The sequence below is a fragment of the Nicotiana tabacum genome, chromosome 14 (assembly GCF_000715075.1).
Source record: "Nicotiana tabacum cultivar K326 chromosome 14, ASM71507v2, whole genome shotgun sequence".
Lineage (NCBI taxonomy): Eukaryota > Viridiplantae > Streptophyta > Magnoliopsida > Solanales > Solanaceae > Nicotiana > Nicotiana tabacum.
This window is the reverse complement of record NC_134093.1, coordinates 52,619,136-52,691,224: the sequence shown is the minus strand read 5'-3', so window position 1 is coordinate 52,691,224 and position 72,089 is coordinate 52,619,136. Positions and strand designations below refer to the sequence as shown.

The window sequence follows — 72,089 nt, the reverse complement described above, 5'->3', positions numbered from 1 at the left end:
ATTGTACAACCCTATTTATATACAGTGATTATATAACAATAGGTATCTACTTCCCGATGTGGGATACTATACATGATTAACTACTTAACGAATACAACCCTAGGGAGATGGATAGCGCCATGCGCTACAAAACCCAAGCACGACTAAGGTGCAACAAACGACAAGCTACACAGGGCCACAACACACGCGTGGATGATCAAGTCGCCTCACAAACCACATGGAATAATACAGTAGCACTTGAAATAGATGACGTCGGGAATATCATCCACTACGCCCGAAGAATCATCCATAAGTAATGCTATGCTTAATGAACACATCCGACCTAATGTAGAGCATACATTCACATTAGATCTACCAGCGGACCTCAAGCCGAGTACGATCGTCCCATACTGGGCCAATAACCTTTCAAATATCCACAATGACCCCATTCATGACGCATACGAGTAGCGGACCAATCCGTAACAAACTTCCATAGTCCACAACCGAAGGAATATAGCGCCCCTCAGACATACACTCTCCAATCAAGAACAGTACCAGAACCTTCATACCTGATTTCAGTCTCTAACAATTCAAATGAATAATACGTCACATTTATACGATCTTCCCGTGGGATATACTCCCACAACCTTCCGCACCAAGTAGCAAAAATCTGAACATCAATGGCCATCGACCATGCTATGTCTGTAATGCAAATCAAGAATCCGCAAATCAATACACTATGCCTCTTACACATAACACCATTCTCAGGCGACACTAAGATAGCTCCACCATAATCTAAGCATCTGAAATCCCCCCCGGCTCTTCCGAGCTCGTGACATTCTTATCAAAATTGAACAGCAACCCTAATCCTCAACTTCAAATCTCCATACCGCTCACTGCACCTATCATGCTGCTACTCGAGAGTACAAGAAATTCATCATAATCTCCTGAACCACCAGTAGAGTTAACACTTCATCGGCTCAAAACCTTTCACTTAACTCATTTCAGAAGAAGAGTCGCCACCCATAACCAACTTCTCATAACCACAAGAAAATGCAAACCTCAAGTCGCTGTCTAAACCGCCATAACTCTTCTGGGATCCATTCACACGCAATCAAACCATCAGAATCAAATACCTCCAAATTAATTGAACCATGGTGGCTGTCAAACCCGCACGTACAGCCGCGAACCACTTGAATAGACTTACCTCACCGAAGAAAACGATCATTTCCACAACCCTGCTGATTCAAACAAATACTAACTAACTCTACTTCTCCAAATTTACTCTTGACTTGCCTTCGAAATAGTAGTTCTATTCAAACATATAACGGACCCCAAACTACACTCATCTTGAGTGACCCAAATCACAAGACCACGTCGTCTCAATGCCCACCAACCATCTCATACCATCCTCATGCACTCAATAGTATCTCCCGGTGATACACCCTTTCTGGAAGCCCTCTTGTGAATCCGAAGTTATTTCTCCCATTTCTCTAACACTGCACCGTAGACCAGATGATAACATAGAAATTTCCCAAGTATTTCTTACACTCTGCTCCAAAACCCAGTCCTCAGCCGCATAACGAACCCAAAATCTTTAAACACCGCACTTTAATTCTTGAACCCACTAGAACCATTGTTGAGAGTCACCCACTTTGACCCGGTCCCGAATATATAACCGAACTCTATGCTCTGCTAGCACAAGACACTTCCAAAGAAGCAACCAGATGAATTCTTTTCCTTGCACATCACATCCACATGAAGTATAAATTCTGAGTCATCCCCAACATCCTCACATGAATCGATAAGGTGAAATGTAGCACATATACATCAAATTCCTTTCCCCAAAATACCCTTGATGTTTTTCTCCTCTTGGTCATAACTAATCCACCAATGCATCGATAACCAAAAACTGCACAGGCACACAACCACGTGACCCAGTCGTAGATGGTGGGCTCCCCCATTTAGCTTTATGCTACAATCACATAGATCCAGACCACACAATGACTTCTTCTTCCCAGCTACCATGATCCCACACTGTTACTCGGCCAACTTCTCGCAAGCTCTTGTTGCACCAATCATAACACATCCCGAATTATCAGCCATCATCCCACACTCAACCTCCTAAGGGTCATACCGTATTCTTCAAGTGACCCAAGCTCACATCGCAATACATGCATCCCATGTTGGGCAGAAAGTAGAACTCTTCGTAGGAACCTCATCAAAACCACGCTACCGCTAACCTGCTCACAAGAGATAGTCCACATGTGTAACCTCATATTGACCTCCTCCAATGTCATTGCTACAGTTACATCCATCATAAAATCAATTGATCTCCCTGGGTCCCCACCGATCCGCTGGCCGTAACAATACTTTAACTTATTAACATCACCCAAAGGTCCAACAATATGTTTGAAACTCGAAGCCTTACTGCATCCAAAACAATGATCGAATACTCACATTTTCCTACATTCCAATCAAGCCCTTTTCGTCACATTCAAAATTCCTATGCACAGAAACCACCTCAGATAACATCTCCCTCGAACCATCAACACTGGAAACGTCGATTCAATCTTGAAGTCGCAACACACAACCATCTCTGATATCTTTCTCTTAGGTTCCATCTCACAACACCATGTCCAGAGGCAAACAAATGAAGACCGACATGCCGATGGTCCTCAATGCGTTCAATTAAGAACGACGACACCACAATGTTAACAAGAATTCCACAAAATTAGGAATATATCAAATCTCGACCGTCGGCAACACCAATACTGGGCTGAAATGATAGAACACCCCTCCACAAGGTGACAATAATAGTCCACTCGAATATGTAGGGAGAAACATCATGCACTACAACTGCAGTACCATTATAACTCCTTGATGCCTAATTGATAACAAACTCTCAACATCGTATAAGCATGAGTAGGAAGAAAATGAAGGAATAATCTTCAATGGAAGCAAATCGCACGACGAGAAATCAAGAAGGGAAGTGCTCCTAACAACCTTGTAGCCTCTCGAAGATAAGTACAAACGTCTCCGTACCGATCCGCAAGATTATACTAGACTTGCTCATGACTCGTGAGACCTAAGAGAACATAGTGCTCTGATACCAAGCTGTCACTACCCAAATCCACTATAGGTCGTGGTGGCCCCCAACGTTTCCGTTAGGCAAGCCAACAGTGAACCATCTAAATAATTATCCATTTTAATTTTTAAAATCGGGAATTTCATTAAATAAATAGAATAAAATCTGACACTCATAGAAATCTGTGCTTTTCTTTACTAAATTCTGAATATAAATAAATCATAAAGTAAAATGATAAAAAATAACGTGAACTACAACAATGAACACCCACTAGAAACCCCCAAAATCCGGTGTCACAAGTCCATGAACATCTACTAGAAAGTACAATAATAATACAACATCTGTCTAGAATACAAGATAGACAGGATAAAGTAAATAATTATGATAGAGATTTTGTGTGCTGTGAATTGTAGCATGGAATGCAGCTCACCATAAAATTTCTTCGGTAGTTGCGCCTACGCGCCCAAATGACGACCAAATGAACCTGTCAGATCCTGCACATTTTGAGTATGTCATTTCCTTATCAAGTATTTCGCACGATTCTGCCAAGGCGAGCGGCCCAATCCCATAAGAGTATTTTATAGAACTGTCGAGGCGAATGACCCGATCCTATAAGAATATGATACATGATACTGTCGAGGAAAACTGTCTGATCCTATAAGAGTGTGCTACAATATCCTACCGAGGCGAACGACCCGATCCCATAAGAGTGTGTTACAATATCCTGCCGAGGCGAACAGTCTGATCCCATAAGGGTGTGTTACAATATCCTGCTGAGGCGAACGGCCCGATTCCATAAGAATAATATGCTTTAACGGATCCTTGACCTCACTCACGAATATACCTCTAAGTTATGAAATTTACGGAAATTTTTTGATGAATACGCACAACGCGGAAGAAATTCATAAGGGAAGCACACGTAAACAATAAATTTGCATCAGAAAAAAATAATCGAGACCGAAAGATATTGCGACAATCATAGTATTTGATTTTAAATAGTTTGAGTGTTACAATCTCTATGAATCCTCTGATTCTACTTTTCCTATAAAAATTCAAGGGTCTTTGAGCTTGATCTTGAATTTGAATTTAATTTATCCATCGCGAACGCTTTGATTGTTGCCACGAATTTTATCACGAACAAGTAGCCTTGATCTTGAACGCCTTGTATTTGATTTGAATTCGTTCTTGATCTTGAATACTTGAAATTTGTGTTGAAGTTCTTGAATGCTTGAACACTTGCAGTTTGCAGAGAATTGTGGTATTTGATCCACGAGCTCCCTTGTGTCTTCTTGTTATAACTTTTGGTATCTTCTCCGAGTTATGAAGACCCCTATTTATAGTTGTGAAAGGGAAGAGTTGTGATGAGAACAAACTCTTTCCGACCAATCCGATTGAAGAGTGATAAGACAACATTCGATTGGCCAGAACATGTCACTTGCATATGTGGCGCGGTTTTATTGGGCTTTTAATTTGATTTGGCATGCCTTGTCATTTTAACACGTGGCATGATCCTATTAGCTTTTGCCGTTTGACTTGGTGTGCCACGTCATTTGACACGTGGCACCAAACTGGACCTCTAGGAAGATGGCATATTGGGCCTAATAAAGTGGGTTCATCATATGTTGCCCAACTAAATGGGCTAGCCGAGTCAGAATTTATTGGAATTAAGTAATTAATCCAATTATATTAGCCCATAATATTTATTCAAACTACTATATTTGACATATAGTCTAAATTATTTTATTGAATTTAAATCTAATAAAATATAAATGCTTATAGCACAACTTCTACGGCTAATCATGTAGCTCATCAAAATAGCTAAAATAGTGAGTCCATTACTCTACGCGAGTCTAGTCTCCGGTCATAATGTGAATTAGAGTAATTAAACAGGCAGGACTAACTCAAATAGTACAATTAAATCATGGCGTGAATCTAAGTCTACCCGGACATAATCAGGAATTCTAGCATACCACGGACACTCGTCACTTCATACGTGCGTAGCTCCCACAACATGTAGCACATAAGAAATATAACACCTACAGGGTAAATTCTCCCTCACAAGGTTAGACAAAAGACTTACCTCACTCCGAAGTTCCATAAGCAGCTCCAACGCCTCTCTAACACCTCAAATCGAACCCCATCGACCCGAAACTAGTCAAACAATGTGAAAACTAATAAAAATATAGTCCAATACTCATAGTTAATCAATTTATAATAATTCTCAACTCCGCTTGAAAAGTCAACAAAGTTCTCATTTCCAAGTCGGAATCTCTATAGCCTGTAATAATCCACAGGGTTTCTGATGCTCAATCTTAACCTGCTAACAATTTGGGCACTGAGCAACAAACTCTGCTATATACTTCTTCATTTCGTCCCACTAGTATATTCCCCTGATATCATGATACATCTTCGTCGCTCCTGGATAAATAGAATAACGAGAATAGTGAGCTTCTCACATAACCTACTGGCACAACCCTGCCACATTAGAATACATAATCGACCTCAATATCTCAGGACTCCATCTCCTGTAATATCAAATGGTGTATTCTCCTTTTGAGGGGATATATCTCTGTAATAAGCTAGCACAGGATCCTCATACTGGAGTTCATTCACATCAGTTACTAAAGAGGATGTTGTCGTGTCCTGAATAGTAACTCTGGTATCACCTGAGTCCAGTAATCGAACTCCAAGACTAGCTAGCTGATGAATCTCATGGTCTATCCCACACTTCTCTGGCTGTAAATATGACAGGCTACCCATAGATCTACGGCTGAGGGCGTCGGCTACTACATTCGCCTTCCCCGGATGGTATAAAATATCAACGTCATAGTTTTTCAGTAGCTCCAACCATCTCCTTTGGCATAAATTCAATTCCTTTTGATTGAAGATATATTGAAGACTCTTATGATCCGTATAGATATCAACATGAATGCCATACAAATAGTGCCTCCACATCTTTAGTGCATGAATCACCGCGGCTAACTCTAAATCGTGGGTCGGATAATTCTTCTCTTGCTTTCTTAGTTGTCTTTAAACATAAGCAATTACTTTTCATGGTCGTTCTGCCACTTGTTACATGAATACATGGCTTATCTTATTGTCCACAAATACTGGAATTTTCTGTAACTCATATGATCTCAAATATCATCTTTTGATTTTTTTTCCCGTTCATTAGCCACGATAGGTGCCACTTTCTTATGGAGTGCATACAATGTTGTTGTGAGACTGTTGTTACAAGACCATTTCTTCCTTATGTCACTATGCTTAAGTTGAAGCCTTCTTCCTTATTCCCTCAGCTAGTCTTTCTTTGTAGTACTTAAGAGAGATCCTTTGACTCCTGTAAAGCTGCGAGCTTATTATATCGTATACCTAAAAGAATTTTTGATGTTCTTACTCACCTATAATTATCCTTAATTACTTACCTTCGTGCCCTTGTGCTCGTAAGGTTGATTCTGAACTGAAATTTTTGATTGTCTTCTCAGTGGCACCATTTTTTTAAATTTTCGTAACACTTACATGGTACCTTTAACAACCCCAACTCCTATCTGAATATTTTTCAAGGATTACGATGTCATCATATTTGCGAGACTGAATTCCCTATGTTGGGTTTCACTATGTTTATCTTGCACAACCTACTGATTTGTCTGTATCCTCTTGTTTAGCCATGGCTAGGCTCTTCGTGAATCAACTACTAACTACACGTTAGTCCATTCTCATATATATATATATATATATATTAGTCCATTCTCATATCTATATTCTGTGTAATCTCTCTTGGGTTATATCCTTTGTCTTAACTTACCCCGCACACTAGCTCCTTATGTATCCAATGTTCATTTGTACTTATTTATCAATAACATCTAGTGATGGTACCCTTACTGTCTCTCCCCGTCGGCATGCTTACATAATGTTCTGGAGTCGTATCATATCCGTAGGGTTTTGAATAAATGCAATCTCATTCTTTTCGCCTTTCTAGAACATTCTTTCTTTACTATTCCATAGTTACCTACACCACATAAATCCGACTTAATATTATATCACACCATCTTCGCACTTTAGGGGAGTACTAACATTTATTGCTATGAAGATTTACCTATAAATATTTCACTTCTTCATATTTGGCGTCTTTTCACATCTTTACGGACTCTTACTTTCCTTGCGGTAACCCTTCTGTACCATGGATAACTGAATTTCTTACGCACAAAGGTGACACCTAGTGTAACTAGCACACTTAGTCCCTTAAGCTTAACTCTGCTCACAGCGCTTGTTTTAGGGAAGCGTCTTCCTGAATGACCTTTAAAGGTTATTCTTCTATTGTCCATTCAATTATCGCCGGAACACGATCTCTGAAATTCTCACGATGTCAACTATTATCAAATCCTTCGGTCTCGAATTCATGTTCAGTTTATCTTATTCACTAGCTCATACTAATTTCTATTACTCCGGGGGTCTAACTTTTCCTTCTGGTAATCACGTATGAGTCACCAACTCATTTCTCGAAATGGAGACATGACTTTATGGCTTATACTCTTTTATTGTCTCAAGGCTTGTAACTTCTTGTCTTTTCCTTCACTTGACTATAGAATCTGTAGTCCTGCCATATTTTGATTTACCGTTATCATCCATTTATCACATTTTACTGATAATGCTTCATTTACTTTCTTCTTATTCTCCTGCTAATATTTTTGTCTATCACCTTATTATGCAAACTTCTTCAAAATATTCTTTCACTTTTAACTCCCCTTGATTCAACTCACTGGCTCTTCGGGTCGCCTAACACTCTCTCTTTACTAGGGATGGGAGCCATACAAAGGTAAATATTTATCCCTTCTAGGATTTCAATGCCAATCTTCTGAAATTTCTGAACATTCTAGTATTCATATCTGATTGTACTATTTTAGAGTGCACCATCTGGGTGTCTCACAAGGAGAACCATTACCATGTTTGCAATACCCTCGGAAATATGAGCTAATGATAACAATCCATCCACAATTTTGGGTTACTCTAACCCCAGCTGGATGCTGATATCCCATCCTTCTCTTAAATTATATATGTTAGCTCCCACAGGGCATAACTAAAATGGGTGTTGTCAAGTGAATATATCTTTGTTATTGTTGAAAGTAACTCAGAATGCTTATATTTCTCTATCTGAATTGTAAATAAAGATAATCTTCACTAACTGGGTACCTTCCAAAACTCAAACTACAAAGAAAAAGAGAGGCGATATAGCGATACTTACGTCATAAGGATCGTTTTAATGTCACCGTTTCTTGATTTCATGCCCGGGATGATAATATTATTTGAAGCTCTTGCAGAGAGCTTAAGAATAATTTTAGGGGTCTTATTTGGTTGTGTGTTCTGGAAAATTGAAGAAAGAAACGATATAAGGATATAAATATCCATTTTGTTTGAAAAGTCAAAAGGTGCTACTTGGCACCCTAGCATTGGTCCTTCTTCCAACGCTTATAACTTTTTATTCGGGTATCATATGAATGTACGCTTAAGAGTGTTGGAAAATAAATTCCAAAACCTTCAATTTGGTATATAATATGTCCCAAAAAGACCTCATAGCACACGAAATATATTTCTCAAAAAGATATGTTACAAGGCAAATCCTTAGTCGGTTTTTCCGCAACTTTAATCCGATTTTTCCCAAACATCATATTTTCTATCCAAACATCATATATAGCCATATTATGACTTTAAAATCATTTAAATCAAGATTAACAAGTCTCATATTCATTACGTCACCTTGGGACGCACATGGTGTAACAACTGCATTCCAATTGGAAGGAAACATTTTCCCGTCCATGGTCTCCAACTTATATGCTCCTTTTCCAGCAATGCCTCGAACTCGATATGGTCCTTCCCAATTCGTACCATTCGTACTGAGGCTGTCTCCGTTCGTTCTTCTGCCAAATCCAAATTTGTTAGAAGTTCTTTCTCATTGGATAATTCATTTGTATGTTCAAACCTCAGGCTCAGTTCCCCTATCTCTACTAGAATTAGTGCCTCAATACCATAAATAAGTGAATGGATTTTCTCCCGTGCTTGTTTTTATGTTGTTCTGTAGGCCCATAACACCCATGATAGCACCTCAGGCCACCAGCCTTTTGTTTCTTCCAAACATTTCTTCATACAATTGACAATAATCTTATTTGTTGACTCTTCCTGCCCATTAGCTATGGGATGGTACGACGTTGATGTTATCCTTTTCATTTCCAACCTTTTAGAAATTCAGTGACTTTAGTTCTCACAAATTATGGTCTGTTATCACATACATTCTCCCTTGGAACCCTGAATCTATATATTATATTCCTCCAAATGAAGTCTATAACTTCTTTTTCTCGTACCTATTTAAAGGCATCAACTTCCATTCACTTAGAAAATTAATTAGCTAAAATTAATAAAAACTGTACTTTTCCCGGTGTTTGTGGCAAAGGACCTACGATATCCATTCTCTACTTCACAAATGGCCACAGTACGATAACCGAATGAACCAATTATGCTAGCCGATACATATTATTTGCATATCTTTGACATTTATCGCGCCTTCTTACGAAGTTTTCTGATTCATCTTCCATTTTTTGCTAGTAATACCCTGCTCTTATCAACGTTTTCACCAATGACCTTCCACCAGCATAATTCACACAGTGTCCTTCATGTACCTCTCGCATCACGTATTCAGATTGTAAGAGCCCAAAGCATCGAGCTAATAGTCTACCAAATATTTTTCGATACAAATTTTATTCTATCAAACAATATCGGGTTGCTTGCATTCGCAACCATTGGGATTACTTTTTGTCCTCGCGTAATATTCCATACTGCAAATAATTCAAGAATTCCCGTACCTTTTGCAAGTATTGCTGCATTCTTGTTTCTTGAGCCACGTAATTCCCATGCATTTGATTTACCACAAGTTGAGAATCACTCTTGATTTCATTATTATCAATTCACATCTCCTTTGTAAACTCCAAACCTGCATTCACTGCCTCATACTCGGCTTCATTATTAGTTATAGGGTAATATTTTATTGCTTATCTAGTAATTTTCCCTGAAGGTAAAATTAAGACAATACCTAAACATGCTCCCTTTATAATTGAGGATCCATCAGTGTATAACATCCAAGTTCCCAGATTAGACCCGGTAAACGCTCAGACCACATTTTTAGCTTCAGTAAGTAAACTTGAACTAAAATCTGCTAGTACCTGTGACTTTATAGCAGTCAGTATCTAATAAATGATATCATATTCACTGAGTTCTATCGCCCATTTTTCTAATTCACCTGATAATTCATGTTTAAGATAAATATTTTGTAATGGAAAAGTAGTTACGACAGAAATAGGATGACACTTAAAATAAGGTCGTAACTTTCTTGATGCCATTATTAATGCTAGCGCTAGTTTTTCTAGGATGAGGATATCGTGTCACAACTTCTAATAACGACTTACTAACATAATAAATAGGAGATTGCGTACCTTTTTCTTCTCGTAGCAATACCGCGCTTACTGTCACTTCAAATACAGCTAATTAAATGAGTAATCTCTCTCCATACCTTGGCTTTGACAGCAAAGGTGGTTTTGACAGGTACGCTTTCAACTCTTTCAAAGCTTGCTGGTAGTCATCTGTCCATTCAAACTGATTTTGCTTTTTCAATAATGAGAAAAATTAGAAACACTTCTCTGAGGATCTAGATATGAATCTCCCAGAGCCGCTACTCTCCTAGTTAGCCTTTTGTACTTCTTTTTTACTTGTAAGTACATCCACCTGAGCCAGATTTACTTCAATCTTGTTAGAAACAACAAAATCCAAAAACTTACCTGATGCCACACCGTAGGCGCATTTCTTCGGGTTCAGCTTCATATTATATTTGCGAAGTGTATCAAATATTTCATTCAAAAGTTTGAGATGATCTTCTACCTTCACTGATCTAACTAGCATATCATCAATGTAGACTTTCATGGTTTTTCCCAAATGTTCTTGAAATATTTTGGTCACCAACCTTTGGTACGTAGCTCCACCATTCTTTATACCAAAAGGCATGACAACAATAAGTCACATGTCTGTAATAAAAGAATTTTTTTTCCTCATCCTAGGGATCCATTTTTATCTGATTATATTCAGAATAAGCATCTAAAAAGCATAAAAGATCATGACCAGCTGTAGAATGGATTAATTGATTTATATGTGATAAAGAAAATGAATCTTTAGGGAATGCCTTATTTAGATCAGTATAATCTACACATACTCGCCATTTTCCATTTTTCTTAGGTACTACGACAGTATTAGCTAACCAGTCAGGGTATTTTACCTCACGAATTGAACCAATTTTCAAAAGTTTACTTACCTCCTCTTGAATTACCTGATTTTTGAATGCTCCTTGTTTTCTCTTCTTTTGTTTCACCGATGGGTGGAATGGATCTTCATTTAACTTATAAGTTATTACCTCTGGTGGAATACCTGTCATGTCTGAGTGTGACGAGGCAAAAAAATCAGCATTAATGCGTAAAAATTCAATTAACTTACTTTTCAACTCCGGGCTTAAGTTTGTCCCAACATGGACTTTTCCGTCAGGCCAGTGGACGAACAATATAACAGCTTCGAGCTCTTCCATATTTGTTTTAGTAGTTTTATTCTCTTCTGGATCTTGGATCATGTCAGGTCTTGCATCTATATATGCTTTGTTCCTCGCTCTTTCAGTTGAGGTAGAAAGCATATTCTCCTCAGCTGAAGACTGTAATTGCTATTTTTCATCCTCGTCTTTGGTAGTTCCACTCACCACATCAGACGTACTGGTTTCTCGTGTTGCTTGTTGATATCCCCTTATCTAATGAATTTTTCATTATGACGGGAATTTGATAACATGATGCAAAGTTGACGGTATTGCATCCATATTATGAATCCACGGACTTCCTAAAATCATGTTGTAAGCCATGTTTGCATCCATCACTTGGAACTTGGTGTCTTTCACTACACCCTAAGAAAATGTAGATAATTTCTCCCTTTGTTATAACACTTGAATTGTCGAACCTAGACAAAGATCGAGCCTTGTGTATTACATGATTAGTTTCTTGCATTTCATTCACCACTCTTCGTAATATTATATTTACAGAGTTACATGGATCAATCAAAACTTATTTGATATTAGTATCATGAACAAGTAAAGAGATTACCAGCGCATCATTGTGAGGGATGAACAAGCCATCTGCATCATCATCGTCAAATATTATGCTCTCTCTCTCCAAGACTTGTCGAATCCGCTTCCCTTGGGTCACTGAGATTTTGGCTGTTCTTTTTGCTGATGTGTATATTACTCTATTAACCTCCCCACCCCCAGTTGTTGCATTCATCGTTCTCTTCAGTGATGAGGGCTTTGGTGGTTCTTCTATATTTTTTATAAAAAATTGCTTACCTTTCTCACTAGTTTGGTCAGCGAGATATCCCTTTTTAAATAAATAATCAGCCTCTGCTTGCCGGAGCCTGCAATATGGTGTTCTGTGACTGTGATCATTATAGAATTCATACAAGAATTCCTGGCTTCTTTTGCTAGGATATGATCTCATCTCTTTGGGCTACCGTACCTTATCGCCCATGCCTCTTAATACTACTACTAACTCGGAAGTACTGACTTTGAAGTTGTAATCACCTATTTTTGATCGAGAATTTTGATCGTTGTTTCTTGTCATATTCCGTTCCTTTCCAAATTGAAAAGAGGAACCTGCTTCCTTCTGTTGTGATCTTTGATCAAACCGTGCCTGTTCTAATTTTGGCCTAAGATCTTGCCTTGCAGGTCCCTTATAAGGTTTGTACTTGTTTTTCCCGGACCTTCATTCTGGTTCTGACCGTCTAGATCCAAACCTATTCTCCACCTTAGTTTGGGATATCGTATCTTCTTCTATTCGCAATTTTTGTGCTATGTCTGTTATAAACATCATTACAAGTGGTCGCTGAAAATTTTCGCAAACTTTTCTTTAATCTTCTCGTGGCTTCAGAGCTTCTCTCATTCAGGTTGCTAGCAAATGCCATTTCTGCCCAATTATTAGGTACGCGAGGTAACATCATACTTTCTCGCTAGAAGCGATCCACCAATTCTATGAGCAACTCTGTACTTTCTTGTTTTACCTTGAAGATATCTCCCTTTTTTAAAAAAAAACTTTTTGAGCTCCCCAACGTGCTTTTATAAATGAATCTACAAGCTCAACAAAAGAGTCAATTAAATTTTCAGGTAAAAAAGAATACCATATTAGTGTTCCCTTCGTAAGGGTTTCACCAATTTTTTTTACCAACACCGATTCGACTTCCTGCTTGGTTAGGTCGTTGCCTTTGACTCCTGTGGTAAATGCAGTAACATGATCTCGTGGGTTAGTAGCCCGTCATACTTAGGAATACCGGACATCTTAAAATTTTTCGATATTGATAATGGTGCTGCACTTGACTTCCATAGCTGTTGTGAATGTTTGTCTATATTCACACCTTTAATCACGGGTGGTACTTCCGGTATCTGTTCTACCCGCTCATTTTGTTCCTTGAGCTGTTTCTGCAAGGTTAGTAGTAGATTTAGTAAATTAAAATTATTTGGCGTACTTGACCCTCTGGCTCTAGAGCTATTTGGAATTTCTCCACTTTCGGAATTTTCGAGGCCTAAATGAGGATTTTCCATAGTTGTATTAACTGGTGGTGGAATCTGAATAACACTTGGCAATCCACTCGTAAAAGCTCACAAAGCTTCACCAATCTGCTGAGCAATAAATTTTTTCAAGTCATCTTGCAAATTTAACTGTTCTTCATTTTGTTGCCCAGTGTTACGATTAGCAGATCTGACAGCTGAATTTTCTCGTGAACATTATGGAAAATGAGTGGGTGTGTTGCGTGGAGGATTCCCTCCTTGTCCATCCTCCTACTGAATACTTTGATCAACTTCAGACATAATTTGTTGCTAAAGACAAAGTATGTAAATGAAAAGTAAAAAGATTATTAGATTTTCCGGTAACGGAACCAATTTATTTAACCAAAAGATAGTTTATGTGGTCAAAGCAAATAAAACAGTAATTCGGGTTTCTGATAACTAATTTTACTTCACTTTTTCTAATATAAAAAGTAAAAAAAATGAAAAGCAAGACTGAGAGAATAAGGAAAAAGAAATCTTATTGATAGTCACAACTTCCTTCTAATAGGAATGAACAAGATCTTTAGATGGCATAAAATAGTAAGAATATTGACAATTAATAGTATTACTTTGTGATTTTCTTGATGGAGATACAAGATATGGTATGAAAAATTATATAAGGGTACAATTTGTAATCGCTTCCCCCTATTTAATTCCTGCCCATTACTAACATTTATTACATGAATACCCGTTATATGAGTAATTTGTAATGGTTAAGGTAATAACAACCAATCGTGCATAATCAGGGATTTATTTTTATTTTTGTGGCTATTAATGATCCTTCCATCTTCGCGACTTTTAGTATCCTTAGTTATCCATTCCGTACTTGTTTCCTCTTTTCCAGCTAATAGGCACGGTATCCTCGTAGACGATCCCGTGGGTGTTACTTATGCCTTCTCCGCTCTTCATTCTTTTTTATTGCTTCGATTCTATGCCATATGTTAGCATATTATTGGTCCACGTCAGGGGCAGATCTATATATGGAATTGTGGGTGGCACGCCACCCGGTCGCTTAGATAAAGTTTTATATACATACTAATATTTTCCACAAAAACGCCTACATAAAGAACAAGTGGCGCCCCAAGTCACAAAATGATTGAAGGTGCCATAGTTGAAGTGCTGAAATTCCATGCACAACACTCGGGATCGAGACTCTCCAGATTCTCTGGTTGTTCCCTTTTAGCCTTTCTTTTCTTTATGTTCTTTTTATTAATTTCTCTTATTTTCTTCATTTCCTATGATTATTGTGGTGATACTAATATTGTCTCCTTTTGTCCTTTTGTCTTTTTGTTTTCTTGAGCCGAGGGTCTTTCGGAAACAACCTCTCTACTCCTTTGGGGTAGGGGTAAGGTCTGTGTACATATTACCCTCCCCAGACCCCATTAGTGGGATTTTACTGAGTTGTTGTTGTTGTTGTTGTTGTTGTTGTTATTTTCTTCATCTTAAATATTCACTTTTCTTATACAATTCCATTTTTATTATTTATTTATATTGTATATTTGCTTCCTTTGTCTTTTTCTGGATGTTCGTATTTTATATGGAGGGATATAATCTAATTATTTTCTTTTTATCTATATAATGTTATTTTATTAATTATAATTTTTTTTATAGTGATACATCAAAGACATAATATAATATTAATCAGTTACATGTAGATGGAATGGGTGTATCACATATTCGTTTATATATAAAATAAATTTTAAATTGGATTGAATAAATTCAAAATGGATCGAATCGAACCGAAGTAATCCAAAATGAATCGAATCGACGGAGTGTATACCCTAATTCAATCTTCTTCACTAGTGGTCGTTTTACATTAAGATAGTGACACCCGTAACCATCAAATCCTGAATCCGCCTCTGGTCCACGTGGTGAGTTTATTTTTCACCAATACAACAACATGTATATAATGTCTCTTTCTGGAGCAACTATTGTTAGCCATTGTCACATTCATTTGGAAAATTATTGCAGGAGCAAAAAGTACAACTTTTATTTCTGTAATTCTTGCAAGCTTCAAGGATTACTTTGAGACACACTCGAGAATTAGGAATAGTGGAAATATTGAACAATTGTAATTAGGGCGGCTTGAGTCCAAGGCAAACAATCACTTTGAAAATCTATATCTTGAGCAAAAAGTGGGGTTGATTCGAGATAAGGGAGAAAAAATAAGGGCTCTTGAGAGAGATGGGGAAGTGGATTGGACGGGAAATTTGGTTTTGGCCGTTTGGTGTCTTTTTTTAATATAAAGAAGAGATGTTTCAAAATAATATTTTTTAAAATTCGTTTTATCCTTTAAATTTAGTAAACGTGCCCAGAAATGATAGTTTACCACGCGCGTCTCACGGCCATGGCCCATGAAGGGGAAAACTAATTCACTCCAAAGATGTTTACGGAGAACTTAACTGCCGTAAAGTTGAGTGTGCAACCTAGTTTATCCAACAAGTTTAGGGTGTAACTTATATTTTTTTTTTATTTTACTCTTAATAATAAATTTTTATAAATATTCAAATATTATGAGACGTTTAATTATAAAATTTATTCGTCTTAAATATTATGACATATTTAATATCATAAATTTCAAAAGTAACGTGTCTACTTTCCTAAATTTAATACTCTAAAATTACACGATATGAATTGAAACAGATAATTTAAAACTATGTACTCATAGACGAGGTCCATTATATCATAAAAAAAACACAAATAGAAATAGTTCACTTTAGCCGAAATTCCGGTGGTTTAGGGTTACACTTGCAACTATGTCGACGCCGTGCGCATGTGGAACTGTGGTGGTGGTGGAGGATGAAAAATTGATGGCTGGGACCTCGTCGCACTCTTCTACGGAAGAGGAGTCGCCTCCTGAGAAGAAATTGAAACTCTATAATGAAAATAACAAGGATGATTTGAAGTTTGATGATGAGTCCGGATCTGATGGAGAGCAAAAAGGGAAGGAGGAAGAGTCGTTCGGGTATGATCCGGATGATTGGATGACGTGGCCAAATAAGGACGTCTTTATCAAGTACTTTCAACAGCTTCACGAGAGCGATGTATGTTCCTCACTACTCCACCATGCTTTTTTGCTTATCCCATTTTCTTTTTATTAGAATAAAATGGAAAATTGTATGTAGTAGTAACAGATTGAAACTAATTTGTTGCATATATTGTCTAACTCAATAGTTTAATATACTACTAACACCTTAATTTGTGCATATAGTCACGAGGTAATTGCTGGCTTAATGTACATGTACTATGCCTTCAATTTGATACTTGTTGCAAATAGCTTCTTGTTTTTTCCTCGAAATTTAAAGACTGTATAGTAGATCTTAAGATATATATACATCTTAAGATATATAAGCTATATATATATATATATATATATATATATATATATATATATATATATTTGTGTGGCTTTAAATCGTCTCATTAAGGGTAAAATTTGAAGTTTAAAGTTAAATTGTTCCTAAATACAGAAAGGTATCATTCTTTGTGGGACAAACCAAAAGGAAAGAGTATCACATAGATTGTTGGGAGGAAATAACTTGTATTTGCTTGAAGAAATTATGTGAAAGGTAATAAGAAGAGTAGTGGAATAAATCCCACGTAAATACGTAGATAATATAAAGTGGTATCAAGATCTAGAAGATATGAAGTTATCGGTTTACCTGTTGCCTTTTCTATTTGAAATAAAGGGTGTAGTATATGGGAGCCTGATGAAAGAAGAAAAGAGTGTGTAACTTGAGGAGTAGTATTTAGAAGTCAAACTCCCTCGTTCTCTAGCAGTTAAATTTTGACACATTTGAATCCAAAAGATATATGCACATGTAAGAGGATATAGGCTTTTAGATAATATGAAATTTCTTGTCTCCGTGTGACCTATAGGTCACGGGTTCGAACCGTAGAAGCAGCCACTAATGCTTGCATTCGGTTAGACTGCCTATATCACAACCCTTGGGGTGCGGTCCTTCCCCGGATCTTGCTTGAATGCGGATACTTTGTACACCGGGCTGCTCTTTGAAATTTCTTGAATGTGTAAGTTGGTTGGAACTTTTCGTGGAGCAAGTTGATTGCATCATGTACTGTACATTTGCATCATGGTGCTGTTTATTGGATAAATCATTTATATGTGGCTGGCTCTACATGTGGATACTAGGTGATGTAAACCTATGTTTCCTGATATCTCTCTTTTTCTCCTTATTCTTTTTAAACTTCATTTTGGATATGCTTTTATTTATATTATCTACTTGTGTGGTTTATTTATGTGTTTTACATGAATCAATCCATTTTTAATATGTATATTTTTTCTGTATTTGGCTCAAGACACTATGGAATTTTATGTGCCAACACTCAAATAATGCATTCCTCCTTTCTGGATTACTCAGCATCTATGCGTGGTAAAGCTGGTTCAGGTCAACTATTTTTTTATGGGTTGGGAGGGGATGAGAGATAGTGTTGCCTTTTGACATCTGTGAATTTTAGATATATTTTTTTCTATATCACATTTGTATGCACCTGATAATGTGTATACTATATCCAATAAAAATGCATGTTAGGCGTACTTAAATCTGAGGCACTACACTCTTTGAAATAGGATGGTGAATCATTCTACAGGACTAGTCACCACCTAGTTATCAGATTTCAACTGGATTTCCTTTCACAGTATTTGCAAGAACGCTGCTTGTTTTGACCTTCCGTTAAATGCAAGGCACCTTGTTTGGCTGTATGTATTTTGGTTTCATGTGTTCCCTTAGTTCTTGAGGCATAAAATTGACTGCATTTTCTTGAGTTAAGCCTAAGAAGAAGGGGAGGTATTGTTTTGAAGTTTGTGGGTAGGTCAATGTAAGAAGGTGTATGTTTGACCTCCTTTCTCTTTTTGTGAACACCTGATTGGTAAGAGATTTTTAGTCCTAACTTATGTGTATTCAAATCTTGAAGGAAATAGAATTTAGGCCAAATTTCTCTGCAGAATCTGGTGATCTCTTTCCTCCTTTTGTTGTTCTCACATCAGTGGGGTGAACTTATATGCACCTTGTCTATTTTTCTCCCCGTACCTCGTTGTTCTTGCTTTTTACCTGTAATGGCCCAAAAAATTTCATTGTAGAGATGGAATTGTAGTTAGTACCCTTCTGTTGTATGTTTGAAGTCCCTGTGCTTTTCCTATTCTGTTGTACAGTTACGCCTTATTAAAGCTCTAAATCTTAAAAAAAACATCCCTAAATTATACCTCCAACCTAAACTACAATTCCTTACAAAAAACATCCTTTAAGTATAAAAAAGTTAGCATGTTACATCCTACTGTTAGGATCTGTCAAAAAATTAACGGAAGCCCACAAAAAACATTCAACTTTGTCTTTGTCCCGCAAAAGCTCTCGTTGTTAATTAAGCATCTTTTACCTTTCTGCCTTCCCAATGGGATTTCCTTGCTAGAGTATGCTTGTAGAATTGCCCATAGTAGACTTTTAGAAATAGCACCCTTTTCATTTCTGGTTACACACTTGGAAATGGAGAAGTTAGCCCGACATCATATTGGGTTCAGTAGACAGTTACCTAGATGTGTTAAAACATGATTTTGATTTATATTAATTCAACACATATGCAAAAATGGAAGATTTTGGAGAAGAATCTTAGTGCTTAATTTAGAATTCGCATTTTCTTCTTGTGCACATGTATATATCTGTTGATTTTGATGCTTCAAATTTTTTTAAGAAGCTTGGTAACCTACATCCCATATTCATTTGGGTTGTTAATATACAATAACATGATATCATTCTTTCTGGCTATAAAATTTTAGTTGGAACAAGAGGAATAAGATAAACGCTTCTTGCTGATTTTTGAGCTCAAATTTTTGAGAAGTTTCAGTATGAGTGTCGCTAAGGTATTTGTTTCAAAGAGCATGTTTATAACAATAAGCACTTAGAACTAATTGATCAACATATATATATCTATACTCATGGATATAAAGACATACTCCCTAGAATGAAGAAGTGTTGATTTATGACGCAATTGGGAGTAAAATAGTTGTCTCCTTTTTGTAAAAGCATCGACAACCAAGGATAAGAAGGTAATCAAGAATCACCAGGTTGCTAAAACTAATATTACAAGATAGCAAAAGGTTGGAAGAAAAAGCATGGAGAAGATGGTGCAAAAACCCTGGTAGTGGAAGAACAGACTTTGTATCTCTTATTTTTAACCGTGCCCTGGCTTTTGTTGGTGTTAGTTCTAGTTCCTGATGATCGACGCTAGGGGAATTCTGGGGGAGATGATAAAATATCATGTGCCGTGCACCTGATAGAATGTTCGTTAGATTTCTGACAGATCCTAACAGCACTAACAGCAGGATGTAACTTGTTAATGTTAGGATACTTGAAGGATGTCCTTTGTTAGCAATGACAGCTTAGGGATGTAGTTTAAGTTTGGTTAAAATTTAAGGATGTTTTTGGCCAAAAATTCTACTAGTACACAAAGCACTAACTTGGAATTTTCCTAAACGAATGGGAAAAGGAATTCCATACTTGCTGGAACAGAAGTTGCAATTCTTTGTGTAATTAAAGTTTGTCTATACAATGGTTCTTTTTATTTTTGTTTTTTTTTTTTCCGTTTTGGGTGCTCTCTACCTAAGTTGCTCGGACTCGGGTGCGTGTCCGATACGGGTGCGGATCTAGAGGTCAGATCCTTCATGATCTAAATTTAAGGATTCGGGGGTACGGATCCAGGTACCGATACGGGTGCGGGGATTTGGCTAAAAATAATTCAATTATTTAAAAATAGAGTTATAAAAATATGTCTAAATTATGAGACATTATGTGGAAAACTTACAAGGTATTCCGAGAAGGAGAAAATATTGAACAAGAGTAGAATTTTAGGAGATAAAAGGAAAAGGACTGACATAGAAATTTATATATACAAGGTATTCCATTTTCTTCCATATCACCCTAGCTTTTGATTTGTTTTCAAAAATCATTGTATCTGTCCCAAATTTCTCCGTTGATTTTGGTCAAAGTACCCAAAATCGGTTGACCAGATCCGACACGGATCCCACACCCATACCCACACCCACGTCGTGTCGACACGGGTGCGGCACTGAAAGTGAAGAGTCCGAGCAACTTAGATGTTATTTGCTGATGATTTAGTACTGATTGACGAGATGATCTATGGTTTTTGTTGAGTTCCGTTCTTGGTTTTTTGATACGCTGTCATGTCACCAGCCAATCCACTACAATTGTCAGTGTTCTTTTTTGTGTGACAACTGAAATGTTGGAAATTCCTAACAACTTCTCTTTTACCCTCTTGTCTGCATGGACATACATATCTGCGTGCATAACTTGTGTAAATGACAGAATCTGCTACATGAAAACACATTCTATTGTGGTCCAAGTTTTCAACTATCAAATTTGTGATGTATTTTACTCTCTTTGTTCCGATCACGTAGAATTCAAATGCTTAATTATGCCCTAAAGTATTAACCTTTTGACTCTGTCGCAATTCTCATCTGTTTATTTATGTTATATGCATCTTAATAGGGTTTTGAGTTTGATGAATACCCTGGGTCGTGCATGTTTGCTCCCATCTACCCCATGATCGGATTTGAACGTTTTCCTGAGTTTGTGGATGAGATCAAGGGTTATGCTTCAATGGCAATCAAGAAGTACTTTGGCAATGATGTATGATCTATACGTTGTTATTTGCCCATTTTCTGCTGTGCTGGTCTTCCTTCATAAGTATTGACTTTACCTATTATTAACTGCAGGGGAAAGAACGCGATATTAAGGAGATTGTGAGGATAAATGCTGGTGGTTGTCGTGACTTTACCTACTACATTACCTTTAAAATTGACAATGATGGGAATGAAGAAACTTTTCAAGCTAAGGTGGAAGACACGATTGAGAACACAATAGAGATTCCAATTTGCAGGCGCAAGGTTTAACTTATTGCTGAAATATCTGCAGTTAATTATGGCGCTTGGCGCCTCGTGTACAAAACTTTGCTGTCTTTTACTAAAAGAGAGCTAGTATTAATGGTTCTCTTATCCACCATTGACATCTTGTTGGCAAGGTACACGGTACTTCTTTTGATGTTTTTGTGACTTGTGATGTCTCTAAATTTAATCTCTCAAACAATATGCTACAAGTATTCAGTCCCAGTATCTGAATGGATTGGTAACAAGTTCACTTTGGGGACTTTGGGGATAGCTTTCGGCTTATTTGGTTATATGCGGGCAAAGTACAAGGTGTCTTTTAATTTAGTTTGTTTTCTACGTCTATATTTTGCCAGTATCACTTTTCTTATCCTATCAAAGTGGAGCTGTAGTAAGTAAATTGCTCGTCGATTTGGGCCTCCAGTTTTAGGTGTCCAAAATTGTAGAGGCCTAAATTGCTTTGGTGTGAAATGGCGAGGCCTTCAGAAATTAAGATGGCATACAATGAATTAATTGATTAATAATTAGAAAACGAAAGAGGGCTCGTCACATTGTTTAGTTAGTTCCGTGCAAGCTGTAAGGCGATAATATCATAAAAGCCTTAATACATATTCTATGGATTCACGAAATTTGATATATTCATGTCTAAAATTCTGGATAGTATAAGATTACTGCTCATCGGAAAGTGTATGGCAGAAAATAGTCAAGATACACACTTAACTAGGGAAAATGACACTGTATAGCCGCTCTCAAAATAATAGCCAAAATATATATTTTTTGTATATATATACATTTTGTATGTTATATACAAAAATTATACAAATTTTATATACTTTTTCGGCTACTGAATGTAAATAGTATCTGGCGCGGGCTAGAAGTGATAATACCCCACTTAACTACCTTCATAAGCCAGCTTTGGTATATAAAATTACTAACTATTTTACCCGTTTTAACTGAAGTTTGTTAATTACTAAAACTAATTGATTTTTTCTTTTTTATAATTTATATATTCCTTAAAAGGCTCTCAAACCGTGTTAGCGCGTTCAATTAAGGGATTCAGTTACACATTTTCCCTTTTTGCTCTCCTCTCTTCTCTCCCTTTTCTTCTACCGCCTCCCTCCTATCCCCCTTATTCCTCTCGCAGTCGCCTGATATCCGGCCAAATCACCATCCGATCTTTCCTCTTTCTCCTCTTCTTTACCCAAAGCAGCAAGAAACCATTTAAAAAACCAACGCCTCTATCACACCGGTGACCCTTCCTCTGCCTTTCTCCTTCACTCTCGCTGGAAAACTTTTTCCGTTCGCCTTCAATCCCCATCACTGATAGTGACTCGCTAGAAAACCATGTCAATAATCTCATTCTCTAGCAAATCGAGCAAGAAAAAAAGAATGTACGCACATTATAAAACTTATCTACAACTTTTGTACAAAATTGATTCAAATTTAACACATTTAGAACTTGCAACTTAAAAATATAGATTTCATACAATAATTCATACAATATATAACTTCTTTATATTATTCATACGACATTCATATAAAAATAACACAACTACAACAGAATACAACTTAAATACAATTTTCATATAAGTTTCATGTAACTATAATGCAACTTTGATACATATATACAACTTTATGTAATGGAGAGTATTTATGTCACGACCCAAAATTCAACCAAAGGTCGTGATGACACCTACCTCTAATACTAGGTAAGCCAATCACACTAAAAACATTCAATCATCAAAATATAATATAATAAGTTTGAATCATCATAAGTTACGGAATGAGTAATTATCATAAGTCAAAATAGCAATACATAATACAAACTCCCAAAACTAGGTATAGAGTCATGAGCTCTAAAATCGAATACATAACGAGTCTCAAAAGTAAATTTCTGCCTGGAAGTAATACAACAATATGAATTAAGGGAAGGGTTTGCGACATTCATGCAATATTACCTTGAATCCTCTTAATAAGCGATATGCTCGCTCCCGAGGTCCGCTGCCTCCAACATACGGATCTGCACAAAAATGTGCAAAAGTGTACTATGAGTACGGGGCAATGTATACTTAGTAAGTATTAGGACTAACCTCGACGAAGTAGCGACGAGGTTCAAGTCATGTTATACTCACTAATCAAAGAACCTGTGTAGTGTATATATAATAACTTGCAAAAAGAATATAATGAGATGAAATACCATCAAATCAACAAAACATGAGATATCAACTCAACATAGGTAAATCCATCTTGACAAATCGAATCATTAAATAATAACAGAGGTATAGGCTAGCATGTTAAATGCAACGTGAAAACAAGTAAAATGCATGACAAAGCATAAAGGATCACTTGCATGATCAAGAATGCCACCCTTATACTCCACTCATCATCAACCGCCTCCACATCAATCAAAGTACCACAACCCGCTTTTACCCCATCAAGAGAGAAATATGAGAGGGCAACCCTAGGGGGATGGAGCTGTATCCACACACTGCATGACAAAGACCTCATGCCATATTCATGTCAATCTCACGGCAAAGACACGGCAAAGATCTCGTGCCATAATCATATCAATCGCACGACAAATGAACTCGTGCCATAACAACAACAATATCATCATATCTGCACGTCAAATGACCTCGTGCCAACACAAATCGATCCGTACAACATCCCCACATATGCGATAATCATAACAATGCAAGATGTTAAATTATCAACAAAGTCAACAAAGTGTATATGAATATGATAACAATAAAATGGGGATGAATGCTCAATATATGGAGTATGACTACGGCTAAATCAATTATCCATTCTATAATAGACCATCTTGGCTAATTAAGCGGCAATAACTCTAAATATGATCTCTAGCATGAAATGATAAGTTCACGTAGTCATAAAAATGCTCAAACATGTAGCACATAAATCATATAATCAAAATAAAGCATTAGAAGCCTAAAGTCTAATTCGGTGATAAACCACACATAGCACCCGTGCACACACTCGTCACTTCACGCACACGTCACTTTTTACATATCACATTTAGGCAAACCAGGCCAAATCCTAAGGGTTATTTCCTCACACAAGATTAGGCAAGATACTTGACGAACTAAAAATATAACAGAAAATTATGCTCGCTAGTCGAATATAGTATAGAAAATATCGTATCCACAAGGATTGAATTTAAACAGTGTTTTTGTAGCTTCTAGTTTAATTGCTATCCAAGATGATCAACAATTTATATTTATGTGAATTAAAAATAAATTAACTAAAAGTCTAAACTATTGGCTAATGACAATCAACGCAAGTATTAAGCAAAGGAAGTTATCAATTGGGAGAAGATATGGTTGATAGGATAGGTGCAAGACAAATGTTTGAGATTTAACTCTAGGCAATTCACTTATAATGTTCAAGTGAGTCTCTTGAATTCACTTGGTTATTAGTTCAATTGATTAAAAGAAACTCCTCTCTCGATTAAGTCTCAACCTCACAATATAAACTAAGTTAAGCTTAGTGAAGATATGCAAGAATTCGTAGTGGGTTAATCTTTATAATTCAACTAGTCTCTTTCGATTACTAAGAAGAATCAACGAATTCAGCCAACAAGATAATGCATAACATCATAAATTATGTCTCTTTCGATTACATAAATATGTGAATATAAATGCAACAATAAAAATACCCAAAACGATTCAATACATAAATCTAGAGTTAATATCCACAAACAATTCTCAAAATACCAAATCCATCAATCTCTAAGGAAGAATTAATTCATGAATATGGAGTAATTCATCACAATTAAGTTTAAAATAAATAAAAATATAAAACAATCTAAACCCTTGTCTTGAGTTGGGATTGAATAATGGATTCCTTGTGCTCTTCCTTCTCCAACTTCTCTTTAGCCTCCTTAGGTCTTAGATGTGTCAAAAGTCCTCAAAATACCATTTTTTCATGTATATATACCAAGTAGGGTCGGGCCCAAACAAATATACTTTCACCTACGCGAAATAGGACACTTTTTCGGAGTTGTACGTGCGCGGCCGCGCACCTGGAAGTGTGCCCGCGCACCTAGCCGCTCACTTTTCACACTGTTCTGCCCCATATGCGTGGTTAGTGCACGGACGTGCACTTGCTGTGCACTTTTCACCCTGTTCTGTTGGGAATTTGAAACACCGTAAAACATGGACGTTGTAGACCTTTGAATTAGATTTCCAACAATATATTGTGCAGCCCAAACGGAGTTCCGAGCGAAAGGATATGTGCATTTTATTTAGACATTGCGTAATATGCCTACTCGATTCTTCGTTTCGTTCCACTATCATCCGTTGTTCCCCGGACACGATCCCGACTTAATTTCTTGGGCTTTTACTAAGACTTCAAAGCTCCAAATTACTTGAATTCATTCTACAACATCTACATAGTTCATAATCACTCCTAAAAAGCATAAAACACACAATTAGTGCAAAACACTAGAGATTAAAGCTTAAACTCAACTAAAGTGCAGTAAACTGGAATGTAATAATAGACTAAAACATGAGAATATAACCTACCATCAACACCCCATACTTAAACCATTGCTCGTCCTCAAGCAATCAAACTACACTTTATATAGACACAACCTTACTCAGCAACTCTCCTAACTCATCACACCAAGAATATTTAAAATAGACTAAGCACAATAGTTTAACATCTTCACCTCAAGATTTGACTCACAAGTACCACACATTATTCACAACTCACTCACTTACTCTAACATAGAGGTCAATGATATTACCTTTCCTTCATGAATCATGTTCCCTCACACAACAAAAGAGAATAGTTCCACACACAATAAAAATTAAGAACAATCAGGAACTCAAGATAGAGAGAATTCACTCACTCTCAGAAACATCATTCATATGCCACAAAAGATGAACCATAGGCTTGCCCATAATGTACTACTCTACTAATTGAGCTCATTCAGTCAAGGATCAAGTAGGACTTTTATTGGTTGTAATGTAGGCTTCGGGACGGGTAGGATACATTTAGATATAAGAGTGACTACACTTCCCTAAGCACTTTAATACATACACTTTAACATTCAAAACCCCACACTTATGTCAAACCATACTTCACCTTGATATCAACATGCATTAACTCCCCAAATTATTTAAGCACCATTACATCAAGAGTTACCACTTATCAATGAATCTTGTTCACAACAATACAACTATTTTTTTTCTCAATCCAAGTGACTCTTACTTTTTTCAAAATATTATACCTTTCTCCTTATTTCAATAGTTCTACTCAAAAGCCAAACCTACTACCCCACACTTGAACTTTTACAAAGTTCATAATAATTTTACGTGCTCATGGGAGGTAAATAGTTCAAATAGACAGTCAATTCAAACAAATGGGTAATGCTTGTAATGTGGTTGCTAAAGAAACTCGATTACAAGTTCAAATGGGTTAACTAAGATAAATAACAGTTAGGTGGGTAAAAGTATATCTGGCTCAACAAAGAAATGCCTATATCACTTCCAAAACTAAACAAGACTACTATTTCGCTTTGCAAACACACGGGGCAAGTTCTAGACATCAAATACAATGCACAAAATTATAAAAACCTCACACACACATGGCACATAACTCCCTCAAGATTGGATCATCAAGATACTCTAGTCAAAGCAGTTAAGCAAAGTTAAGATCATACAATTTAAGGTACTTATACAAGAGTCAAAAACTGAGCCTAGGCGCCACAACTAATGCACTCACTATTCTCAAGGCATAATAAAGTCAAGAGACATTGTCTTCAATTTAATTCATAGCACAAGGTTTTCCTACTCCTAAAAACAAAAACTAACTACACCCCGGTTCAAATAAATCCCTTGGAAAAGAACCGCGACACAAAGAAAAACCAAGGGGGAATTCATACACTAACTATAAAAGAAAATCTTTTTGTCTTTTTTTTTCAACTTAATTCCCTTAAGAAAACCGTCGAATGATATCTATCGTCGGGAAAAGACAAAAATTTTAATTTTTTTTTTATGGATTTTCAATATTTCTAACTACTAAAAATAAAAAACTAACACATATACATACAACATACAAATATCCCCCAACCCACACTTTAAGTTGTGGAATGTCCCCATGACACACAATTAAAAAGCATAAAGTAGAGGAAACTTCCCTGAATCTCTAATCGGGGTCTGAATCAAAGTCGGGCTCCATTCCACGCGCCCGAACTAGTGCACATATCCATGCAGACAGCTTCTTCTCAGCCTTCTTGAGGTACACCCCACACTTGTCTTTCTCAATCACTGGAGCCTTCTCCTCACCCACTCAACACTTGCAACTGGCTTCTCCTTTTTCACCCCAGTTGCTACATTCATCTCAAACGTCACCGTCTCCTCACCCACTCTAAGCATGAGTTTTCTATCATGTATATCCAGTATAGCTCTACCCGTAGCTAAAAATGGTCTTCCTAGGATGATGGGGATTTCCTTGTTCTCCTCCATATTCACCACTATGAAATCTACAGGAAATATGAACTTATCCACCCGTACCAAAACATCTTCTACTATCCTCTCAGGTGTTATAGTCGTTTGTTCTGCCAGCTGCAAAGATATTGGCACCAACCTTATCTATCCAATCTGCTTCTCCAGTTTCTTGTAAATAGACAATGACATTAGATTAATTGAGGAACCAGAGTCACATAAAGATTTATCAAAGTTAAGAGTGCCGAAAGAGCAAGGTACATTAAAACTCCCTAGATCTCCACACTTTTGTGGGAGTTTATTTTGCAATATTGCACTACAATGCTCTGTGAGCTTGACCACTGAGGTCTCTTCTATCTTCATCTTATTTGTAAGGATCTCCTTCAAGAACTTTGCATAAGCTGGAATTTGTGAGAGAACATCAGTGAATGGCAGGTTTACATTAACCTGTCTTAACATGTCTAGAAATCTCTCAAACTGCTTGTCCAGCTTTTCTCTATAGAACTTTTGAGGAAAAGGTAGAGCATGCATGTGCTTTATCTCTTCATTAGTGTCCTCCCTTTTTGAAGTTTCCTCCTTTTTCTTCTTCTCAGCTACCTTCTTGCCTTTCTTCTTCTCAGTCTTTTTATCATCATCTTCAATTTTCAGCTCCTTCCCACTTTCTTTTTCAAGCGCAACTTCTTTTTGAATTGGAGTGGGATCCTTCAACACTTGTCTTCTTCTCAAGGTCACAAAATTTACCGTTTCTTTTGGATTCTTTTTAGTATCAGCAGGCAGAGTACCTGAGATCCTCTCAGATAATACAGTTGCAATTTGTCCCACTTGTCTCTCCAAGTTACGCAAACCTGTCCCAAGTTCTTTGATAGCTTCCCCATGAGCATCTAATCTTTCATTAGTCTTGACAATGAAGGATTTCATTAGATCTTCTAACCCAGACTGAATTGGCTGTTGAGGCTGAAACTGCGGCCTCTGCTGATTCACAAAACCAGGAGCTCCTTGAAATCTGGAGTTATTTTGTTGCCATGAAGTTGTTGTACCCCAAGGTGAAATCCATGAAAAACCGGGGTACTTCTGACCCTTTGCATTGAAATTGTAATTATCCACAACATTAACTTCCTCCATTGTAGCTTGACACTCATGAGTAGGGTGTCCTCTTCCACATATGTCATATGCTACATGAGGCTCATTATGTATTAAAGCTAAGGTTAGCTTCCTTATTTCTTTTTCCATGGCATCAAGTTATACCTGCACCGATGTGTTAGTATCAACCTGGTGAACACCAGTTGATCTTCTTCTTTCAGCAATCTCCGAGGGCCACTGATTTGCATCTTCAGATAACTCATCTAGAATAATGACTATCTCCTATGGAGTCTTCTTCATTAACAGACCTCCAGCTGCATTGCTCAATGTTCTGCGTGAAGTAGGTGTCAATCCATCCCAAAAATTCGGGAGTTGCATCCATAGTTCTATTTCGCTATGTTGACACTTTCGCACTATCTCCTTAAACCTCTCCCAAGCTTCAAACACCGTTTCAGTCTCATTCTGGCAGAAGTTGTGGATTTCTCTTCTAAACTTGCTCTTTTTAGCCGAGGATAAATATTTAGCAAGAAACTTTGAGGTCATCTCCTCCCATGTTCTAATTGATCCATGGGGAAAGCTTCGAAGCCAGTGCTTTGCATCATCTTTCAGAGTGAAGGGGAATGCCCTTAAGTACACTGCATCTTGTGACACACCATTGTATTGAAAGGTGTTCATGATCTCCTCGAAGTCCATTAGATGATTGTTTGGATCTTCGTTCATCTTTCCTCTGAAGACACAATTATTTTGGAGGGTTTGAAGCAACCCTTGCTTCAACTCAAAATTATTGGCTGCAACTGGAGGTGGTCTCACATTGGATAAACCTTGGTTGTAAACTGGTCTAGCATAATCACCAAGTGGTCTCCCTTTGCCGAGAGCTACGTTTTCGAACTGGTCTGCACCCACGCACTGATTCTGAGCTATTCTTCGAGCTCTCTCCTCCTCATAAGCAGTTTGTGCATCTCTGAGTACTGCCTCTTCAACATCTCTTGTAGCCTTCTCTTTGAGTTGGGCTGCCTCTCTCGCAACTAAATCAACATTATCATCATCTCCTGCCATCTTTTCTTTGGTTGAGGATTGCCCAACCGTTTCTATATTCTGGAATTTTTTTTTCCTTCCTCAACTATCAAAGATGTTTCTCGATTTCTATTTCGTATGGTTGCAATTCCTTCCCAGAAGATCGGGTCATGTACCAATCTAACATGTAGCCTGTTCACAGTCAAAGAACACCCAAACGTAAAAAGAGAAAAATAAAATTAAAATAAAAAGAAATTCCTGAATTAGCACTACAAACTATTTCAAACACTATTGATTGCCAATCCCCGGCAACGATGCCAAAATTTACCGATCTAAAAACACAACACAAAATTATGCTCGCTAGTCGAATATAGTATAGAAAATATCATTTTTCCATGTATATATAGTCGAATATAGTTTTTCCATGTATATATACCAAGTAGGGTCAGGCCTAAACAAATATACTTTCTCCTATGCAAAATAGGACACTTTTTCGGAGTTAGACGTGCGCGGCCGCGCACCTGGAAGTGTGCCCGTGCACCTGGCCGCACACTTTTCACACTATTCTGCCCCATTTGCACGGTCAGTGCGCAGCCGCGTACTGACCTTTCACCCTGTTTTGTTGGTAATTTAAAAAACTGTAAAAAATGAAAGTTGTAGCCCTTTGAATTAGCTGTCTAACAATATATTGTGGAGCCCAAACAGAGTTGCGAACGAAAGGATATGTGCATTGTACTAGATACTGTGCAATATGCCTGCTTGATTCTTCATTTTGTTCCACTATCATCTATTGATCCCCGAACACGATCCCAGCTTAATTCCTTGGGCTTTTACTCAGACTTCAAAGCTCCAAATCACTTGAATTCATTTCACAATAGCTACATAGCTCGGAATCACTCCTACAAAGCATAAAATACATAGTTAGTGCAAAACACTAGCGATTAAAGCTTAAACCCAACTAAAGTGCAGTAAATTGGAATATAATAATCGACTAAAACATGAGAATATAGCCTACCATCAATACTTACCTCAACAAACCTAAATCAACCTTCAATACTTACCTCAACAAACCTAAATCAATCTTCTAAAATCGTATTTTCTTTAGAAATCATCTCGAACCAGCTTGAATCAAGCTAAAAATAACTCAATAACATCAAACAATGTTATAGGAATAAATTCCAAATAATAACGCTCCAGTCTTTATGCAATTCTCAATAAGTCACAAAAGTTAACCTTGGGCTCACATAGTCAAAACCCGAATCAAGGGTAGATCATGACTACCCATAATTTCACGAGTCTAAATATGTGTTTAGATCTCAAAACCGAGTCCAAATCGACTCCCAAATCATCAACATGGTCTGGAATTTGTTGGATAACAATTGGTATTCAGTGTTGGTCAATGGCCAAGCTTCAGGCTTCTTTCATTCCATAAGAGGGGTAAAGCAAGGTGATCCACTATCTCCTGCATTGTTTATCATTTCAACTGAGGTATTGTCAAGATCTTTGAACAAATTGTTTGAAGATAGGAGGTTTAGGGGTTATGGCATGCCTAAGTGGATAGATCATTTGAACCACTCAGCCTATGCTGATGGTACTATCATTTTTGCTTCTGCTGATCCATATTCACTGGAGAAGATAGTTGAGGTGATGAATAAGTATGAGTTCACATCTGGCCAGTTGATCAATAAGGCCAAAAGCTCTTTCTACATGCATGATAATGTGACTAGATCCTTATTCAATTCAGTAGGGGCTATCACTGGATTCACAAGAGGTGAGTTTCCATTTACTTACCTTGGGTGTCCAATATTTTACATGAGGAGGAGAAAAGAGTACTACAATGATCTCATCAAGAAGGTGAAATCCAAGCTTCATTCATGGAAAGGCGAGCTACTATCCTATGGAGGTAAGGCAACACTCATATCAAGTGTGCTCCAAAGCATGCCTACACACATCCTGTCAGTGTTGGATCCTCCTGATAATATATTAGAGCATCTACATAAGACATTTTCTAAGTTCTTTTGGAGTACAAAGGAAGAAGGTAGAAGCACGCACTAGACTAAATGGCAAAACCTATGTCTACCTAAAGATGAGGGTGGACTAGGCTTTAGGTCATTGTTTGATGTATCCAAAGCATTGTTTTTTAAGTTACGGTAGAAGTTCAGGACATCCAAATCCTTATGATCCAATTTTATGTGGAATAAATACTGCAAGAAGGAGATACCTATAGTGGTTTAATTTAGAGAGGGGTCACATATATGGAGGAAAATATTGGAAGCAAGGGAGGAAGTGGAGCATAAAATACTTTGGGAGATGAATATGGGCTCTACAAATGTATGGCATGAGAATTGGACTGGTCTTGGTGCTTTGTATCGTGTACTACCTCCATACTTTACATTCATGAAGATCTTCAAGAAGTAGCAGAATTGAGGAATGAGGATGGCTGGAATAAACAACTACTAGAGAAGTCTTTTCAGATGATATTGCCGATAATATAAGGCATGAAGTGCACTTTCAATGATGATGAATTTTGGGACACACCTAGGTGGATGCCTACCTCATCAGGAAAATTTTCAGTGAGTAGTGCTAGGAACATTTTAAGGCATAAAGCTTCTACTAATACTGAATACAAGCTGTTGTGGACCAAAGGCTTACCTTTCAAAATTTACTTCTTCCTATGGAGGCTATGGAAAAGAAAGATATCTACTGATGATCTATTGAGAAGGAATGGATATTTGACGGTTTCTAAGTGTTGGTGTTGCTTTCAACCACAAGAGTAGACCTTGCAACATCTTTTCCTAACAAGTACTATAGCTTCTATGGTATGGAGAACCTTTTCTATAGGCAGCATGTATAGTAGTAAATTTTGTGCAGGTTCATCAAACTATAATGATATGGTGGAATGCTCAATGTTGTGCCAAATGCAAACCTTTATATTAGGCAGCTCCAACAGTGATCACATGGGAACTTTGGAAGAGGAGGAACACAATGAAGAATGGAGGTGCAGTGTCTTGTCATAGGGTGATACATTAGGTTAACAAGACTCTACATTACCTAGCAAAGATGAGGTATCCTTGGTTACCAAACATCCCTCTTCTTTGGCCAGATATGATCAGATTCTTTGAAGGCTATAAGCCTTATGTTGTGACCAAAAGAGTAACCTGGTAGTTCCCTTATGATGGTTGGTTCAAGTGTAATACAGATGGTGCCTCTAGAGGTAATCCTGGACCTACTTCCTATGGCTTTTGTGTGAGATATTGTGGTGGAGAGTTGGTATATGCTAAGGTAGTGGAGATAGGGAAGACAACAAATATTGTGGTAGAAGCAAAAGCAATTGTTCATTATAGAGACTGATTCTATGGTGATAAAGAGGATCATTGAAGGTGAATGGGAAATACCTTGGTGTATATGGGCTGAAGTGAGGAGGATTAAGGAGATGAAAGATCAATTCAATGTGATCTTTCAGCATGTGCTAAGAGAAGGCAATGTTGTGGCAAAGATTTTAGCTAACCTTGTGTTTTTAGTTACAATATCATTTCAGTCATTCTCTGAATTGCCAAGTGCAGGGAGGAGATTAATCATCCTTGACAAGGCCCAAAACCCTAATCTTAGGGTTATGGTTGCAAAGAGAAAAGCACATGATTGATGATTGGATTCATGCATATACTGCCTGCTTTTGCTAGCTGTTTCTACACTCTCTTATTCTGTATATTGTTAGGCTACTATCCAGTGGTATTAGTAAGTTATCATGCTTAGCCTGGAGGTGGTTGAATAATATATGCAACACTTTCTGCAAGCAGGCAGTCCACTATGTTTTACAAAAGGTTACAAGGTGAGTTACTCATAGTACTTCTAGTTTGGTTCATCTTACAGAATACCTTTGGATACAATTCTAGGTACTGGACAGTACTAGGCATGCAGATTCATGTGTGCCTTAGTGTACTTAAGTATGGTTGTTAAGGATTGTAAAAATTGATATTGCTAGACTATTTTGGCCAACTATATTACTATATGGTGGTATATTATTTCCCAATGGTATTAACATTGTATAATGCTCATTCTAGGGATGGTATGATACCATATGGGAATGTCATGTTACTCTGGTTGTTGCTAAATGTTAAGACTAGTGATACAATTTCTACTTTGGTTGGTTTTGTTTGTGCACAATTAGCTCACAAGCAGAATTGTCTCATGCTATTGAGGTATTATTTTATTTTACTATATGTTTGTATTTCATCAAGCTGCAGATATGGGCTTAGGACATCAATGAGGATGCTTTGTTGGATGATTTCTATGAAGTGGTGTAGTTGTTTGGTATTCGCATATGCCTTGTCCATTGGATTGCAAAAACTGATGCCTGGTGAGAGCTTTGTAGGTGCTACATTGAGGTTTTTGCACTTGGCTTATGGATACACATGCACCATAGTCAGCTGGAGGTCTTCACATTCAGTATATGTAATAGTTAGTTCAGATTTGCTTTCTTCTTTTATTTGTAGTTGGCCAAATTGTAAGACTTGGACCTATTTTGGGATTGTTTTATACATATATATTAGCTACTAGGCAACCAAACTAGTAGTATATTTGCTAAAAATAATCCCATAATCTATATGTAATAATCCATGGGAAAATGAGACATAATATCAAAATCAAGTAGAAATCACTTACCCTCTTGCCTTGTGGGAAAATCCTCTTCAAAAATTTCCCCTCTCAAAGTCTAGGGTTCAAAATATGAGATAATGGGTTTAAGTCCCTAAGTGGCTCTTAATAACCAGCTGCAGAAGTCGCAAATGCGACCAAGGATTTGCAATTGCGACCCTCACAAATGCGATGAAGGGCTCGCAAATGCAAACTTGGTCCCTGATCATCAGACTTCGCAAATGCGAAGCACCCATCGCAAACGCGGATGACGTAATTGCAACACCAACTTTGAAAAATACGAAGCTGGCCTTCACTGACACACCTCACAAATTCTATCCAGAGTCCGTAATTACGGATCTCGCAAATGCGACCAGAATATCGCAAATGGGATCTCTGCAGCACCTGAATTCTCTCAACCTCCAAAATCAATCTGAAACCAAACTGAAACTCACACGAGCCCCTCGGGACCCACACCAACCATCCACACAAGTATATAAACCATATACGAACCAGTTCGTAAGCTCAAAATACCAAAATAACAGCCATAACCAAGAATCAAACACCAAAACACATAATGCATGCCTTCAAGTTCAAGAACTTCAAATATTCACAACCAAGCATCAGATTCATGCCTAACCAACTCGAAATGAATCCAAACTTTGAATACATGTTCCAAATAACAACATAGACATCCTCCAAGTCCCGGAACAATATTTTAACCCGGTTGCATTAAAGTCAACTCCCAGTCAAACTTGTGAAGTTTTCAAAGCTTCAATTTGTCAACTTTCGGCAAATAGAGCCAAAATATCCTAGGAACCTCCAAATCCAAATCAGAATATACGCCTAAGTCCAAAATGACCATACGAACCTATTGAAATTATCAGAACATGAATATGAGTTCGTTTACACTAAAGGTAAACCTTGGTCAACTCTTAAAACTTAAGCTTCCAATAATAGAACCAAATGTTCCAATTCACTCCAAATCCTTTCCCGAACCAAATCAACCATTCCTGTAAGTCATAAACAAACAACCAAGCATACGAGAAACATCAAATTGGAAAATGGGGCTCAAATATACAAAACGATTGGCCGGTCGTTACATTCTCCCCCTCTTAAACAAATATTCGTCCTCGAACAAGTTTAGAATCATACTTGAAGTGCAAAAAGAGTGAGGATATCTGCTCCGCATATCATGCTCGATCTCCCAAGTCATATCCTCGATCGGTTGAGCTCTCCACTACACCTTTACTAATATGATATCCTTTGACCTGAGCTTCCGGACATGTCTATCCAAAATAGCCACCGGCTCCTTCCCATAAGCCAGATTCTCATCCAACTGTACTGAAGTCCAAAATATGTGACTTATCTTCATGATACTTCTGAAGCATAGAAACATAGAACACTAGATGAATTCCTGAAAGTCTAAGAGGTAAGACAAGTATATAAGCAACCTCCCTGACTCTTCCCAACACCTCAAAAGGACCAATAAACCTCATGCTTAACTTGCCCTTTTTCCCAACCTCATCACGCCTTTCATAGGAGAAAATCTAAGAAGAACCTTCTCGCCCTCCATGAAAGCTACATCACCAGCCTTCCGATCAACATAACTCTTTTGCCTGGACTGGGCTATGCGAAGCCTCTCCTAAATCAACTTCACCTTCTCCAAAGCATCACAGACCAAGTCTGTGCCCAATAGCCTAGCCTCGCCGGGCTCGAACCAACTAATCGGAGAATGACATTGCCTATCATATAAGACCTCATATGGAGCCATCTGGATACTATACTAGTGGCTGTTACTGTAGGCAAACTCTGCTAATGGTAGAAACTGGTCACACTGACCTCCAAAATCAATAGTGCATACCCTCAATATATCCTCCAAGATCAGAATGGTCTCCTCATACTGTCCATCTTTCTGAGGATGAAATGCAATACTCATCTTCACCTATGTGCCCAACTCAAACTGAACCGCTCTCCAAAAGTTTTGAGATGATAGAAACAGGTACACCATGTAGGCAAACAATCTCTCTGATGTAGATCCTAGCCAGCTACTCCGAAGCGTAGGAAGTCATGTCCGAAATAAAATGTGCCGACTTGGTCAACTAATCCACAATGACCCAAATGGCATAAAACTTCCTCAAAATCCGTGGCAACCCTACTACAAAGTCCCTAGTAATGTGCTCCCGCTTCCACTCCGGTATATCAATTTTCTGAAGCAAACCACTCGGGTTTTGATGTTCGTACTTGACCAATTGACAATTCAAAAACCTAGAAACATGCCCAACTATCTCCTTCTTCATTCTCCTCCACCAATAATGCTATTCCTGTCACGATACATCATCGTAGCACCATGATGAATAGAATATCGTGAACTATGAGCCTTCTCAAGAATCAAATCTCTCAAGACATCGACATTAGGAACATAGACTCGACCCTAAAGTCGTAATACACCATCATCACCAATAGTCACCTCCTTAGCATCAACGTGCTGCACCCTAAGGACAAGCAAGTGGGGATCATCATACTGGCGATCCTTAATACGCTCAGACAAAGACGATCGTGAAACAATATAAGCAAGGACTCTGCTCAGATCAGAAATATCCAATCTCACCAATCTATTGGCCAACGCCTGAACATCCATAGCTAAAGGCCTCTCCGCAGTTGGAATGAAAGCCAAACTCCCCATGCTCTTTGCCTTTCTACTCAAGGCATCCGCTACCACATTAGCCTTCCCCGGAAGATAGAGAAAAGTGATATCATAATCTTTCAACAGCTCTAGCTACCTCCGGTGTCTCAAATTCAAATCTATCTATTTAAACAAATGCTAAAGACTCCAATGATCCGTATACACCTCATAAGACACGCCATATAAGTAATGCCTCCAAATCTTGAGCGCGTGTATAATAGCTGCTAACTCCAAGTCATGTATCAGATAGTTCTTCTCATTGGGATTTAATTAGCGCGATGCATAGGCAATCACTCTACCGTCCTGCAGCAACACTCGCCCAAGACCAACGCACAAAGTATCACGATAGACCTTATATGACCCCAATCCTAAGGGAAAAACCATAACTAGAGTTGTAGACAAAGCTCTTGAGCTTCTTAAAGCTCTCCTCACACTTGTCAGACCATATGAATGGAGCACTCTTCTGAGTCAAATTGGTTAGTAGAGCCGCAATAGACGAGAAACCCTCCACGAAGCGATGATAGTAACCGTCCAAACCCAGAAAACTCCTGATCTCCGTGGCTGTAAAAGGTCTGGAGACAACTCTGTACCACCTCAATCTTTTTTATATCCACCTTGATCCCCTCACTAGATACCACGTGGCCCAAGAATTCTATTGAATCCAACCAAAACTCGCACTTAGAGAATATAGCATAAAACATTTTCTCCTTCAGAATTTGAAGCATAATCTTCAAACGCCACTCAGTTCCTCCCTACTACGGGAATAAACCAAGATGACATCAATGAATACAATGACGAAAGAACCCAGATAATGCTAAAACACACTGTTCATCAAATGCATGAATGCTGCCGGGGCATTAGTCAAACCAAAAGACATCACGAAGAACTCATAATGCCCATAACGGGTCCTAAAAGCTATCTTAGGAATGTCTGAAACTCTGATCTTAAACTGATAGTACCCCGATCTCAAGTCAATCTTGGAGAATACTTTAGCACCCTGAAGCTGATAAAACAAGTCATCAAAGTGAGGCAATGGATACTTATTCTTAATGGTAACCTTATCCAATTGCCTGTAGTCAATGCATATTCTCATGGAACTGTCTTTCTTCTTCACAAATATCACCGATGCACCCCAAGGTGAAGCACTTGGCCCGATGAAACTTTTATCTAACAATTCCTGCAACTGTTCCTTCAATTCTTTTAACTCTACTAGAGCCATGCGATACTGTGGAATAGATATAGGCTGGGTTCCCGGTGCCAAATCAATACTAACATCAATATCCCTATCGGATGGCATGCCCGATAAGTCTACATGGAACTCATATGAAAACTCTCTCACTACGGGGACTGCATTAACCATAAGAGTATCAACAATGACATCTCTAACAAAGGCTAAGTACGCGAAACATCCCTTCACAATAAAATATTGAGCCTTCAGAAAAGAAACCTTTCTATTAGGAATATGACCAAGCGAACCCCTCAATTCCAACCTTGGCAACCCCGACATAGCCAACATCACGGTCTTAGCGTGACAATCAAGAATAGCATGGTACGCAGATAGATAATCCATACCTAATGTCACATCGAAGTCCATTATATTAATAAACAAAAGATCAACCTTAATCTCTAGACCCCGATAGTAACCACACCTGAATGGTAGACACGATCTAGCATAATATAATCCCCAATGGGTGTAGACACATAAACAAGAGTATCAAAAGAATCACGAGACATATTCAAATATGATGCAAAATAGGATGACACATACGAATAAGTAAAACCTAAATCGAATAATACTGAAGCATCTCTATAACAGACTGGAACAATACTTGTAATAACTGTATCTGATACGACTGCCTCAATCTTACTAGGGAAAGCATAACAACAGCCTGGCCTCCCCCTCTAGGACGACTTCTACCCGCCTATCCCCCACCTCTAGCTGGTTGTGCAAATTGTGTAGCATATGGATGGAATCATTGCCTGGGTACCTTACTGAGGTACACTTATCCAAAACTTGGGATAATCTCTCACCATATGCCTCATATCACCACTCTCGTAACAAGCTCTCTAAGGACGTGGTTGCTGGGACTGAAGCTATCTTGGACGACTGGAATAACCACCGTAAGAATTCCGTGCATGAGGTGCACTGAAGGATGACTGTCCGGTACGAGTGCTCTGAAATCGATGGCTAGCTGGAGCACTACGTGAAACCTGAAGAGCTGACTGAACCGGTCGACTGATATAGCCTCTATCATGATGACCCTTTCCCCTAGAGTAGGCACCACTAAATCCTCCAAAACTACGAGGCTTCTTAGCCTCCCTATCCTCCTTCTCCTACCCGCGGATACACCTAACCTCCTAGAAATATCTACGGCCTGACGAAATACACTCTCAGTCTCTATCCCTCGTGCCATCCCAAACCTAAGGCTATAGCTGATTCCCTCAACAAATCTATGGACCCTCGCTTTCTCAGTAGAAATCAAAGGAGCTGGATAGACTGATAACTCTGTAAACCTCATAGCATACTGGGTCACAGTCATACCCTCCTAGCGCAAATGTTCAAACTCACTGCGCAACTCGTCCCTATAGGTCTGTGGGATTAACTCTCCTAAGAAAAGAACTGAAAACTGGGACCATGTGAGTGAGGCTACTCTAGTTGGCCTACTCGACTCATAAGTCTGCCACCTTCTGTATGCCATTCTTGACAACTGAAAAGTGGTAAAGTCTACCCCGTTCAACTCTAGTAAGCCCAAAGTATCGCAAAATATATGACACTGATCCACGAAACCCTGTGCATCTTTAGTAGCCCCTCCACCGAAATGGGGAGAATGAAGTCTCTGAAACCTCTCCATCATCTTCTGCTCCTCACAGACAAGACTGGCCATATCTTGGGCTGAACTGCAACAACAACTGCACCGGTAGAACACCCAATGTATGATAAACATGAGCTAACTACTCTAGTGTACATGCGACAGGAGTCTGGGCTCATCCCACAGCCTGTGAAGTAGCTTGCATAACCAGAATCAATCGTGCCTGAGTCAAGCTCTCAAACATACTCTTAATGTGAGCCAAAGTCTCCTGAAGTTCAGGTGTAGCGATAGGTGCCTCTGGTGCCTGAGCAGGTCCCACTTTCTCAACATGATCGGGCTCATACTCCTCAACTGGAGCTACTGGTGGCTCCATAACTTCTGCTCTAGCCGGACCTCTAACTGCGGCACGTGCCCCACCTAGGCCTCAACCTCGTCTCTCGCGGCTTTGATAGGGGACACTGGTGCCTCCTCAGCTGATCCAGTAGAATGAGTCCTCATCATATGTGAAATAATAGAAGATTAAAGGTTTCATTCTTCGGGATAAATAAATCCGCAAGATAATGAATTTAATAAGGAGAAGTTTTTCTAATAGTCCAGTATCCTCTCGAAGATAATTATAGACATATCCATACCGATCCGTAAGACTTTACTAAACTTGCTCATAACTCGTAGAATCTATGAACCTAGGGTTCTGATACCAACTTGCCACGATCCAAAATCCACCAAAGATTGTGATGGCACCTAACCTCCAAGACTAGGTAAGCCAATCACACTAATAACATTCAATCATCAAAACATGATATAATAAAGTTGAATCATCATAAATTATGGAATAAGTACTTATCATAAGTCAAAACAACAATACATAATACCAACTCCTAAAACCAAGTAATACATAGTCATGAGCTCTAAACCGAATTCATAACGAGTCTCAAAAGTATAATACTATCTGAAAGTAATACGATAGTATGAAATAGGAGAAGGGGACTCCAAGGGTCTGCGATGATCATTCAACAGTACCTTAAATCCTCTCAATCAGCAAATGTGCTCACTCTCGAGGTCCACTGTCTCCAATACCCGGATCAGTACAAAAATATGCAGATGTGTAGAATGAGTATAGGACAACATATACTTAGTAAGTATCAATACTAACTTTGATGAAGTAGTGACAGGTTCAAGTCATGTAATACTCACTAATCAAAGAACTTGTGCAATACTGCCCCCGTTTAAATTTATGTGAAACTACTTAACTAGGCACAGAGTTTAAGAAATGAGACACATATATTTAGTGTGGCTATAAATTATTGCATAAAGGTAAATTTTTTTTAAATATGAAAAAATGTCATTCTTTTTGGAACGGAATAAAAAGGAAATAGGTTCACATAAATTAAAACGGAGGGAGAGTATGTGTGTGTCTCTCTCTCTCTCTCTCTCTCTCTCTCTCTCTCTCTCTCTCTCTCTCTATATATATATATATATATATATATATATATATATATATATATATATATATATATATATATATATAAACTTGCAAAAAAAATATTTAGTGAGATGCAATACCATCAACTCAACAAACCCAACAAAATAAGAGATATCCACTCAACATAGATAAATCCATCTTGACAAATCGAATCATAAAATAATAATAGAGGCATATGATAGTATGTTAAATGCAACGCGAAAACATGTAAAATGCATGACAAAGTATAAAGGATTCACTTGCATGATCAAGAATGCCACCCTTATACTCCACTCACCATCAACCGTCTCCAAATCAAAATCAATCACATCAATAAAAGGACCACAATCCGCGTGTAATCCTTCAATAGAGAAACATGAGAGGGCGACCCTAGGAGATGGATCCATAATCATATCAATCGCAATGCAGAGACCTCGTGCCATAATCATATCAGTCGCACGACAAAGATCTCATGCCATAATCATATCAATCGCACGGAAAATGACCTCGTGCCACATCAACAACAATATCATTATATCCGCACGGAAAATGACCTCATAGCAACACAAATCAATACGCTCAATATTCCCAAATGTGCGATAATTATAACAATGCAAGATGCCACATTATCATCAAAGAGAAATATGCTCATAATTTATCAACAAAATGCACAAGGACATGATTACAATAAAGCGTGGATGAATGCTCACTATATAAAGTATGACTACAGCTAAATCAATTATAGCAACCATTCCATAATAGCCCATCTTTTCTAACAAAGCGATAATAATAATCCTAAACATGATCTCTAGTATGAAAGGATAAGTTTACGTAGTCATACAAACAATTAAACATATATCATAGAGCACACAATCAAAATAAGGCATAATAGAAGATCAAAGTCTAATCTGGACATAATTCACACATAGCACCAATGTACATGCTCGTCACCTCAAATACACGTCAATTGTCACTTATCACAATTAGGCAAACAAGGCCAATTTCCTAGGGTTATTTCCTCATACAAGATTAGGCAAGAAACTTATATCAAGCTCAAAATCAACCTTCTAAAATAACCCTTTCCTTAGAAATCACCTCCAACCGGCTCGAATCTAGCCAAAAATAACTCAATAACGTAAAAAAAATGCTATAGGAATCAATTTCAAACAATAAAGCTCTAATCTTTATCCAATTCCCCAAATGTCAACAAACGTTAACCCCGAGCCCGCATGGTGAAAACCCGAGTCAAGGGGTAGATCCCGACTACCCATAATCCTATGAGTTCAAATATGTTCTTAGATCCCAAAACCTAGTCCAAATTGACTCCCAAATCCCCAAGTATCACTTTCCAAAAGTATAAACAAAACCCCCCAATTTGTTTTTTCAAATCCCATAATCTATGTGTAATAATTCGTAGGGAAACGAGATATAACTTCAAAATCAAGTAGAAATCACTTATCCTCTTGCTTTGTATAACAATCCTCTACAAAAATCATCCCTCTTCAAGTCTAGGGTTCAAAATATGAGATAATAAGTTTACGTCTAGGAATGGCTCTTAATAACCAGCTGCAGAAGTTGCAAATGCGATCAGGGGTTCGCAAATGCGACCCTTGCAAATGCGAAGAAGGGCTCGCAAATGCGAACATGGTCCCTGAGCAACAGACTTCACAATTGCGACCAGAAACCTCGCAAGTGGGACCAAACGTCACAAAGGCAAAACACCCTTCACAAAAGTAGATGCCATAATTGTGATACCAGCTTCGCACAATGTGAAGTTGGCTGTCACAGCCACACATCAAAAATGCGATCTAGAGTCCGCAATTGTGGACCTCGCAAATGTGAGCAAGACATCGCAAAATGCGATGTCTGCAGTACCAGAAATCTCTCAACCTCCAAAATCAATCCGAAACAAATCCGAAACTCACCCGAGCCCCTCGGTCCCCACACCAATAATCAACACAACTATATAAATCACATATGAACCCGCTCGTAAGCTCAAAGCATCAAAATAATATCCATAGCCAAGAATCGAACACCAACACACATAATGTATGCCTTCAAGTTCAAGAAGTTCAAATATTCACAACCAAGTGTCCAATTCATGCCTAACCAACTCGAAATGAAATCAAACTTTGCACACAAGTTCCAAATGATAAAGCAGACCTATTCCAAGACTCGGAACAAATATTCACTCTGATAGCATCAAAGTCAACTCCCGATCAAACTTGTGAAGTTTTCAAACCTTTAAATTGCCAACTTTCGACAAATAGATTCAAAACATCCTAGGAACCTCCAAATTCAAATTTGAATATACGCCTAAGTCCAAAATCATCATACGAACCTATTCGAACCATCAAAAGAATTTCGAGGTTGTTTACACCAAAGTCAAACCTTGATCAACTCTTACAACTTAAGCTTCCAACAATGAAACTAAATATTTCAATTCACTCCAAAACCTTCCCAGGACCAAACTAACCTTTTTTGCAAAACAACAATCAAGCATAGGAGAAACATCAAATGCAGAAACGGGGTTCAAATACACAAAATGACCGACCGGTCCGTTATGATTTATAATTTAAATACAAATTTTATACAACTATTTATATAGTATACAAACTTTCATAAAAATAATGCAATTACAATAAAATACAATTTACGTACAATTGTCATATAAATTTCATACAACTATAACATAATTTTAATATAAATTTACAATTTTATATAAAAAAAGTATTTATAATAGAAAATTAGGATTCTTTGAGTGGTCATTCACGCAGACAAATTTGGTAACTACGAAAGGCTGGCTTTGACTGGTTTTCATGATTGAAAAGGTGATGGTTGATCAAGAGAGGATAAGAGGAGGGGTCAGTTGGTTTTGGTTTTTTGGTTGCTGGTCCTTGATGGTTTCGGGTGACAAGGTAGCAGCTGGCGAACAACGGCTGGTTGCAACAGCATTTGGTGGCTCAGGGACTATGGGTTAGCCACGACGTGAGGGCCGCAAATGGTTATTGTATACGGTTGAAATTGATTTCGGCCTTCGTACGATTGATTGAGATGGAACCATAATGGATCGATGGAAGTCTTCATAATATTGATATGGGACCCGAAGATAGCACAAACGAGCTTCAAATTTTAGGTAAAGATTAAATACCGAGCTCGACGCCATTATCGAGCTCAAGTCCAAATCGAACTATACTAAGAAGCAGAGGAATCGAGCTTAAGAACCAGAGGCCAATCAATACCGAACCCAGGTCAATACCGGACCCCCGAGTCGGCTTCGAGCTCAAATTCGCATCGACCTCTAAAACCAATACCGACCAACACCGAGTCCGCTCAAGATCGAGCTCACAGATAAGAGCCATTGCAACCGCACTAAGGGAGAGAATATCGGCGTGAATTAGGGAAACGATGATTTATCATGGGTTTCCCACTATGTATTTTTAATTATATCTAAAGTAGGATCCCCACTATAAAGAGGATGGCTACATTTCTGTAAAGGGAAAGTTTTGATATACATTGTAACTTAGATTTCATACACTCCTCTATTGAAGAATTATCCCTTTTTAGCTTCATAGATTGATTCATCTTGCTTAACCCATAAGTCATCCTCTTGTCAACTTTGCTTATTATTCACTCTTTACAGTCAATACTCGATTTTTCTATCTACTCTTATGATTTGTGCCAAGTTATACCACATACCCTTAGAACTACGTACACATTCAACTCTATCCGTTATTCGGGTAAAAGTAATGTTACTAGTTATCCCATAGTTGCCGAAGATGATGGTGTTTTTTGGAGTAACGGGTGAAATGTTAGATCTTCTTTACCCTTAGAACTACGTACAAATTCATCTCTATCTATTTTTCTAGTAAACAGTTTGGCGCCCACCGTGGAGCTAAGGATAACAGTGGTTATTTGATACGAATCCATAAAACACGCCATTTTACGCTTGTTTCCGGAAGCGTCTTTGATTTCGGATTAGCAACGACGGACTATAAATTAAATGGACTTACCTATCGACAACGAAACTGGTCTTCAAGATGAGAACAACAACTTGACGCTCGGGACTGAAAGGCCGCTTGTCGACGCCGTTGGAGCTCGAGTCGAAGTGCCATTAGACGTTAACTCACACGTGGCCATTGAGGCAAACCTACATTCTGAACCTGAAAATAGCATTCATGGTGGCACTCGATCTGCTGCTCGAGATACCCATAAAGTCGAGAAAAACGGCGTCAGCTTGCATATGATTTTCAAAATGTTGCAAGCTCAACATGCAGCAATAGCTCAGTTACAGAGTCAAACCCATATACCAAGCAAGCTGGAGCCCAGTCCACCCCGAGAAATCGCCCACAGAACGTAACCAGCTATAGTAAGGTCAAATGAGCAAGAATCGGGGACTAATCCCGAAATTGCTAAGATGTTCGAAGAACTGACCAAACGAATAGAATCAGGAGAAAAAAGGATTGAGGAAAATGACAAGAAGGTGGAAACATATAAGTCCAGGGTTGATCAGATCCCGGGGAAACCACCGATATTGAAGGGCCTAGATTCCAAAAAATTCATACAAAAGCCTTTCCCCCTAAGCGCGGCTCCTAAATCGATCCCAAAGAAATTCCACATGCCCGAGATTCGTAAATATAATGGAACTACTGATCCCAACGAACATGTCACCTCTTACACTTGTGCCATCAAAGGGAACGACCTAGAGGACGATGAAATCGAATCCGTATTATTGAAGAAATTTGGTGAAACTCTGTCAAAGGGAGAAATGATATGGTATCATAATTTACCATCTAATTCTATCGATTCTTTTTATATGCTTGCAGATTCCTTCATAAAAGCACACGCCGAGGCCATAAAGGTTGATACCAGGAAGTCATACCTGTTCAAGGTAAGAGAAAAGGATAACGAGATGCTAAGGGAGTTCGTATCTCATTTCCAAATGGAACGAATGGATCTTCCACCAGTCACAGATGATTGGGCTAATCAGGATTTCACTCAAGGTTTGAACGAACGAAGTTTGACGGCTTCATGATGGTTGAAACATAATCAGCTATTACTTGGGCCCACGTGCATAATCAGTACCAGCCAAAAATTAGAGTCGAAGACGATCAGTTAGGTTCTGAACCCGCTGATAGAAGGGACACCAATCAAGAACGAGGTCCGATAAAGGACCGGTACCAACCATATAGTGGAAACCACAGGATCAATGAATCAAGACGTAACCCCGAACAGGGCAATAACAGAAGTGATCGAGGTTAAGGGTCTCGGGGGCTGATGAGCAGAAATGGGTTCGACAGGCCTACCGGACCTAAGGAAGCACCACGGTTATCGGAGTATAACTTCAGCATTGATGCATCCGCCATCGTGTCAACTATCTGACGCATCAAAGACACTAAATGGCCTCGACCCATGCAGACCGATCCTGCCCAGATGAATCCCAATCAAATGTGCGAATATCATGGCACCATGGCCACATAACGGAATATTGCAGGCAACTAAGAGAGGAGGTAGCCCGGTTATTCAATAAAGGACACCTTCGAGAATATTTAAGCGGCAAGGCCAAAAACCATTTCAAAAATAGCAATTTCGGTAAACAAAATGAACAGGAAGAACCACAGCATGTCATCCACATGATCATCGGTAGTGTCAATACCCCTTAAGGGTCGGTGCTTAAACCCACTAAGCCATCAGTTATGGGAGAAAAGCGATCTCGAACTCAAGATTACACACCCATAGGAACATTGTCCTTTAATGATGAAGATGCAGAAAGAGTCATGCAACCTCACAACGATGCACTAGTAATATCCGTACTTATGAATAAAACTAAAGTTAAGCGTGTGTTAATTGATCTAGGTAGTTCGGCCAACATTATTAGATCGAAGGTTGTAGAACAGCTTGGTCTACAGGACCAGGTCATACCCGCAACCCTGATTCTAAACGAATTCAATATGGCATGTGAAACCACCAAAAGGCGAGATAGTTCTGCCAACAAACGTGGCCGGGACCATCCAGGAAACAAAGTTCCATGTAATCGAAGGTGACATGAGGTACAACGCCCTTTTTGGAAGGTCATGGATCCACAATATGAGAGCTGTACCTTCGACCCTCCACCAGGTTCTTAAATTCCCAACATCGGAGTGAGTCAAAACAATATATAGAGAACAACCGGCCGCGAGAGAAATGTTTGCCGTCGAAGAAACAATTTCGATATCCTCACATTCGTCAACAAAGGGGTCAGACTCAAAAAGGGAACGGGATGCCAAATAGCAATCACATATGTCAGCTTCGACCCAACTGGAAAATCAGAAGATTGACGAAGATGATGATCAAAGGATCCCTCGACCCTTCATGGTCCCCGATGATTCCGACGCTACCCAATCAACGATTGAAGAGCTGGAGCAAGTCATACTAATCGAGCATTTGCCCGAACGAAAGGTAAACCCGGGAACGGGATTAACCCCCGAACTCAGGAAAAAGGCTTATTAAATTTCTTATCGATAACATAGATTATTTTTCTTGGTCCCATTTAGATATAACAGGGATCCCACCGGATATAACGACGCATCGGCTAAGCCTGGACCCTAGGTTCAAACCGGTGAAGCAAAATAGAAGACCCCAGTCCGAGGATGCATTCATAAAGGACGAGGTAACTAAACTTCTTTAAATAGGGTTTATTCGGGAGGTGAAATACCCCGAATGGTTAGCCAATGTAGTTGTAGTCCCTAAAAAAGGGAACAAACTTAGAATGTGTGTAGATTACAAGGATTTAAACAAGGCGTGCCCCAAAGATTCGTTTTTACTGCCTAACATTGATCGCATGATCGATGCCATGGCCGGCCACGAGATCCTTTCTTTTCTCAATGCCTATTCCGGGTACAATCAAATCCAAATGAACCCGCAGGACCGAGAAAAGACTTCGTTTATCATCAAGTATGGAACCTATTGTTATAATGTAATGCCCTTAGGGCTAAAAAATACAGGAGCTATTTACCAACGCCTAGTAAATAAAATATTCGAGGAACAAATAGGTAGATCAATGGAAGTTTATATTGATGACATGCTAGTTAAGTCCTTGCGCGCAGAGGGCCATTTGGCTCATTTGCAGGAAACATTCGAGATTTTAAATAAATACAACAAAAAGCTCAATCCCGAGAAATATGCTTTCGAGGTCGGTTCAGGAAAGTTTCTTGGCTTCATGGTATCGAATCGAGGGATCAAGATCAACCCCGATAAAAGCAAGGCCATCGAAGACATCACCGTTGTGGACAGTGTAAAATCCGTATAGAGGTTAATGGGACGGATTGCTGCCTTAGGCTGATTCATTTCAAGGTCGTCAGATCAAAGTCACTGATTTTTCTCTCTGCTCAAAAAGATGAACTATTTCGCCTGGACCCCGGATTGCCAACATGCATTAGAAGAATTGAAATGATACCTATCGAGCCCACCACTGCTGCACACTCCAAAGGCAGACGAGAAACTTTGCTTGTACTTGGCAGTATCGGAAATCGTGGTTAGTGGTGTCCTAGTTTGAGAAGAGAAAGGTATGCAATTTCGTGTTTATTACGTAAGTTGAACCTTAGGGGAAGCAGAAACTAGATACCAACACTTAGAGAAATTGGCACTAGCACTGATAAACGCCTCTAGAAAGTTAAGACCATACTTTCAATGTCACCCCATATGCGTATTAACCACTTACCCACTTCATAATATTTTACAAAAGCCCAAACTATCAGGACGATTGGCCAAATGGTCCATCGAACTTAGTGGGTATGATATCGAATATCAACCCCTGACGACCATCATGTCTCAAATTTTAGCAGACTTTGTGGCCGATTTCACGCCAACCCTCGTACCGGAAGTCGAAAAAGAACTCTTGTTGAAATCGGGTACATCATCTGGGGTATGGACCCTTTTCACAGACGGAGCTTCGAACCTAAAAAGGGTCTGGGCTAGGCATCATTTTAAAGCCGCCTATGGGTAGCACTATTAGGCAATGTATCAAAACTACTAGGTTGACTAACAACGAGGCCGAGTATGAGGCTATTATTGCAGGTCTCGAGTTAGCTAAAAGCTTGGGAGCAGTAGTCATTGAAGCCAAGTGTGACTCTTTACTGGTGGTAAATCTAGTAAACAAAACCTTCGAAATTCGAGAGGATATAATGCAAAGGTATTTGGACAAACTACATGTAACTTTGCACCGTTTCAAAGAATGGACTTTACAGCATATACCTCGAGAACAAAACAGTGAGGCCGATGTACTTGCAAATTTGGGATCATCTATCGAGGAAGATAAGATCAGCTCGGGGACTGTCGTTCAACTCTCGAGGTTCGTGATCGAAGAAGGCCATGCCAAGATAAATTCTACAAGCTTAACCTGGGATTGGAGGAATAAGTATATTGAATACTTGGAGAACGGAAAACTCCCATCGGACCCTAAATATTTGAGGGCCCTGCGAACCAAAGCTGCTCGATTCACATTGATTACAGATAGAACATTATACCGAAGGACATTCGATGGACCGTTGGTAGTATGTTTAGGTCCAAGAGACACCGACTACATCCTACGTGAGATTCACGAGGGTACTTGTGGAAATCATTCCGGTGCCGATTCATTAGTGCGAAAAATAATCAGAGTAGGATATTATTGGATCGATATGGACAAAGATGCAAAGGAGTTTGTTCGAAAATGTGACAAATGCCAAAGGTATGCACCGATGATCCATTGGCTTAGAGAGCAACTTCACTCAGTCCTATCCCCATGGACATTCATGAAATGGGGAATGGATATCATCGGCCCTCTGCCATCGGCCCCAGGTAAAGCTAAGTACATTTTATTTATGACTGACTATTTTTCTAAGTGGGTTGAAGCACATGCATTCGAGAAAGTAAGAGGGAAAGAGGTTATAGACATCATCTGGGATCATATCGTATGTCGATTTGGGATACCCGCTGAAATAGTGTGTGACAATAGAAAATAAATTATCCGCAGCAAGGTGACAAAATTCCTCGAAGACCAAAAAATAAAAAATATACTATCGACACCGTATCACCCTAGTGGGAACAGACAGGCCGAATCGACGAACAAGACTGTCATTCAAAACCTAAATAATAAGTTGAATGACGCTAAGGGAAAATGGAGAGAAATCCTACCCGAAGTTCTTTGGGCATATCGAACAACATCAAAATCCAGTACGGGGGTTACCCCATTCTCCTTAGTATATGGCTCCGAAGCCTTGATTCCAATCAAAGTTGGGGAACCCAGTGCCAGGTTTTGATATATAACAGAAGAATCAAATCACGAGGCTATAAATACTAGCCTCGAATTATTGGATGAAAAATGAGAAGCTGCTCTAGTCCAATTGGTCGCCCAAAAGCAGCAGTTTGAAAGATACTATAATCGAAGAACCAATCCATGCCATTTTAAAATCGGGGACTTAGTGCTAAGGAAAGTCACCCTCAGCACCCGAAATCCAAATGAAGGAAAACTGGGTCCAAACTGGGAAGGATCGTATCAGGTTCTCGAAAACGGCGGTAAAGGATCCTACAAGCTCGGTATCATAAACGGCAAACAACTGCCAAACAATTGGAATGCGTAGCACCTAAAACGGTACTACTGCTAAGGTACAACCTTCCCATGTTCATTTATATTTTGAAACTAACCCTTGCAGGAGTTCGATCAGGAACAAGGATGGATCATTCAATACGAAGCCCCAGGTCTGACAGCACGCGTTGCACTCTTTTTCCCTTAGACCGGTTTTATCCCAAATGGATTTTTTGGCAAGGTTTTTAATGAGGCAACCATCGATCGTGCTAATTTAGAACAATTCAACAGTATACGAGGCCTCTTTACAATCGACCTCGAATACTGGGGGGGGGGATTACCCCTCAAATATATGAAGTTCGATGCAGGAAAGTTACTTCATAACAACAGGGAGGAAAGTTACTTCATAACAATAGAGTTCTAATAGGAAACATTGTAAGAGCCAAATGGTCAAAACGAACCATGCTCATATAGTTTACCAAGCCCTGACACAAAACATGAACACATGTATAATGACTTACAAAGAAAAATTTCCTCTTTACCGATATCTTATATCCAAGAAAAATTCCTATATTTCGAGATTCTTTATGCAAACAGGCTTAAGAACCGACTATTAACCCATGAATCGGGGACCGCCAACTGAAAAGTCAACGAGTTCGAGCAACACTCACTCAACTACTAAGCCTATGGGCTACTCTTATTTTGAGTTCGAGAAATCACTCACTCAACCATTAAGCCTACGGGCTACGTTACTTCGAGTTCGAGCAAGCACTCACTCGACTACTAAGCTTACGGGCTACTATTATTTTGAGTTCGAGAAATCACTCACTCAACCATTTAGCCTACGGGCTACGTTACTTCGAGTTCGAGCAATCACTCACTCGACTACTAAACTTACATGCTACAATTATTTTGAGTTCGAGAAATCACTTACTCAACCATTAAGCCTACAGGCTACATTACTTCGAGTTCGAGCAAACACTCACTCAACTACTAAGCTTACGGGCTACTATTATTTTGAGTTCGAGAAATCACTCACTCAACCATTAAGCCTACGGGCTACATTACTTCTGGTTCGAGCAAGCACTCACTCGACTACTAAGCCTACGGGCTACTCTTATTTTGAGTTCGAGAAATCACTCACTCAAACTATTAAGCCTACGGGCTACATTACTTCGAGTTCGAGCAAGCACTCACTCGACTACTAAGCCTACGGGCTATTCTTAGTTTGAGTTCGAGAAATCACTCACTCAACCATTAAGCCTACGGGCTACATTACTTCGAGTTCAAGCAAGCACTCACTCGACTACTAAGCCTACGAGCTACTCTTATTTCGAGTTCGAGCAATCACTCACTCGACCATTAAGCCTACGGGCTACATTACTTCGAGTTCGAATCACTCACTCGACTACTAAGCCTACGGGCTACTCTTGTTTTGAGTTCGAGAAATCACTCACTCGACCATTAAGCCCACGGGCTACATTACTTCGAGTTCGAATCACTCACTTGACTATTAAGCCTACGGGCTACTCTTACTTCAAGTTCGAGCAAGCACTCACTCGACTACTAAGCTTACGTGCTACTCTTATTTTGAGTTCGAGAAATCACTCACTCAACCATTAAGCCTACGAGCTACATTACATCAAGTTCGAATCACTCACTCGACTACTATGCCTACGGGCTACTCTTGTTTTGAGTTCGAGAAATCACTCACTCGACCATTAAGCCTACGGGCTACATTACTTTGAGTTCGAATCACTCACTCGACTATTAAACCTACGGGCTAATCTTACTTCTAGTTCGAGCAAGCACTCACTTGACTATTAAGCCTACGGGCTACATTACCTCGAGTTCAAATCACTCACTCAACCTCACTCGATTGTAAAGGCTATCTTATTGCGAGTTTGAGCAAGCACACACTCGGTTGTAAAGGCTACAAGGTTCAAATTCGATCAAATTACCTAAAGCCTTATGAAAACTTTCATAAGGAATGAATGAAACAAAATCTTTACAAGGCAGAGAATAAAACATAGGCAAATCAGGAAAAGAAAAGATCTTTAAATATATACAAGAATGTTTACAATGTCCGAACAGGATCCTACACAAAAAACCAAAACGGAAACTAAGGGCTAAGTTTCTTGGTTATCTACTGGGGCAGTCTCTTCTCCATCGGGCTCCTCCCCACTCTCGGACCCACTCTTGCTCCCATCATCGCCATTATCATCATCATCATCACCATCATCTTCATCGGAAGCCAAGGTTTCAGCACCGGCTTCGAGCTCTTTAGCCCTTTTTATCTCTTCGGAGAGATCGAAACCTCGAGCATGGATCTCCTCGAGGGTCTCCCTTCGAGATCCGGATTTAGCAAGTTCAGCAACCCAATGTGCTCGAGTATTGGCGATCTCGGGTGCCTCTCTTACCTGTACCTGAGCAACTTCAGCATCGGCCCAATAGACGGCCACGAATGCATCCGCATTAGCCTTTGCTTCCTCGACATCAGATTTGGCCTTGGCAAGTTCGGAGGCCAACCGAGCCTCGAGTTCCTCTATTCTTATCGCTTGAACCAAGCTCTTCTCCTTCATGCCTTGAAGTTGGCTTACAGTCGATGACACTTGGGCCCGAACAGTTTCTTTTTCTGCAGCAAGACGGTCCATGCCATCTTTCCATACCATGGCCTCCGCCCTTATTATATCAACTTCCTCACGAAGCTGCCCGATCATCTCGAGTTTCTGCTGCAGCTGTGAGATCGAAATATTAACCTCCAATCCTGAATCAAGCCCATGAGTTCTTAATATTATCATTACCTACTTAGTCAGGTCGGTCTGGTCTTGATGAGACTTGTCCAACTCAGCTTGAAGGCCTTTGATTTCTTCTTCCCTTTGCCCGAAAATGAGTCTAAGGGCGTTCCTCTCCTCCGTAACCCGATGGAGGTCGGCCTCGAACTGATGCAGCTCTGCTCGAGACTGAGAACACGCTTCTCGATGAATGACTATGGGCTTCGAAGAAATAAGAAAAGAAGTTAGAAAAGAATAGCAAACATGAAAGTGGTATCAACGAAGGGAGTTAAAGCTTACCCGATTTAGAGCTTGTTGCACTTCACAGAAAAGGCCCGACACATCACTATGGCCAGCAGCGTCCTCGACCCTAGTAAACAAATCACAGAAGGGGTCCTCCCCTTCATGAGACTGGTTCATCTCGAGGGCCCCCAAAGCTTGGGCTTCCCTAATTGCCCCTTCGAAAAAGGCAGGGAGAGTGGGCGAGTCTCCGGTTACTATTTCCCCAAACGACTTGCTTTGGGCGTTCTCCTAAGTTCGGAGAGCTTCAGGACCGGTCCCTTCTGATATACCCACCGTTTGTTGACTTCGGTGGGAAGCATCTTCGATCTCTAATGATTTGGGGACTCTGCCCGAACCTTCCTCCGATATATCCTCAGTCCGAGGCAGAGCTTTATAAATCACCATCGATTCAGTTACCTTCAGGGGATCGATGGTTTTCTTCATTCGAGCCACAACACGGACCCATCATTTTCTTCTTCTTCTTCTTCTTCTTCTTCTTCTTCTTCGTTTTCATCCCTTAGATGCAAAACTAATTCTACGGTCAATAGAATGGTATTCTTCCTCGGCTTACGAGCCATCCTCGTCTTCGGTTTTGGATCTTCGTAAGAGTAGGACTTTTTTCTCTTATTATCCTTCACCTACTTTAGAACAGAGGCCAAAGCTTCTTCCTCGACGGACAAAGGCCTGAAAACCGCATCTTTGCCCACACCTACATACAGGAAAATCGATTTAAGTATATGGAAAGCATCTCGTTTGAACTACCAAAGATACGAGAAAGGGGCTTACCGTGATTTTTGGCCTCCCATCGTCCCTTTGACAAATCACGCCATGAGCGCTCGGCGTATGTGGAGGTCGAAGCTAGATCTCGTACCTAGTTCTTGAGATCGAGAACTGCACCGGGCATCCAGGGAACCGCTGCATCACAAAAAGGGGATATCAGTGAGAAAAGAAATGAAAGGCCAAAATAGTATGAGATAACAGCAGAATTACACTTACGCTTCATGTTCCACTCCTCGGAAAAAGGCATCTTTTCAGTCGGAATCAGGTCCGAAGTCCTTACTCGAATAGACCTGCCCATCCAACCTCGATCCCTATCCCCGTCTTTGCTCGAGAACAGAACCTTGGTAGCCCGACGCTGAAGTTTTATTAACCCGCCTCAAAATAGGCAAGGGTAGTACAATCAGATGAGATGGTCGAGGGTGAAAGGCATCCCCTCAATTTTGTTCACAAAGTAACAGATCAAAATAACGATCCGCCAAAAACAAGGATGGATCTGGCCTAGGGTTATTTGGTATTGACGACAGAAATCAATAATAACGGGGTCGAGGGGACCTAATGTGAAAGGGTAAGTATACATACTTAAAAACCCTTTCACGTAAGTGGTGATATCTTCTTCAGAAGACGGGATTACTATTTCTTTATTCTCCCAATTGCAATCTTTCTTTAGTTGTTCGAGGTGCCTCTTGGTTATCGAACACATATACCTCGATATTGGCTCACATCGCCCGGAACCGACGAGCCTTTGTTGACCTTAAAATCATAGGTAAGAACACATGCCCCAGGAACACATTCCTCAGGTCGTGGCTCTACCGGTGTTTTGTGGGCGGCAGGCTGTGAAGAAGAAGCTTTCTCTTTATGAGGATTGTTTTTTGATTTTTTTGCCATTTTTGGATTCAAAGATCGAGAATAGAAGGAGATGACAAAGATTTGGTGTTTTTGAAGAAGGATTTTGCAGAGAAGAATCACAGATTTGCGAATGAACTTAGAAGATACGAAATAAAACTTGAAAAATTTGGAAGATTGAAGATATAAAAGTGATAAATGGTAAAAGGATGGGATATTTATAGATTGAAGCAATGTCGGTTCAATATCAGAGGTGGCCGACCACCGTCTGACACGTATTAAATGCCTTGGTAAACTAAACCGGCGGGACAACTATAACGTACGTCATGGTCGGGCTCGATGCGAACGTCAGTGCATATCCAATCGAGCCGTTGAAAAATCATATCGTTTCTCGCCATATCCTTCCCGAGAAATGAGGGGACTATCTGTATACGGTCAAAATTAATTTTGGCCTTTGTACGATTGATCGAGATGGGATTTTAATGGATATAAGGAAGTCTTCATAATATTGAGATGAGACCCGAAGATAGCACAAACGAACTTCAAATTTCAGGTAAAGATTAAATACCGAGCTCGACGCCATTATCGAGCTCGAGTCCAAATCGAACTATACTAAGAAGCAGAGGAATCGAGCTTAAGAACTAGAGGCCAATCAATACCGAACGCAGGTCAATACTGGACCCCCGAGTCGGCTTCGAGCTCAAATTCGCATCGAGCTCTAAAACCAATATCGACCAACACCGAGTCCGATCAAGATCGAGCTCACAGACAAGAGCCGTTGCAACCGCAATATAGGAGAGAATCTCGGCGGGAATTAGAAAAAAACTTATTTATCATGGGTTTCCTACTATGTATTTTTAATTATATCTAAAGTAGGATCCCCCACTATAAAGAGGATGGTTATATTTCTGTAAAGGGCAAGTTTTGATATACACTGTAACTCAGATTTCATACACTCCTCTATTGAAGAATTATCTTTTTTTAGCTTCATAGATTGATTCATCTTGCTTAACCCATAAGTCATCCTCTTGTCAACTTTGCTTATTATTCACTCATTATAGTCAATACTCGATTTTTCTATCTACTCTTACGATTTGTGTCAAGTTAAATCTCATACCCTTAGAACTACATACAAATTCAACTCTATCCGTAATTCAGGCAAACAGTGATGTCACTAGTTACCTCATAGTTGCCGAAGATGATGGTGTTTTTTGGAGTAACGGGTGAAATGTTAGATCTTCTTTACCCCCAAAAAGCTAACATAAGACCCTGCTTCACCCATTAAGCATATCTTTACCAAATTAAAAGTTTATAATAAGGGGATACTCATTTAATACTATTTTGTATAGAATCTGTAATTATATATATGAAATGTAATTAAGTGGTAACCTCTCTATTGGGTGAATACGCTTATAACCTAGCATAAGTAAAATAGCTCATTTTTGAAATCCAAGGACAAATGATATTAAACTCTACACTCATTGATCATTTTGGTTCACATGATGTCCAAACCACTTCTGTAAAGGAAAAAGCAGACATAGAGACACTTCCAAGGTGTGATGGAAGTCAACAAAATCTCTAGAATTCCAAAACAATCTTGTGAAACAAGAGCAGCCACGGAATTGTTGTTGGGTAGTTTGTAATAGTAAAGTGAAATATAATAAGGAGCTTTTTTTTTTTCTCCGGGTGTTCGATATCTATATTCGAACCTAACTATATTTGGATTTGCATCGAAAAGTCCCATATTGAAATAAAATGCTCCTCCGTTTAAGGATAAATGAGTATTTACTACACCATCACAACCATTATGAGTAACAACGAACCTTAATTAACTCATCCAGCATTACTATGTTTCTTCTTTTGTCCTAAAGTTTTTCTAATTAGTTCCTTCCATGTCCAGTTATTCTTATCTTTTAAAATCAAAATTATCATGTTGTCATCGGTTGGATACAAAATTTACTCTTTGCAGAAATTGAAGGTCGATGGTCTACTTTCTTAATAGCTCTTGAACGTCCTATATAATGTTTCTCGTGCTCTGCTTTAATTAAGACTTAGAGTTCTCATATCTAAGATAAGCTTTCTTACCTTCTTATTTCCTATCCTTGTCACTTTCTTCTTTTTGTGGATTTTCTAGTGTTTCATCCATAGCTGACAACGATATATATCCCCTTTCATGTATTCCTTTTCTCTATTGCCGGCAGCGGACACACTGTCGATGGAAATTAACTAGCTTTAGGAGAGATGAGTTCTTCAAGTACGTCTATTGAAACATAGGTAATATGTATGATTAAGGTCTGCACTTACTCCAGTAAAGTTAATATTCCTTTTTCTATTTTGGATCGGTCTATGAGCTAATTTTTGCTTTTTGGATCTTTTTATTTTTATTTTTAAATTCTATAAATGAGATAAAACATTTTGCTAGAAGGTGTAGGATAGCTTAAGAGTGGTTTGTGTTGTTTTCTGCATGATGGTCTTTACTTGATTATTGACGCTATAATGATGAGCAAAGTAGAAAATTTGGGACTTCCAATATTGCTGTATTTCAATTTTCAAGACTCATTGACATGCCTGACCTTGCTGGAGAAAATAGCTTATACGAAGATTCTATTTTGGATTAGTAAAAGGTTTGTTAGTGTCTAACATAGCTTAGTAAAAGACCTTAATTTATGGCGCTTCAAATATGCTACAATGAGTTTGGAATTGCTTGAAGATTTATCAAGCAATCTTTGTGGTACATAATTGGCAGGTTATAACTGTTATAATAATTGACAAAATCAAAAGAGGATGCCTTACATGTGAAATGCAATACGTGCTTAAACAAATAAAAAAAAATTAGCAAGATCTTTTACCTTTGATAAATCTGGAGATTTTTTTTAATTCTTTCTTCAATAAATGCTCATTACACGTCTATTTCAAGGATGCAAGAAAATAAGGTACACATTTTCGTTAATGAAGAACTTTGGATGCTGACTCCTTATAGAGGCACCATCAAGATTAGTTAATTCATTTATTATAGCTTCCGAGTCCTCTGTGTATTCCTGTTTATACCAAAAAGTAAAAAAATAGTTAGACAATTTAATTTAATATTTTGAATTGAGTTGGCATTGTCTTCAAAACACAGGAACAAACCTCATCTATTCTTCTCACTTCTATTTTTGTTGGGAATAAACCCCCTCCAGAAATAATATTCACAATAATAACAACAGAATAATAACGTAGCACAGAAATACATTAATCGACAAGAATAAAAGAGCGACAATGATACCAAAATATTTTCGTGGAAAACCCTTCTAAATAAGGGAAAACATTATGACACCGAGAGGAGCAATTGATATCACTATAGCAAGGAATTTTACACTTTGTAGGCCCGAGTAAAATACTCCCAAGACCACTACAACAATCAAAAGAAATAACTCTCTTTTGATATTCCACCTTACTATAATATCGCTCACACTCTCTATTTTCTTACAGACTATTTTCTTTTATCGAGTCTGTGATGCCTCACTCTTTCTTTCTCTCTTTGTTGTTGTATTGAAAGAAGTGAAAGAGCTCTCCTTTTATAGGAGAAAAATACGTAGCCTTTAAGAATGCTACAGGAGGAGCTTCAATTCTCCTCCATTCATTTTCAAACTTGGGGCCAAAGTAATCATAAGCACGTGCCTATTACAAATTGGATGGACCTCACAATCTCCCCCTCTAGTCCCATTCACCTGGAGGAGGTAAACCTGAGCTTCTTGTTTGTGTGCATGTCGACAAGTTCTTTGCATAGCTTGAACTTGTCTAAGAACTTGTCTCTTGGTACCACATTGGTCAGCATATCTGAAAGATTCTCACTTATATGGATCTTCTTGACCATTATACATCCATCATCTATCTTTTCTCAAATCCAGTGATATCTCATGTCGAAATGCTTCGTTCTTGCATGATACATGGTATTTTTTCTCAAGTCTATTGCACTTTAACTGTCACAATAGACGACATACTCCTTTTGATGCAATCCAAGCTCTCGATGGAACCATTTCAGTCATACCACCTCTTTGCCAGCTTTAGTAGCGGCAATATACTTTGCTTCAATTATGAGAATGTGAACAAGTATCCAGTAGTAGATTTATGATTATCATGATCACCTACTATATCAGCATCCGTGTAACCCTTCAAGATTGGATTAGATCCTCCATAACAGAAATAGTCTTCAGAGGTACCTCTCTGGTACCCGAGTATCCACTTGACTGCTTCCCAGTATTCTTTTCCACCTACTAACAACACCAACTGCATGAGCAATATATGGTCTGGTGCATACCATTGCATATATCAAGCCTCCAACTGCTGAGGAACAAGGAACTCTAGCTATGTTCCCTTTCTGCTAGATTGTTGTAGGATATATCTTCTTGCTCAACTTCAGATGACCAACAAGAGGTGTTTTGACTGGCTTAACACTCTTCATGTTGACGCGTTCCAGTACACGTTCAATGCACTTCTCTTGAGATTGCCATAACTTTCTGCTTGTTTTATCCCGAACAGTCTTTATTACCGAAATTTGTTGTGCTGGGCCCAAGTCCTTCATATTAAATGACTTGGAAAAATCTCCCTTTAACTTTGTAATCAGCTCCTTGTCTTGTCCTACAATTAACATGTCATCCACATACAACAAAAAAATAATAAAGTTGTTGTCAGAAAATCTTTTGAAGTATACACATGGATTAGAATAAGTCTATGTGTAGGTTTGATTCTTCATGAATGAGTCAAACTTCATGTACCACTTCCTTGGTGCTTGCTTAAACCCAAAAAGACTCTTATTCAATTTGATGGTGTTTCTTTCCACCTACTTCAAATCATTCTATCTGCTCTATATAAATCTCCCTGAAAAAATGCAGTTTTCACATCCAACTGCTCCACTTCAAGATCTAGGCTAGCTACTAAGCTCAAGATTGTTCGAGTAGAAGTCATTTTGATAACAGGTGAGAAAATTTTGTCAAAATCAAAACCTTTCTTCTGTTCGAAGCCTTTAACCACCAATCGAGCTTTGTATTGACCATCTTGCCATTTCTATCTTTCTTGAGTTTAAAGACCCACTTATATTTGAGTGGTCTTTTATCCTTTGGAAGTTCAACCAACTTGTACGTGCCATTTGTTTTTGTAGAGATGCCATCTCTTCTTGCATGGCTTTCATCCACTGGTTCTTTTCTGGATGGGACAGCATCTCCTTAAGACTTTCTGGTTCTCCCTCATCATTGATGAGGACATACTCTATGGAAGGGTACCTGTATGACTCTACCCTTGGTCTTTCTAATCTCCTTAGAGGTTGAGGTTGTTCTCCTTCTTGAGTAGGGTACTCCACTTGCTCGGCATCATCATCAAGTTGCTCCCCCTGCTCAACAACCTCGTCGGTCGTACTTTCTGCACTTGTGGGATAGTTAGAAGTAGAATGAACGGTAACAAGGTTAGGGACTATACCATTCTTTTTCTTGACCTTATTTGTCATATCATCAGTAGTTCCAACTTTACTTTCTCGGAAGACTACATCTATGCTTCTGATGACCTTTTTCTTTATAGGATCCCATAATCTGTACCTGAACTCTTCATCTCCATATCCGATGAATATGTAGGGAACAAATTTATCATCCAGCTTTGTTCTCTGCTCTTTAGGTACATGTGCAAAATTTATGCAACCAAACACCTTCAGATGCAAGTAGGACACCTCCTTGTTAGTCCAAATTCTCTTTGGGATGTCAAACGCCAAAGGAATTGATGGACTCCTATTGATCAGGTAATATGCTGTCTGAATTGCTTCACCCCAGAATGACTTAGGCAGTTTAGCCATTCTGAGCATACTTTTCACCTTCCCAACAATGGTACGATTCATCCTTTCGACTATGTCATTGTACTGTGGGGTTCTAGGAACTGTCTTTTCATGTATGATCCCGTGAAAAATACTCTTCAAATTCCTTTGAAGTGAACTCATCTCCATTTTCACTTAGGAGATGCTTTAGTTTTTGGCCTGTCTCCCTTTCCCTTAGAGCATAAAACTTATGGAAAACTTGAAACATCCTATCTTTGGTTTTTAAGATATAAACCCACAATTTTTGTGAAGCATCATTAATAAAAATAACAAAATATTTGTTATCGCCCATCGATTCTATCTCTAGTGGATCACAAATATTAAAAGATACTAAATTAGGTATATTCAATTTTCTTTAAGACGATGTCTGAAATGAGACTCTATGTTATTTACCAAATAAATAGTAGTCACAAGGTATTACCGTTGCACGTTTGGCAAAAGAGATGAGGAATTTCCTGGCAAGAATCTTCAATCCCTTCTCGCTCATATGACCCATTCTTTTGTGCCACAAATCTGCAGAAATCTCATCTTCTGTCGCGTTCAATTCTCCTCGGCATATTTCTGCATTTGTCCTGCACAATGTGCTAGGAGCAACTCCCTTCGCAATCACCAATGATCCCTTGGTGAGTCTCCACTTTTGATTTGCAAAATAGTTCTCATATCCATCTCGGTCCAAAGCAATTCCCGAGATCAAGTTCATCTGAAATCAAGTACATGCCGCACGTCCTTTAGAACCAATGTGCATCCGACATTTGACTTGATGCAAATATCACCAATCCCCGCAATCTTTGAGTAACTGGCATTATCCTTTCTTACAGTGCTGAAATCACCTGCTATATACTGCAAAACGATCTCTTACCAGTGTGGCATGGTAAGATGATGTTGTGTCAACCATCCATTCTGACTCTTGACCTACCAAGGGCTTGCATTCCTCTTGTTCAATTATGAAAAGAACAACATTATCATTGTTTTGCACCGTGGCGGTTATGTTGTCGTCATTCTTCTGGCTAGTTCTTTCACTTTTGCCCTTCCGTAGATTTGGGCAGTCTCTTTTGAATTGACCTGGTTGATCGCAATTGTAGTAATTTTTAGATTTTTATTTGGATCGGTTCTTAGACTTCCCACGAGCTCCGGATCTACCATAGTTTCTCGAAACTCTTTTATGACTCCTGTCCCTACCTTCTGTAATGAGAGCATGTCCTTGATTTTCAGGCTTCTTTCTTATCTTCTCATTGAGTAGAAGAGATGATGTGGCATCTTTAAACTCAATAGTTGTCTTACCGTGTAGGATGGTTGTTTCCAAATTATCGTATGAAGATGGCAACGAGTCCAAGATCAAGATGGATTTATTTTCTTCCTTGATCTTTACTCCGAGGTTGGCCAGCTCTGTGATTAGTCCATTAAACACATTTAAATGTGATAAAAAAATTGTACATTCACCCATGTATAGGGCGTATAACTGCTTCTTCAGGTACAATTTATTTGCCAGCGCTTTGGACATGTATAGTCTTTCCAACCTTGTCCAAATACCACATGCAGTTTCTTCATCATTGATGTTATTTTCCACATCATCTGATAAGTGCAACCCGATTGCACTAGCTGTCTTTTTATCCAAGTCAGCCCAATCCTCAACTTTTATGGTATCAAACTTTTTGGCATTAGCATCTAGTACCTTGTGTAATATCTGTTGGATAAGCAGATCCTTCATCCTTCTTTGCCATGTTGAGAAACCGCTATCTCCGTTGAATTTTTCAACTTCGTACTTTACTCCGGACATTTTGTTTCCACTGAGTATAGTACTACCGATCATGAATAGTATTTTATTAACAAGCGGAACTTATGATTTGATACCAATTATTGGGAATAAACCCTCTATATAAATAATATTCACGGTAATGACAACGGAATAATAACGTAGCACAGAGATATGTTAATCAACAAGAATAAAAGAGTAACAATGTCACCAAGGTTTTTACGTGGAAAACACTTCTGAATAAGGGAAAAAACTATGACCCCGAGAGGAGCAACTGTTATCACTATAGAAAGAAATTTTATGCTTTGTAGGGCCAAGTAAAATACTCCAAAGATCACTACAACAATCAAAATAAATAACTCTCCTTTGATAATCCCACCATACTACAATATTGCTTACATTCTCTATTTTTCTCACAAACTATTTTCTTTTACCTTGTCTATGATGCCTCACTATTTCTTTCTCTCTTTGTTGGTGTGTTGAAAGAAGTAAAAGAGCCCTCATTTTATAGGAGAAAAGTACGTAGCCTTCAAGAATGATACACGAGGAGCTTTAATTCTCCTCCATTTATTTCCAATCTTGGGGCCAAAGTAATCATAGGCACATGCCTATGACAAATGGGATGGATCCCACAATTTTCTCCCCTTATTCCGGCATGCAAACATTCCTTTCGTGCTATTTGGCATGACCCGATGTATCCCTGTTTATGCTAGAAATATTTTCAATACCTGTATAGTTACTGTGCAATATAGGAACTTGTGACTATTAGTTCCTTCCTCCCTTCCACAAATATGACATCTAGAGCAAAGTGGCACTTCCCTACTCCTTATATTATCGTGTGTTAAACATGCTATTTTAGCTACCAACCAAACAAAACATGACACTTTATATAAGGTATTTTGACTTTTCAGATGTGTTTCCAGGGCCAAAAGTTAGTTATAATATTGGTGTGGTTAAGCATCTGATAAGAAGATCAGATAGAGAACCTTCCTGAGTTGTTTTCCAACTATCATAACTTGTCTACATTCTATTTAACCCACGTGAGCTGATTGAGTGTATTGTAGAAATATGTAATTCTAGTGATTTTCCATATTCAAGAATCTTCTATATCTAAGGTTCCACCCTTGAACTGACCAAACTTTATTGATGGTGGCCTTTTGCTTCTAGAGATAAAATATCAGGGAACGTTTTCTTCAAAGACTCTTGCCCAGCTAGTTATCTTCCTAAAAAGAAATATTTCGTCCATTCCCTACTCTATATAAGATTTTATTGCTGAAAATTTGCCACAGAGTTCTGATGGTCTTCCAAACACTTACCTCATAGGTAGTGGTTGTTTTTTTTTTTTGTTTTCCAGGGCCCCTCATCTACATATTTATCTTTAATTATCTTCCTCCATAATGGGTGTTCTCCAGTTGCAATCTCCATAGCCATTTCATAAGGAAGCTTTGGTTTTGTTTAGTCAAATTTTTAATCCCCATGCTTCCCTGCTTCTTGTTTGGAGTGATTGTTTTTGACTTAACTAAATGGAACCCCCTTCTTTTTTTGTTGCCTTCACATAGAAAGTTTCTTCTTAAAGCATCCAATTTTCTTTTACTTTAGGTAGGATAAGAAACATAAACATTATACATGTAGGGAGAAAATTTAGTACACTACTGCCTCCTAAAGAGAGGTATTAACTTTTCATCTTGCTAGCTTCTTCTTATATTTCTCTAAAATACCATTTCATATATCAATAGATTAGTGTTTGTCCCCTAGAGGCCTACCAAGCTAAGTAGTTGGGAAAGCGCCACTTTCACCATCAAGAAGCGTAACAAGTTGTTGAATCTGTTGAGATTCATTAAATGGAAAAATAAGGCTTTTCCTCCGGTTAATATGAAGCCCTGACATTCCTTAAAAGAATGTCAAGATAAATCTTAGCATCCTCATTTGATCCATCTCATCATCACAGAGAATAATAGTATCTTCTGCATAGAGGAAATATGTGATCTCCAATTTTTTTCTTGTCTATTGCTTACCCTAAAACCCTTGATCAAATTATTCTTTTGAGTTGTATGAAGCATGTTGTTCAATTCCTCCATAGCTAAAATAAATAGAAAAGGGGATAGAGGAAATCCCTATCTCTATCCCCTATGAGAAGGAAACAATCCTTCAGGGGACCCATGTAATTATAATATACATTAGATGTACTTATTTAAAATATCATCTAGTTGGTTCGTTTTGTACCACATCCCATTTGCCTCAACATATTTATCAATAAGTCTTAAGTTACATGGTCAAAGGCTTTTTTATATCTAACCTGCATAATATTCCTAGCTTCTTCTCCTTCAACCTAGAATCAACACATTCATTGAGAATAAGAGCAACAACAACAACCCAATATAATCCCATTAGTGGGGTCTGGGGAGGGTAATTTGTACGTAGACCTTACCCTTACCCTGTGGTAGAGAGGCTGTTTCTAATAGACCCTCATCTCCCTCCCTCCAAGAACTCCCCACTATGCTCTTGGGGTGACTCGAACTCACAACCTCTTGGTTGGAAGTGGAGGGTGCTCACCACCATAAGAACTCACAACCACATAAGAGCAACATCCATAATTTATCTTCCTTTAATAAAAGTCATTTGGTGCTTGCCAGTCAGCTTAGAAATCATAGACTTTGGCCTTTTATCCAGGTAGATTAGCCATTTCAATAAGTTTGATGCGCTGAAGCAAATTTATAGGCTTCTAATCTTGTTTAGTTGACTATGGCCATGTGGTGATTCCTACAGAACAAATTATTATATTGTTAGTCTTTATTTGAAAGGCAATCGTTACCATGTCATTTAGCTTTCGTGCTTGGATTCTTGTTTCAGGACTTGGAATAGGTCTGTTTTGTCATTTAGAACTTGTGTGCAATGTTTGGTGCCACTCTGAGTTGATTTGGTAGGAATCAGACATTTGATTGAGAATTTTGAAGTTCTCGAGTTTCAAAGCTTGCAAGATGTATTTTGGTATTCAATATGTGGTTTTATATGTTATTTTGATCTTCCGTGCTAGCGAATGAGTTCGTATGAGTTTTATGTACTTATGTAAATGTTTGGTGTGGGACCCGAGGGCTCAGGTGAGTTTCGAAATGATTTAAGAGTATTTTGGTTTGCTTCAGATTTTTCTGGTGCTTCACATTTGCGATGATCACATTTGTGGTGGCATTCTCGCATTTGCGATTGGGGGGGGGGGGGGGGCTGCCTGCGAGGACCTCATAATTTTGAGGAATTTGGTCGCATTTGCGACAATAGGATGGCAGGTGGGACTTTACATTTGCGACTGATGGTCACATTTGCGAGGTTAAAAGGGGCAGTAGGGCTTTATCATTGCGATGTGTTTGGTTGCATTTGTGACATCCATTGTGCAGGCTATCTTCGCATTTGCGATCGTAGGGTCGAATTTGTGGAGGTCGCATTTGCGAACCTCTGGTCACAGATGCGACATCTGCAGCTCGTTTATAACTGGGTATTGCGGGACTTAGGCTTATTTTATCATATTTTGAGCTCTAGAATTGGTGAGTGGCGATTATTGAAGGATAATTTCACACATAGCTATCAATGATTTTTATTTAATCTTGATAATATATCTTTATTTCTCATGGAGTTTTATACCAAAATCATGGAATTTGAAAGAAAGTTTTGAGGATTTTGACTATGCTTTAAGTAATGGAAATTTAAGATTTGGGAGTCGATTTGAACTCGATTTTAAAAAATAATCATATATTTGGACTCGTGGGGTTATGGGTAATTGAGATCTACCCATCGTTCAGGTTTTGGCTATCTGAGCCCGGGGTTGACTTTTGTTGACTTTGCAGGAATTGGGTAAAGATTGGGACTTTATTATTTGGAATTGATTCCTATAGCATTGTTTGATATTATTGAGTCACTTTTGTCTATATTTGAGCTGGACTAAGGTGAATTTTAAAGGAAAGGTATTTTTGGCGTATTGAATTAGCTTGTTTGAGGTAAGTATCTTGTCTAACCTTGTGTGGGGTAATACCCCTCAAGATTTAACCTTAATTGCCTATTTGTGTTATGTGCAAAGCGATATGTACATGAGGTGACGATCGTTTACACGTGTGCTACGTGTGGCTTGTGCCATGATTAGACCTTTAAGCTATTAATATGCCTTAATTTGGGGATGTATTCCACATGGAACATGCTTAACCATTTTGTGTCTACGTGAACATGATCACTGCAATTGTATTAGTCATAATAATACTTTATATATTAAACACCCATCCATATTTTACTATTTTCATGTCCTTGTGCACCTTGTTGATACATTATGAGCTTATACCTTTAATGAAGTTTTGGTATTATTATTTTTATGATAATTGTGGCACATATGGACATGTTGAGCGGACTGATTGGGGATGTCAGCACGAGGTCTTTATCATATGATTGTGTCTAATATTGTGTTTGTGAGACAAAATAAGGATGGCGTTTTCTCGGGTTGCCCACGTGGAGAAATAAGGAGAGCATTTCATTGTTATGTGTACATACAACAAAATAAAGGTGACATTGTTGATGATGTTATGTGATAATTTGGTGGTGTCTTTTTTGATGTTGTTTATGTATTGTGACGGGGTTGATATTTTGATAGCATACATGTTTCTTAAACGTTTCTATCTTGTCGTTTTAATTAATTGGTAGTTGATTGACATGCTATTATATGCCCCACTTTTACTTTATGATTTGTTGACAAAGATGGATTTTTCCACATTGAATTGTTATCACATTCTCTACGAGATGGTTGATATTATTTTCCCTTATATATTATGTTGCCAATTATTGATATATTGCATAGGTTATTAACAAGTGAGTATTATACGACTCAAACCTCGTCACTACTTCACCAAAGTTAGTCTTGATACTTATTGGGTACCAAATGTGGTATATTCATAATACACTTCTGCATATTTTTGTGTAGATTCAGGTGTTGGTAGTAGCGGACCCCGAGAGTGAGAGCTTGCTTGTTCGTGAGGATTCAAGGTAGAGATGCATGCTGTCGAAGTCCATTGGAGACTGATCTTCTATATAGATATTGTTAATTTGACATTCGATCAATATTGCGTCTATTTGGATATTATGTATGTATTCAGTTAGAGTCATGACTCTATACTACCTAGTTTTGGGAAGATGTTTGAGTATTACAACTTTGGCTTGTATTAACTCTATTTTTGCTTTCATATTAATTTATACCTTATTATATCATGAATTGTTGATTTAATGTTATTAAGTGATAGGCTTACCTAGTCTAAGAGATTAGGTACTATCACAACTCCTATGGTGGGATTTAGGTCGTGACAAGTTGGTATCAAAGCTAGGGGTGGCATGTGGGCCGGACCCGGTCCTAAGTGGTCCGGTCCTAAGTGGACCGATCCTAGGCGGTCTCGGGCTTCGCGGGCTTCTCGTTGGAACCGGTCCAGGACCACGAACTAGCGGTCCCGTATTAAGTGGGCCGGTCCCGGGCCCAAACGGTCCCAACGGAAACTTTCTATTTTTTAAATTATTTTTATACAAATTAGAGAAAAAAAATGGTAATAAAAATATCTAAGGCAATTCCTAGTAAATTATATTATAGAATTGTCACCTAAATTTTTTAATTCAAATTTAAAGACAAAAATATTGTAAAGAGATATTCAAAGCAATGCGTTATAATATATATATACTATACTATACTATATATACATCTTAAGATATATAAGCTATATTCAATTTACTATATATACATCTTAAGATTTATACATTAATATTCGATTTATATACTATATATATATATCTTAAGATATATATATATATATATATATATATATATATATATATATATATATATATATATACTAACTATCGAATATGGCTTAAGATCTCTCTCTCTCTCTCTCTCTCTCTCTCTCTCTCTCTCTCTCTCTCTCTCTCATATATATATATATATATATATATATATATATATATATATACTATACTATACTATATATACATCTTACTATATTAAGATGTATATATAGTATATCGTAAGATGTATACTATCGAATATGGCTTATATACTATGTATATAGTAAGATGTATATATATATATATATATATATATATATATATATATATATCTTAAGATGTATATATAGTATAGTATATATATAAGCTATATTCGATATATATATTTATATACTATCGAATATGGCTTAAGATATATATCTATCTATCTATATATATATATATATATATATATATATATATATATATATATATATATATATATATATATATATATATATATACATCTTACTATATTAAGATGTATATATAGTATATCATAAGATGTATACTATCGAATATGGCTTATATACTATGTATATAGTAAGATGTATATTAAGATATATATATATATATATATATATATATATATATATATATATATATATATATATATATAGTATATACTATATTATACTATATGTATAGCTTAAGGTATATAAAAAGACAAAAATATTGTAAAGAGATATTCAAAGCAATGCGTTATATTTTTATTATAGCATTAAAAAATCATGGCAATATCTTTCTTAGTCTTCCTCCCCCTATGGAATTAGCACAACAAGGTGCTAATACCATCATTGAGAAGAAAAAGAAACTAATCAAGATGTGCCAAAATATAAGTTACATATTAATTTACATGGTATCTCTTACAAATTTCATAAATCCTTTAAGGTCCGGAGGAATTTCCGTTGGTGGTGGCGAAAATGAAGCTTGGTCATCACCGCTTCCAGGCGAAACATTATCCTCCGTAAGTTCAACTAGCATTTCTTCATAAGCTTCGTCTACCTCTGGTTGTGATTCAGCAAGTCCAAAATTTCTTCTTTCCGAACGGATCCAATCTCTGAAAAGTACTGATTTTTCCAAGCTCTCCCTCATAGACGCTCTATAATCACTGAGTTGAAGTCTTGCTTGACTAAAAGCACTCTTTGATTCCACTGTTGAAGCTTGAATAGTTAAAATGTCTCGGGCCATCCTTAAAAGAATCGGAAAGTATTTTTCTTTGTCCTTCCACCATTCCAAAATATTAAAGGAGCCGTCGGGATTCACTTTCTCAATTCCCTGTGACAAATAAACTTCAAGCTCATTTAGTTGTGAAAAATTACTAGTACTAGAACCTTGAGAACCCCTGAACCCTGCCCAAGCACTAAGTGCTCTTACTCCCGCAGTTATTTTAGATGATTGAGAACTAGAAGGAGAAGGAGTTGGAATATTTGGTCTAGCATGATCGAATGCAACTTGATAAGCATTATAAATAGTTTGAACATTTATTTTAATTGAGGCTATTGCGTCCGCAAGTGTAGACAACTCCTCATCTTCAAGTGCTAAACCATTATAAACAGTTTCATACCAAAATTGAGGACATCCTAATTTCATAGTAGGATTTAACAATGCAGCAACACCATAAATAGAAAAAATAGGGAAAAAATATTTTTTAAATTTTTTTCTCATGGAATCAATAGCAAGTTGATAAATTTCTCCACCCTCTGAAAAATGATCAAACAAATTTGTAAGTTCTGCAATATAAACTAAACAGTTAGAAATAGTAGGATAATATTGCCCAGAAAATTTATTTGTAGCAATATGAAATTTTTCTAAAAAATCTACAAGCATTTTAACATTAGCCCAATCCGCATTTGTAAGGTGCTCATCATCATCACTTACATGAGCATTAAACGTTGAGTTTATGGGGTTTCTATATTCATATGCAACAACTAAACTTTCATACATATAATTCCATCTAGTTGGACAAGGTTTAGGAACCTTTCTTTCTCTTAGGCCAAATTTATCGCATCTTTTAAAATATTCTCTAAGTCTACTTCTATGGTTTGAATAAAAAAGCCAATTAAGAGCCATTTTAACCTTTTCAATTTCAACATTTAAAATTCGCATACCATCACCCACAATTAATTGGTAAATATGATAAATACATCTAACATGAAAAATATTACTAAATGCAGGACTTAGTGTAGTGGTAAGCAAGGCTACAATATTTGTGTTACTAGTAGCATTATCCATTGAAACTGACATTATTTTTTCACTAATACAAAAATATCTGCAAATATCCGTAATCGTGCTAGAAATAAATTGCCCTGTGTGACGTGAATTAATTATTCTATAAGCAATAATGCGCTTTTGTGTTATCCAATCCTCATCAATCCAATGACTGGTAACAGTAAGGTAATCACAGTCACTACCACTTCTACCAATATCAGTTGTAATAGCAACACGACAATTTATATGTGTAAATAAATAGCGCAAATATTATTCATATTCATGTTTATATTTATAAATATCACTCTTTACGGTTGTGCGAGGACAACCTTTATAAGTAGGATTATAAACTTTTCTAATATAATGCACAAAGTGAGGGTTAGAAGGAAAACTATAGGGTAAGCACATAACAGTAACCATTTTTGC

General features: G+C 38.2%; 1 protein-coding gene across 1 annotated transcript; it reads left to right on the top strand.

The window, feature by feature from the left end:
* Positions 1–16,384: 16,384 nt before the first annotated feature.
* On the top strand, positions 16,385–21,905 carry LOC107783284 (uncharacterized). The gene is made up of 3 exons (XM_016604260.2): positions 16,385–16,777; positions 21,251–21,391; positions 21,478–21,905. The coding sequence occupies exons 1-3, from the start codon at positions 16,490–16,492 to the stop codon at positions 21,652–21,654; spliced, it is 606 nt and encodes a 201-aa protein (XP_016459746.1). The 5' UTR covers positions 16,385–16,489; the 3' UTR covers positions 21,655–21,905.
* Positions 21,906–72,089: the final 50,184 nt, after the last annotated feature.

Bases quoted from the DNA above. Each gene is read 5' to 3' on its own strand.
- LOC107783284 (XM_016604260.2), top strand. From the start codon at position 16,490: ATGTCGACGCCGTGCGCATGTGGAACTGTGGTGGTGGTGGAGGATGAA. The intron at 16,778-21,250 runs GTATGTTCCTCA...GCATCTTAATAG, and splicing joins AACAGCTTCACGAGAGCGAT to GGTTTTGAGTTTGATGAATA. The intron at 21,392-21,477 runs GTATGATCTATA...TATTAACTGCAG, and splicing joins AGAAGTACTTTGGCAATGAT to GGGAAAGAACGCGATATTAA.